This window comes from Lactuca sativa, chromosome 7, assembly GCF_002870075.4.
Source record: "Lactuca sativa cultivar Salinas chromosome 7, Lsat_Salinas_v11, whole genome shotgun sequence".
Lineage (NCBI taxonomy): Eukaryota > Viridiplantae > Streptophyta > Magnoliopsida > Asterales > Asteraceae > Lactuca > Lactuca sativa.
Window position 1 is genome coordinate 129528525 of NC_056629.2, and position 72089 is coordinate 129600613.

Below are 72089 nucleotides of genomic sequence, written 5' to 3' on the forward strand. Positions count from 1 at the left end.
TTTGGTAATTACAAAATATAGTTGATTCGGTCAGCCAATTCCACTTACCCGGTAAGCAAAAAAAACCCTCCTGACTGGAAATTAAAGCTACACGTTTTGTTGCCCTTTGCCCTTGCTCACGTCCTTCGCCATTACCCTACACAAAAGTTGCTCCCCTCCATCGCAAACACTTGTTGATCGCCTCCTGCCCCATCTTCTCCGGGACGACGCACACAGGGGGGCAACTACTCCTCTTCATCGACGATGAGCAGGTAAGATTTCTGCATTTTTTTTTTTGCTTTTTTTTAATCTGAAATCATAAAACCCTTCATGTCTTTGTCAAATTACTGATTTCATTCTTGGAGAATAGTGTACACAATGCATTTTTCAACAATTCTAATCGTGTATTGTTTTGAACAAATTTATATGGTTGTTAGTGTAATCGAATGAATTATGTATATTGTGTGTATATGATATGTTTATGTGTATGTCTAATGTATACCAATGCTACATAGGTATATGTGTGTAGTTAAACAATGAATTTTATCAATGCTACATTTTGTATTTGATATGTTAGTACACTAAAACACATGAATTTTTATATTACATTTATTCAATGATACCATATAGTCGTAGTAAGATCAAAGTTGAATCTCCCAAATCTTGTCTTCAAGTTGTTTTATCTTTAGTTTAAACAAAAAAAATATATGTTTTATCTTATTGACATCAAGCACATAATGTTAGCTATTTGTAAATGTGCGTTATGTCGATGATTAGCTTATCACATTTATGCTTGATTTATTTGTAAATGTGTGTTATGTGGATAATTAGCTATTTTTTTTCTTTTTTACAATAGATATGACAGATAAAAGAATTAGGGTTAGTTGGAAGTCGGAATTGGTGGACAAAACTTTTTTGGAAGCATGTACACAAGAATTAACAACCAATGGTCGGGAGGGTAGTGGCCTAAAAGCAAGTTCATGGGCTGTGGTCGCGGAGAAATTGAAGATAGATCATAATTTTATTGTCGAGAAAAAACAAATGAAAAACCGATACGACTACTTAAAAGCAAAGTATGCAGTGTGGTTAAAACTTAAAAACAAAACAGGAAATATTTATAATCCCGTAACAAATTCTTTTAACATGACTAATGAAGAATGGGAAGCGAAAGCGAAGGTACATATATACATATTTTTTAAATTAGATTATTTTTTTACTACTTTAATAATATTTATTAAATTGTCAAACAATTGAACAAGTATGTAGATAAGCTGAGAAATGCACCCCTCCCTTGCCCTGAACTTTGTACCCAACTATTTGATGGGGCGACCTCGACCGGTGTTCACAGTTGGGGGCCATCTTCGATGCTACCTCATGCCAGTGAAACCTTCAGTACACATGATTTTGAGGATACAGAGATGGATGAGCCATCACCTCATGCAGATACCCCAAGCTTAACAGTACCTCAACCTACTAGTGAGGAATCATCTAGGCGGACAAAAAACAAGGGGGGCAAACGAAATGGTCCTAAAGAAACCACACTTGATGATGAGTTGAAAGAAGTTGGAAAAGAAATTATCAAGGCTGCACAAGCATTCACGGAAGCAAATAATCTTGACAAGGAGATGGATGCTTGTATGGCAAAGTTAACAAGCTTGGAGTGGGGAGAGCATGATCCGAAATACACCACTTTTCTTATGTTATTTGCTAAAAGTGCTAGTAATAGGAAAATTTGGTTGCACCTTAACTTGTCAGCTTGTGAGTCATGGGTAACAAATGCTGGAAGAAAGTTTGGAGTAGTTGGTTGACTTTAGTATGTTATGGTTCATTGTTTGACTTCAAGTGGTTATGGTTCATTGTTTGACTTTAGTATGTTATGGTTCATAGTTTGACATTACTATTCTATGGTTTAGTTATGTTATGGATTGTTTTCTTAGGTGCAGTTATGTTATATGAATTTATATCTTATGGAATGTTATGCTTTTAGTATTTACATCTTACGGTTTGTTATGTTATGGATTGTTATGTTATTGATTTAAATGTAATTTTGTATTTGACATCTAACATGACACATGGATAAAGAAGGTGACTTTTTATATTTCCTTATATTCTCGTGGTATTGGTTGATGTTGGTCCGACAAAGGCAAAGAATAATTAAAAGAATAAGAGCTAGCGAATAGGTAGCAAAGGGGTATGTATATACGCAAGATCTAATACACGGATGTCCTATATTTACGATATGATACGTCTTTTACAAGATGCATTTTTACTATTATGCAATCACTTTACCTAAAGAAATTGGTTGCAATGTAGTAGGACGATAACCGTTGAAGAGAAGTGTTGGATTAGTGTCTAAGTCCATAACTATTTTGGTATGTACTTGACCCGATGGTGCATGGTCCTTTTGGGTTGCCTTCACCAAAGCAACTTGATAGGATGAATTATGGAGAGAAAGGATTAAATATGATTTATTAATATATTATGAGAATAATATATTAAAGGAGAAATCATATTGTTTAATTAATATTAGTCAAGAATTAATTGGTAATTAGTTTTGTGATTAAAAGAGATTAATTAAACATAAGGGACTGGAATTGTAATTATAAGATAATTGCAATTGGGCCATGGATTGCCTTATATTAAGGAGTGGACGAATTCTATGGGGAAGCCCATAAGAAATCGGCCAAGCCCTTAAGGAAAGGAATCCATGGGTTGCTTAGGGCTTAAGCATCCAATTAGGGTTTCCTTGTTAGATAACCCTAATAGCCTCCTATATATATGGATCCCTTATGACCCAAAAACGTGTACAAACACTCTTCTAGGGTTAGAACACGTTTTGGGCAGCCTCCATCCTCTCTCCTCTTCATCCTCTTGCTTATGGTGTTTGTGAACCATTAGAGGAGTGACATCTGTGACTCTAAGCTTTCTAAAGTCAATACAAGGAGGAATTGGATTGTTATTGCTACATAACAACCAAGGTAATATCTTAAACCCATTCTCATGTTAATATGATTACTTGAATGCTAGAATTAGGGTTTATAGTCTTGGATAACTTGCATGTACAATAGAGAAACCTAGATCCAAGCATTAGGGTTTGTATGAGCACATAGGATGTCTTATGACCAAAACCTATCAGTGGTATCAGAGCCTAGACTGGTTTCTATTGTATTGATGCTTGATATGTTTGAAAAATTCGATTTTTGGTTTCTGGAGGCTGGACTCGCTGAGTCCATGCAGACTCGACGAGTCCTTGCTTAACTCGGCGAGTCAACTCGTCAGATGGAGCATATTTCGCGATTTCTTGCTGTTTTTGCTTACGGATAGTTACCTTATCATATTAGATCAATATTAATCCGATTTTATGATATATTTGACTATATTCTTGATCTAATTGAAGATATTTATCAATTAATAAGATAATTGTTTCCTTATGTGATAATTGATTAATTATTTTGATTAAATTGGTAAATTGTTTTGCAAGAAATCATTAAATAAATCAAATATGGATAATTATGTGATTAAATGTTAATTTAGATTATTTGTTATTTGATACTTATTGTTATGAAAAGTTTCATATTTTCCCCTTTAGGTTTTATAGTTTAAATTTGAACCCAAAAGTTTTGTTGTTTTGAAATTTAAATAGTTAAAACCCTAATGTTTTGAAAAAGGTTTCAAAACTTGTCCTCAAGTTTTGGAATTTAAATTTTGATTAATTGTTTAATTTTGATGAATATTTAAATTCTAAACCCTAATGTTTTGAAATGTTTCAAAACTTGCCCTTAAGTTTTGGAATTTAAAAGTTGATTAAAAGTTTAATTAGGAATGTTAAAATCTAAAACCCTAGTATTGTTTTGAAAAAGTTCAAATCACACCCTTATGGTTTTATTAATTAATTAAGGTGTATAATTAAAAGAGGTTTAATAAATCCATAAAGTTTAGGTTTACAATTTAATTGAATTAAAGATATAATTGTTAAATTAGACCACAGAGTATTTTAAAAAGTGTAAAATACACCCTATACTATATATAACATTAAAAGTCTAACATTATATATATATGTATGAGTAAAAGTCAGTCTTACCGTTAGTAGGCCTCATTCACGAAGCTGGTCTATAAGGGGTGTTTAAGGAAATTGCCTATAAAATGACGATTGAATGGGTATCCACTTTTACCCACCGCACTCTTGACTAGTGGAGGGTCGTTAGCCGAATGGGTAAGATAGGACGAAACCTTCCATTATAAGTATAATGAATTATTAAAGTAACTAAATGTTTTCATAAAATTCCCAATCTTAGTTACTTAGGCAAAAGTGAATTGATGCAATTCCATGAAATTACACTTTGTGCCCTTGCGAAGACGTTAGTTGAGCGTGTGTGGTTTACCGGCACACTAAATGGTTCTAAGCAAAGGTAGCAAAGGGTGACTCAATGTTTGTCATAATTCGGTGGAGCGTGTGTGGTTTACCGGCACATCGAATAGGTGAATGTAACATGTGGGGGCACCATGTAGTTTGCATGGTTATTCACTCCCGCTTTGTGATCCTCGGCATCCCAGTCACAAACAAGAGGGGCATATCGAGATTTAAACATGCCGTTGAAATGTTCAATGAATCTCATAGGATCTAGGAGTTTTCATATATTTAAAACTTAAATTTCTTTTTCGTTTTCATGGTGGAAATTAGTGAATCCTCATTCACTTACCTTCAAATGTTCTGCAATTTGGGTTACGGCATCCCTCTCCCGAGTTGTAGAATATTGTATTGGGTCCTAGCCTTAGTATCTCATTTCAGTGATTTACTAAGGACTTAATTAATCAACTAACTTGAATTTGTTTTCTCCCGTTTTGTAGATGTCAAAGTTCGACAACTATGGTCTTCCCAAATCCCGTGGAACAAGCTTTCCACATGAAGATGATATTCCACGATTCGATCGAGGAACAAGAAATCATGCTTCACTTCCTCCACCTCCTCCAATTATTCTCCATAACCCACAAGTTCAAAGGCTTGAAAAGTTCAAGATCACTCAAGCCCTTTTGGCAAGTAAACATAAAGAAGGAAAGTCGGTGTGTGCACACGTCCTAGGGATGAAAGTCACACATTGATAGGTTAAGAATGTTGGGATCCGTTGTCTGTGAGGAAATGGCTGTTGATTGGGTTCTTCAGTCACTTCCTAACTCATATAGTGAGTTTGTAAGAGAGTACTATATGATAAACCACGACGTGACCCTTATAGATCTCACATATATGCTTATTGCTGCTGAATCAGCAATGGTTTGGCGCAATGGAAAAGCAAAGTTGATTGGTGAATCTGCCTTCAAGACCTCTATGGATATAGACAATGGCAACGAAAGACATGCTATGATCGAAAAGTTTCATCATAAGAGAAAGGCAATGTCTGAAGTAGTTCCATGTCATGTTCCAAAAGAGTCAATTTGCTTTTATTGCCAAGAGAAAGGGCATTAGAGACGAAACTGTCCCATTTACCTAAGAGATCTAAGAGATGGGAGAGTCGAAACGTATGGATCTAATATAGGTAAAATCCATTAACTAACTCTTTTAAGCTTCTATTCTAGATTCTTAATACATAATGTGATAAGATCACAATTGATGTTTTGTAGGATCGAAGAAAAGAAAGGAAGCTTAAGGGAAGAAGTGAGCAGAATCTAAGGGAAGAAGTGAGCAGAATCTAACCGTGAAGGAATGGATTTCGATCGCATTTCTCGAAGATTAGATTCTTGAGCTACTACTTAGAGTTAGAATTAGATTGCTAAGAAAGATGTATTAGCATAGTTTTTCAATGAATTGCATTGTAAGGACAAATTTTTTCCGCAATAAAATAAATTTTGATTTTATATTATTTATTTATCCTTGCAATGGCGTATATGAAAAATTGATGTTTGAATGTTTCTGTTATTAGCAATAATGGATTTGGTTCTTATTATGCTATTTATGGAAAGTCGAGAGTTTACCAAATAGGGAGAGTTTCTCATCGCCCAAGTTTCAGTTGGACAGAAACTTGGAATCATGCAACTTGGTTGCACGATGAATGAGAAATTTCATATTTGGAAATTAGACTAATTCATTGACAAAGTGTCAAGTGAAGGACTAGGAGATCGAGCACACAAAGTTGCGTGTTAATCAAGTCCACCATAAGAGTAACAATGATATTCGTCATGATTTACTAAAGGTTTAGTAACTATGATTATACTTACAAGATTAAGTGTAATTATGAATTTGATTGAAAAAGTTTAAATCAATAGCAGAACGAATAAGAAGAATCAAGTAGGCAGAAAGATAAAAGTTTCTCCATTCTAAGAAGAAAGGGAGAGTACCTTTTATGCTTTATGATAGGTCTTAATGATAAGAACCATGTCTCAATTGATCCTCTAAGTGAGTCTTAGTACAATTGTATGTTTAAGAAGAGGAATCAAGGATTGAAGAAATGGTTAAATCAAGAAGTCAATCATACTTCGTTCCAAAACAAGTCTTAAAGTTAAGATTGTGACATTGAGTGAAAAGTATTAAGAAGGTTTGTAACATTCATCAAATGTGGAAAGTTGTGATGTCTTGGATAAGACAAAGACCAACTAGGACCAATTTATGAAGAGTTTTGATAAAAGCTACACTAACTCTTGAATATTTGTTTGTCAAGAAATATTTTGACAAGAGAATCCTATATGTCAAGGACTAAGTGGGAGTCTTAATGGTCTTGAAAGGTTTCAAGAACAAATCAAATAAACCTTATCAATCATCACTAGCACACGAGTTGAGGTTTACAACCTATCGTGTTGACATTATTTTGTTTCTGTGCTGATCCAATTGAATTAATTATGCATGTGAGTTCTGTGAGTTCTCATTTTGAACGCATAAAAGACAAGGCACCTTAATCAATGAAAGGTACATTGATAGGAAAGAGTGAGCTGCTTAACTACTTGGAAGACATGGTGGGCAGCTGTGCTACCATAAGGCAAGAAATCAAGATCAAGAAAGTTCGATCCATATGAGTTTGAATTTGTAGTAAACTTTGGTTTTGACAAATTCACATGGATAGGAACAAATACACCGTTTAAATCTGAGTGTCATAAGATTTCCTCCTTCATGAAAATGATTGTGAGGAAATGCTTTCACTAAGAAAGATTTTAAGAAGATAGTGATTGTAAAATTGCATTCTCGAATTCAATTATGGTTACGGTATCCCTTTCCATGATTTGAATTGTGAGGTTTGGCAATTAGTCTTAATTGTTTAGACACACATATGAACTATCTAAGGCAAAGGTGTATAAGTTCAAAAAGCCTTGATAAAAGGTTATCAAAGCATTAAGTATTAGAAACATGGACTTAAGAAATTCAATAAGTATTGTTTTTCTGAAAAGTTAAGATGTTTATGAATACATGTCGAAGATAGCGGGAGCATAAGTGTTATGTTTATAATAATCATCATGATAGTGGGAGCAGAAAAGTTATGATTGTATGATTATTAAGGCACGTATTGCAAGTTGGCAATATTAATTATAGAAAACAAGAGTTATACCTTGCAAAGTCGTAAGGGTTGTAAAATTGTTTTGCTATAATTAAGGGAGAGAATATTATGCTTCATTTCAAATCTAAAGGCTTAGGTTGAGAATGTTAATAAATTTAGTCAAAGGTACATAGTGTGTTCTTAAAATTTCGATTATGATTACGGCATTCCTCTTCACAATTCGAATTTTGAGAACATAGCAAATGAAATATTATGGCGAAAGATTGATAAAGTATCAAATCCTTATGTAAGACATTATGCATTGTGTCCCATACGCTTCATACGCTTCGGGTAGAGGATCGATTGCATACGCTATAATATTTGACCATTCTAAAATTTTCCAAATGTCTAGCGCATTTAGAGGGAAAAGGGACTAGAATCGGTTTTGACTAAAATAATTAAACAACTATCAAAGGACAATCCAAAGTTCGACGAGGATTGGTTGCTTGTGAGTAGTTGGAAGCATGGTATTGGATGGACCATATCGACATTATTATGAATAGATAAGATTCTATTAAGAATGAGTTGTCATATGGAAAATATGGAAATGTGTCCATATTGGGAATTGAATATTGAAAATCTATGACTAGATTAGAAACTTTTATGGAAAAGGATGTTCAAAGGAATGTACTTTGAGTGAGAGACATCATATCTAAGGAATTGTATTGTAACAATCTCCGATAGAGGACTTTGTAATCTCATTGGCAATAGTCTTTGTGACTTTGGTGCAGTGATATTACGAAAGGATCATTGCATAAAATCTTAGAATCTAACATATTCTATAAGTAGCAAGAATTTGATATTCTTTCACTTATGGAAAAAAGGATTTGGAGTTGTGAAGTGAGAATGATTGGGAATGTGCTCAATTTGGTCTATTTCTCAAAGTAAGAACCATAGGTAAACATTGTGTGCATGCTAGGAGCATGGGACAAGTGTAATAATTCAAGTAAGAAGTTGATTACCCAAAACGACAAATAATGAGTAATCGATATGGTGATAAATAAAAGGTGTTTTATTTATACTCAAAGGTTTGAGGCCATATGGGATTAGTATTATTCTTGTGTTTCACTTTGCATGTTTTGACTTCTAGAATAATTGAGTTTATTAAGAATAATCGAATTATTCGAACGGGCCACAGTCGTTCATATGTTGGAAGTAGATATGAAAGAAGACTGTCGTGAATTGGTGTGTGGATTGTCTAAATAGCAGTAGACATAAGCAAATGTTTGTTGCAACGTTCATGAGTGCTTATGAATATGATTTGAGCATTGGATTAAACCCACGCTCACTTGGATCACTCCATGAATTGTATCACGAGTGATTGGTGAGACGATAACATCTTATATTCTTGAAACCGAGATGTGTGAGTTGTATCTTGCAAATCGGTTGCACATTGATAATATGTAAACGCACTAGTAACTTGGTGTTATAAAACATATTGTTGTGAGTGATTCGGTGAGTGAGTGCAAGCAAGCATTGTATCAAAGTTTATCCGTTCCTTTTATCCAAAGTAGGATAAAAGCGATATCTTTGGGCCCCTCGATGATTTTGTGATGACAAACGTAAATGCTCGGCCGGGCTAGGGCTAATTTGATTTGTTCAATTAGTCAGTCGTCATAAATCGGAAATCGAGATATAGTACAAAGAGAATGATTTGAAATCATATCTCATACGATATCTAGAATGGAGGAATATATGATCCCTTATCTAAGGACACGCGTATCTGATAGGATCAGAGTTGACAGCGGTGTTGGAAAGCTACGATCGCAGATCAGGATCTGAAGTCATACGCATAATAGTTATTAGACTTATCCAAGTGGGAGACTGTTGGATTAGTGTCTAAGTCCATAACTATTTTGGTATGTACTTGACCCGATGGTGCATGGTCCTTTTGGGTTGCCTTCACCAAAGCAATTTGATAGGATGAATTATGGAGAGAAATGATTAAATATGATTTATTAATATATTATGAGAATAATATATTAAAGGAGAAATCATATTGTTTAATTAATATTAGTCAAGAATTAATTGGTAATTAGTTTTGTGATTAAAAGAGATTAATTAAACTTAAGGGACTAGAATTGTAATTATAAGATAATTACAATTGGGCCATGGATTGCCTTATATTAAGGAGTGGACGAATTCTACGGGGAAGCCCATAAGAAATCGTCCAAGCCCTTAAGGAAAGGAATCCATGGGTTGCTTAGGACTTAAGCATCCAATTAGGGTTTCCTTGTTAGATAACCCTAATAGCCTCCTATATATATGGATCCCTTATGACCCAAAAACGTGTACAAGCACTCTTCTAGGGTTAGAACACGTTTTGGGCAGCCTCCATCCTCTCTCCTCTTCATCCTCTTGCTTATGGTGTTTGTGAACCATTAGAGGAGTGACATTTGTGACTCTAAGCTTTCTAAAGTCAATACAAGGAGGAATTGGATTGTTATTGCTACATAACAACCAAGGTAATATGTTAAACCCATTCTCATGTTAATATGATTACTTGAATGCTAGAATTAGGGTTTATAGTCTTGGATAACTTGCATGTACAATAGAGAAACCTAGATCCAAGCATTAGGGTTTGTATGAGCACATAGGATGTCTTATGACCAAAACCCATCAAGAAGATGGCTATGTTTTTACATATTATAGGACATAATGAACGTTTTCGGGCTGTTAAATAAAGATTTCGTCACTCCACCCAAACGATTCATCAATGTTTTCATGAGGTCTTACGTGCAATGATGTGTTTTGCACGAGAAATTATAATACCAACCCCGTCTAATCCAACAAGAAATACCTCAGAACGACATAGACGGCTAATGCACATATTTCTTGGAGCAATAGGTGCACTGGATGGAACACTTATACATGCAGTTGTGCCTATTGATCAACAAACTCGTTAATAGGGGAAAAGGAAAAGGTGAATGTTATCAAAATGTAATTGGAATTTGTAATTTTGATATGATATTCACCTTTGTATGGGTTGGATGGGAGGGCATATCACATGATTCTAAAGTTTTGAAAGAAGTTGCATTTAACCCGACTTCCGGATTTCCATTCCCTCCACCACGTTTGTAACTTTACTATACGTTTTATTATCTATATTATTTATATGATAAATTTGTCAATCATATACATATAAATATTACCTTTGTGATGCCGCATACACCAACACCCGTGGATTTATGGATCCCTACCGCAATACTAGATATTGGTTAGCCGATTTTCGAAGAAACAGAGCCTTAACTAAGGAAGAAAGTTTCAATCATGTTCATGCACAACTTAGAAATATCATTAAACGTGCTTATGGTGTATTGAAGGCAAGATTTCCAATTTTAAAACAAATGGCTCCTTATCATTTTCCAGTGCAAATAGACATAGTCATTGCTTGTGTTGCGGTCCATAATTTTATAAGGAAATACGATATTGAAGATGAATTATTTACGAACTTTGAACAAAACACTATGGTTACTCCTAATGTGGGTGGTGGGGGAAGTGAGGGCCAAAACATAGAAGACATAGAATGGGGTTCAGAAGTCGTTGACTATATGACTATTTTACGTGGCCAGATTGCTAATTAGTTAGTTTCAAATACTTCACGTTAAATGGTTTACTTTTTTTATTATTATGTATGACAATTTGTAACATCCCCCTCTGGCACGTATCATAATATTGTCCGCTTTGGGCCACTCGGCACGAGGACTTCCCAGGGGGTCACCCATCCTGGTACTACTCCCGCCCGAGCACGCTTAACTGCAGAGTTCTTATGGGATCTGCTGTCCTCACGGCTTTAAAACGCGTTGTGATAGGGAAGGTATCCACACCCCTTTTAAGGAATGCTTAGTTCTCCTTCCTAGCCGATGTGGGATCAGATCTAACCCACTTTCACCCCCCATTATAGGGTTCGACGTCCCCGTCGAACACATCGACCCGTGCCGTAGCTCTGATACCATTTGTAACATCCCCCTCTGGCACGTATCACAATATTGTCCGCTTTGGGCCACTCGGCACGAGGACTTCCCAGGGGGTCACCCATCCTGGTACTACTCCCGCCCGAGCACGCTTAACTGCAGAGTTCTTATGGGATCTGCTGCCCTCACGGCTTTAAAACGCGTTGTGATAGGGAAGGTATCCACACCCCTTTTAAGGAATGCTTAGTTCTCCTTCCTAGCCGATGTGGGATCAGATCTAACCCACTTTAAGTTGTGACAGCCCGGGATTCCAGATATTGCTATAATTATGATTTTGGGTGTTTTAAGAGGGGACTCGGCGAGTTGGAGCTCAGACTCGCCGAGTAGGATCACGGATCTGGTCGCGGGTTCGCGACTGGACTCAGCGAGTCCGGATATGGACTCGGCGAGTCCACGCTGTTTAGTGAAACCCTAACCGTCCAGGTTTGGGGACATATATAAGGGGCCTTATGGCCGTCATTGTTCACCCTAGTCCTGTGAGTGAAGCCCTAATTCGATTGTGAGCATCTGGAGCAAGGTAGAAGACCATTGTTGATTTTGGAAGTGTTGTTTTGCAAGGAAGAGGAGGCTTGGTTAAGGGAACAACAAGAGAAGCCACATTCTGAGGATTTGGGGACACAGAGAGCACGTTATTCAGGTAATATTTCGAGTTGCATTCTTCTATGTTGATGTTTATATGGATTTAGGGTTTATTGAACCCTTTTGTGGCTAGATTGAGTGTTACCTTAGTCCCCCAAGCGATTGGAACCCTGTATTGGGACCTTTGGAAGTCCAGAATGTCCCATGCCTGAGCATTTCGGGAATCAATGGAGGTTTTGGATTGGAATCCTTATGCCTTAGGTCAAAATGTAAATTATGAGTCATGGGGTGTATTATGAGCACCGAAATGAGGACCTTACGTGATGAATCAGTCTAGGAAGACCAGACCTATGAATGGTCGGAGCAGATCTGACCTTAGAAAGCAGTTTGAGCGGTTGCATGGCATGGACTCGCCGAGTCCGATGAACAGACTCGGCGAGTAGCTTGAAGATTTACTGGGACTCGCCGAGTTGTTCTTCAGACTCGGCGAGTTGAGTCGGGGTGGCCCCGCGATTCTTCTAGGAGGAACTCGTCGAGTCAAGGGGATACTCGAGGTGTAGAAAGGGGATCTTAAAGAATCGGTGAGTTGAGGGCGAGTGGACTCAGAGTTGTTGAACTCGGCGAGTCTTGGGATGACTCGGCGAGTTAGATCGCGGATTGAGTGAAGTTCTGAGTATGGGGACTCGTCGAGTCATAGGGTTGACTCGGCGAGTAGGGTCAGTCAGGGGTTGACTTTGACCTTGTCTTTGACCAAGGATTGACCAGTGGTTCCAGGGGTATTTTGGTAATTGTTGTTTATTGTTTGAGTTCAGTGCATTGGTGGTTGTCCAGAGGTGGAGATCGTATCAGTGATCGGAGCAGCTTGAGCTATCTGTTCAGTCGGCAGTTTCGAGGTGAGTTATCCTCACTATATCGCTAGGGTTTATGGCACCAAGGCCGACCCTTTTATCGGATGGAAATCCGGGTAGTTGTCATTTGTTATGATATGGGCCGGAAGGCATTATATGTTGCAGGCCGGAAGGCATTACATGTTATGGGCCGGAAGGCATTCCTATGTGGACCGGAAGGTCATGTCCTGGAAAGGCGTATGTATGCATTTAGTATGTTGACTGATTCGTAGGGTAATGTTATGCTAGTGACCGGCTAGACCGGTATCTTGTTTAGAGTAATGCTATGATATGTGATCTGTTGATCGATTGTTGTCTGTGAACTGCTATATGATTATGTGTTATGATTGCTAGATCTGGGGTGTGACCCGATATGTAGGGTCGTTCTATGATTTGTTATGTTATGTATGCATTTTATGCTATGGGCCGGAAGGCAATATGTTATGGCCCGGAAGGCAATATGTTTGGACCGGAAGGTCGTGGCCTGGAAGGGCGTATATGTGGTTGGTATTTTGGGGGTATCTCACTAAGCTTTCGGGCTTACAGTTGTGGTTTTATGTTTCAGGTTCTCAAGAGTCTGTGGCAAGGCAAAGGCGTGATCGTACCGTTCCTCGCGTTGGTGTTTTATGATATGAACCTGGGAAAATACTCTGTTAAATAATGTATTGAAAACCTTTTTGTAACAACGTTATTAAAATGGGTGATTTTGAAAAGTTTTAATTGTTTTGAAATTTTGGACGTTACAAGTTGGTATCAGAGCCTTGGTTTGAGTGAATTGGGGGAAACATTCGTGTGACTCCAGTCTCAAATCGAGGAGGATTTTAAAAAGAGAAATTAAAATGGTTTTCAAATTTAGTAAAAGGAGGACACGGAGGTACGATCAGCCGGAGCCAGTAAGTAACCCCAAGATACCATACATGATATTTGTTTTATTGAGCCTGATAGAACAGCATGCTAGAGTTAGGCTAGGGATCTTCAGGAATTCATGATAATGTTGCCTGATTTGTGATGCCTGTAGCCTAGGGTCCCTTATGGGAGATTCTCAGTGTTCCTTTAGTGGTGAGGGTTGATAGTTGTTATGCATGTTCTCTAGGGTATTGTGGTAGTACTTCATACAAATATGGGTAGGTGTGGAAGGTAGTATGGGCCCGTACTACTGAAAGCACAGGACCCATACGCGTATCAGGGAAACCATGATCTCTAGGGTAGGGTTGCGAGAGTTGGATCCCAGGATTGTGGGAAGTGTTTGAGATTGGTATGGTGTCTTCGGTATGGAGATTTCGAGGCATGATGACAGTGGATCCGGATCAGTCGGGAGCTGGAGAGCGAGTTCCTGGTGGATCGGTGTCGTCTGAGGTTATCGATCAGACGAGCACGAGCGAGTTGGATGCGAGGATTCGCAAGATCCTGCATGATGAGGTTGCTGCATTGTTCCGGGCTGAGTTTCCGGAACTGTTTGGGTCGATCAAGACCGCCATGGTTGAGTATTTTGATGAGCGCTACGCGGCTCTCGCGGAGACGGCTGCCGCGGTGGCTACAGCGGCTGTAGCAGCGGCAAGGGGAGGAGCTAGTCGGAGTTTTCAGTATCGGGACTCCTATTATACGAAGCCTCCCACATTCGATGGAGTTCGGGACCCGATTGTTGCTATGAGATGGTTATCAGACGTGGAGGGGTGTTTCTCCACGAGTTTATGCCCTGCTGATCAGAGGGTGAGGTGTGCTCTGAACCTATTGGGGCTCGGGGCGAAGGATTGGTGGAGATTGATCACGGGGTCATATTCCGATGCGCAGAGGGCTGCGGTTTCATGGGATCAGTTCAGAGAGATGTTTAGTACTCGCTATGTTCCGCGGGATGAGAGGGAGAGATTGGCTCGGGAGTTCCTTGAGCTGAAGCAGGATTCAGAGTCGATGACTGAGATCACCAGGATGTTTATTGAGAGGGCGATGTTTTGCCCTGAGTTCGCTTCGGAGCAGGCTCAGATGTCCCAATATCTGAGTATGCTCAAGGGGGGATATCAGACAGTTTGTGTCTGTGCAAAGGTGCGAGACCTTGTTGGAGTTGCAGGAGGCCGCCATGCGGCGTGAGTTAGAGGTTGAGTTGCAGTTGCGTGAACTGAGGCAGGCCCCGATGCAGTCGCAACCGGCGCCGAAACGGTCCAGGACCGTTGATGTTAGAGTGGGGGATCGGAGCGGCCACACTTGTGGGAAGTGTGGGAGGGGTCACACTGGAGTTTGTTGGTCCGGTGGTGCATGCCGCAAGTGCGGAAAGGAGGGGCACTATGCGTGGGATTGTCGGCAGTCAGTGCCGATTCGGGATTTGAGGATTTGTTATCATTGTCGGCAGGTTGGACATTTGAGGGTCAACTGACCACAGCTTTCTGCAGGACCGGTGCAGGCTCTAGCACCGGCCACCTTGAGGAGTTCAGGAGGAGGACAGGATGGAGCGGAGCCCCAAGGGCTCAGGGTCATGCTTATCAGCTTGCGGCAGAGGGAGTCGGAGCAGTGCCGGAGGCAGCTGCGGGTATGATGCTTCCTTGATGACTTGATTATCTTGCGTTTATGGTGGCGTATTGTTTGTGCTGGTATCTTGTGTGGATTTCGATGCGGTATTCGTTGTTTCGCGGGTTTGGTTATGGGTTATTGTTTGGGAATTCCGTTGGTTATCATTCGTGAGGGTTTGGTTATGGGTTATTGTTTGGGAATTCCGTTGGTTATCTGCAGGACCGGTGCAGGCTCTAGCACCGGCCACCTTGAGGAGTTCAGGAGGAGGACAGGATGGAGCGGAGCCCCAAGGGCTCAGGGTCATGCTTATCAGCTTGCGGCAGAGGGAGTCGGAGCAGTGCCGGAGGCAGCTGCGGGTATGATGCTTCCTTGATGACTTGATTATCTTGCGTTTATGGTGGCGTATTGTTTGTGCTGGTATCTTGTGTGGATTTCGATGCGGTATTCGTTGTTTCGCGGGTTTGGTTATGGGTTATTGTTTGGGAATTCCGTTGGTTATCATTCGTGAGGGTTGATAGTGGAGATGCGGCACTGGGTTGAATGTCGGGTAGCATCTGCAGTCGTGGAGTGGATAATTGAAAGACCGGATTCTTTTGAGCGGATTGACCAGGGAGGAGATGTGTTTTGCTGAGGGTTGCTTATGCTTGTAGGAAGCAGTCAGTGTGTAAGTGTTCTCTTTGTGCGGGGTTGTTCTGGAAGGTCGTTAATGGCGATCGGTGGCTGTTAGCCAGTGCTTTAAGTGGGGGAGAATTGGAGAATTCTCCGGGAGATCGATGAGTATGTGAGGGTGCTTAGCTGTTGGGATTCAGCAGTGTTCTGTCAGCTCAGAGTATAGGCTGACAAGAGCGAGTGTCGAGTATGCGGGGCGGGATACAGACCTAGGGCATTTGATTGTGGAGGCCTGGGAGCAGGCCGGGATCAAGTTTGAGTAGGTAACCGGGGTTATGCAATCAGAGTATTTGTATGCTTGATGTACGTGATGGGTTGTACTGCATTAATCCCACAGGATTTATGTTGTGCATGTTTCTAGAGTTGGAACCGGAAGGTTCCCAGAGTTAGAACCTGAGGGTTCACAGAGTTTGGGTGTACGGAACCACAGAGATATAGCCTCGAGTGGCTAGTGTGTGTTATGAGAGTCGGTCCAGTCATACTGGGGACTCTGATGGTATTGTTGGATCAGTTTGAGATTTCGGATTTTGTATGTTGCAGTGTGATTACATTGGAAGGTCTGGCCCCGGGTTAGTGATTTTGTTTAGTTGAGGTAGTGATTTGGTGGAGTGGAGAGAGTGCATGGGCTTGAGAGCCCCTGCAATGAGAGCCAGAGGATGTGAATAGCGGTTACGCAAAAAGGGTGGTGTCGCTTGGGGCGAGCACCGTGGAACCGGTTGGAGTGGCATTATGGCCAAGAGGGTTCCTTGGAAAAGGAAAAGAGACAGGTGTGTAACTCCGAAAGGGAGTGCAAGTTCACGAAAGTGAAAGCTGCAGAGTAGAGTTATGGTTAGAGTATTTCGAGTATGGTTTTGAGCATCGTGTTCGCGGCAGTGAAGTAGGAACTCATTCGGTTTGGGATGTCTGTTGAGGCTCAGAAGGGATGCAGGGGGAGAGAGAATCTTGAATTCTTGGTGTGATTCTGATCAGGGTATAGGGTGGATATTAGTGGTTCATCCTGGGAGATGTTCGAGGATATCATCAGTGTATCGGGTCTTCCAACCTGTGGGTGTTGGGGGCTAGTTCAGCAGGTGTATGTGATTGCAAGAGGAGAACTCGTGAGAGTTGCTCTGAGAGTGAGAATGGGTCTCTCAGTCGGTCCAGAATGGACAAAGTGGGCTTTGGATCGGGGATCCGGTGGTTCATGGTTTCCTAACCCTTATGGGTCGGGTGATTGTTGAGATTTAGAGCAGAGTTGCATCTTGGGTAATTCTCGGTTACAGAGAGTGATGGGCAGTACAGAGATCGTGCTTCAGTCGACAGAGCAGATTCAGCAGATTAGACAGAGGTTATTGACCGCCCAGAGCCGACAGGAAAGTTATGCAGACAGACGCCGGTCCGAGCTTGAGTTTCAGGTCGGCGACTTCGTACTCCTAAAGGTCTCTCCTTGGAAATGAGTGATTCGATTCAGGAAGAGGGGCAAGTTGGGGCCCCGGTATATTGGGCCTTTTCATGTGATTGCGGGGGTAGGCCGGGTGGCCTACCGTTTGGAGTTGCCCACGGATTTGAGACAAATCCACGACATTTTTCATGTGTCGCAATTGAGAAAGTATATAGCCGATGAGTCGGCAGTGGTCCCATTAGAAGACATTCAGGTGGATGCGAGCCTGAATTATGCCGAGAGACTAGTGGTCATCAGAGATCGGAAGATCGAGGTTCTGAGGTATAAGGAGATACCTCTGGTGTTAGTTCAGTGGCAGCACCGGAGGGGATCGGAAATGACCTGTGAGCCGGAGCGTGAGATGTGGGAGCAGCATCCGGAGCTATTTTCAGAGTGAGACTTCGAGGGCGAAGTCTAGTCCTAGTGGGGGAGAGTTGTAACAACCCGGGATTCCAGATATTGCTATAATTATGATTTTGGGTGTTTTAAGAATGGACTCGGCGAGTTGGAGCTCAGACTCGCCGAGTAGGATCGCGGATCTGTTCGCGGGTTCGCGACTGGACTCGGCGAGTCCACGCTGTTTAGCGAAACTCTAACCGTCCAGGTTTGGGGACATATATAAGGGGCCTTATGGCCGTCATTGTTCACCCTAGTCCTGTGAGTGAAGCCCTAATTCGATTGTGAGCATCTGGAGCAAGGTAGAAGACCATTGTTGATTTTGGAAGTGTTGTTTTGCAAGGAAGGGGAGGCTTGGTTAAGGGAACAACAAGAGAAGCCACATTCTGAGGATTTGGGGACACAGAGAGCACGTTATTCAGGTAATATTTCGAGTTGTATTCTTCTATGTTGATGTGTATATGGATTTAGGGTTTATTGAACCCTTTTGTGGCTAGATTGAGTGTTACCTTAGTCCCCCAAGCGATTGGAACCCTGTATTGGGACCTTTGGAAGTCCAGAATGTCCCATGCCTGAGCATTTCGGGAATCAATGGAGGTTTTGGATTGGAATCCTTATGCCTTAGGTCAAAATGTAAATTATGAGTCATGGGGTGTATTATGAGCACCGAAATGAGGACCTTACGTGATGAATCAGTCTAGGAAGGCCAGACCTATGAATGGTCGGAGCAGATCTGACCTTAGAAAGCAGTTTGAGCGGTTGCATGGCATGGACTCGCCGAGTCCGATGAACAGACTCGGCGAGTAGCTTGAAGATTTACTAGGACTCGCCGAGTTGTTCTTCAGACTCGGCGAGTTGAGTCGGGGTGGCCCCGCGATTCTTCTAGGAGGAACTCGTCGAGTCAAGGGGGATACTCGACGTGTAGAAAGGGGATCTTAAAGAATCGGTGAGTTGAGGGCGAGTGGACTCAGAGTTGTTGAACTCGGCGAGTCTTGGGATGACTCGGCGAGTTAGATTGCGGATTGAGTGAAGTTCTGAGTATGGGGACTCGACGAGTCATAGGGTTGACTCGGCGAGTAGGGTCAGTCAGGGGTTGACTTTGACCTTGTCTTCGACCAAGGATTGACTAGTGGTTCCAGGGGTATTTTGGTAATTGTTGTTTATTGTTTGAGTTCAGTGCATTGGTGGCTGTCCAGAGGTGGAGATCGTATCAGTGATCGGAGCAGCTTGAGCTATCTGTTCAGTCGGCAGTTTCGAGGTGAGTTATCCTCACTATATCGCTAGGGTTTATGGCACCAAGGCCGACCCTTTTATCGGATGGAAATCCGGGTAGTTGTCATTTGTTATGATATGGGCCGGAAGGCATTATATGTTGCAGGCCGGAAGGCATTACATGTTATGGGCCGGAAGGCATTGCTATGTGGACCGGAAGGTCATGGCCTGGAAAGGCGTATGTATGCATTTAGTATGTTGACTGATTCGTAGGGTAATGTTATGCTAGTGACCGGCTAGACCGGTATCTTGTTTAGAGTAATGCTATGATATGTGATCTGTTGATCGATTGTTGTCTGTGAACTGCTATATGATTATGTGTTATGATTGCTAGATCTGGGGTGTGACCCGATATGTAGGGTCGTTCTATGATTTGTTATGTTATGTATGCATTTTATGCTATGGGCCGGAAGGCAATATGTTTGGACCGGAAGGTCGTGGCCTGGAAGGGCGTATATGTGGTTGGTATTTTGGGGGTATCTCACTAAGCTTTCAGGCTTACAGTTGTGGTTTTATGTTTCAGGTTCTCAAGAGTCTGTGGCAAGGCAAAGGCGTGATCGTACCGTTCCTCGCGTTGGTGTTTTATGATATGAACCTGGGAAAATACTCTGTTAAATAATGTATTGAAAACCTTTTTGTAACAACGTTATTAAAATGGGTGATTTTGAAAAGTTTTAATTGTTTTGAAATTTTGGACGTTACACAATTTGTATTTGGATTTTGTATTACACTTTGTATTTGGATTTTAATTGATGTATGTTTAATTTGGATTTTATATGATAATTTGTGTTTTTATAATTTTTTTATCCAACACAAGAGACAACACAAGGGTAATATGGTCATTTTTTTTCATTCAGCACAACCATTCAGATATATAATCAAACAACATAATCTCAGTCAGATATGGACTCAGTCAGCATTTCTAACCCAATTAACTTTAACCCAATCAGCAACTATCAAACGACCCTAAGTGACTCCGCAACAAGAATTCTATCCATCAGAGCCCTCCACACAAACCATTTCACTTGGGGATTGATTCCTAAACATCTTTTGATTTTTTTGAACTTAAAAAAAAAAAAAAAAAAAGTCAAAAAAACTATTTTAAAATCAATCCCAAACACTCTCTTAAACTAACTACCGTATTTCATCCTCATCCGCCTCTTATCTTCTTTCTCCCTCGCTCCCAAGTCGATGGCAATATCTCGGAGCATGTCGCCGGCAATTTCCAGTACACCTACCCCTTTTTACCACTCATCTTCTTCTCTCTCATTTTTTCCAAAAACCCATCATCCTTCACATTTGTTTCAAACTATAACCTTTTCAACGACTCCCAATTGCCCCCGTAATTCCAAAACTTCAACTTCAGTTTCGGGAATCTGGGACGCCATTACAGGAGGAGCCGGTTCATCCCGTGAAGCTCTAATCGCAATTCGAAGAGGAATGGTTCTCTTTCGTCAGGTTCCTCCACATTTCCCAAATCGAATCTTTCTCCTGCTTTTAGTTTCTTGTTATCTTCTCAATATCATCTTTATTTGTAATTAAGGGTGATGTAGCCGGGTCTGTAGCAGAGTTTGATAATGCAATTCAACTTGATCCTCGTCAAAAGGCATGTGAGTTCCTCACTCCCTCTCATTTATATGCCCATGATGAAACCTAATATGGGGTTTAACTGGAAATTGCATCTTGTTTGTTAATCAATTAATGATGATAACGAAAGCAAGAAACTTATTTTATTTACAAGTATTGATCATTGGTATTGTGTGAATAGATCTTTGGCAAAGAGGGCTCTCACTGTATTACCTTGATAGGTATTTCCAGAAGAAAAAGAAGTTCTCATTTAATTTGATCATTTTCATCTTTCTTATTTACTAATGTCACCATGATTGGCCTATGTGGGTAGATTTGAAGAAGGGGCAGAGCAATTCCGAATAGATGTAGCACAAAATCCAAACGACACTGAGGAGTCAATTTGGTGTTTTCTTTGTGAAGCTCAACTATATGGAGCTACTGAAGCAAGAAAACGATTTCTTGAGGTCTATACATAATTTCCATGAAAGAAAGTCTATCAATTTTGAATCTCTCATTACAATATTTTCCCTTGGTGTATGTTTTACAGGTTGGAAGAGATCCTAGACCTGTAATGAGAGAAGCTTATAACATGTTCAAAGATGGTGGTGACCCTGAAAAGGTACATGTAATAAAACTTTATAATTAACTTTTGATGTTGTGAATGCCTTTTAGTATATGCTATATTGCTATCTTTAAAAGATTACTTCGCCTAAAGTGATTGATTTCTCTTTTCAGCTTGTAGATGTGTTTTCCAAAGGGCGAGAGAGCGAGTATTTTTATGCTTCCCTATACGCTGGCCTTTATTATGAATCTCAGGTTTGTATATCTTTTTTCAAGATTCTTTAAATGCTTCTTGATTTGTTTTCATTCTCTTGTCATCTTTGTTAATTGTAGAATGAAACTGACAAGGCCAAAGTTCACTTGGTTGCTTCTTGTAAATCACCTTATGGAGAAAGGTCAGGTTGTTTCACTGGTGCTTTGTATATAGAAGACATTTAGATTTAAGGTCGCTAATATTTTATTTTTTTAATGTTGTGTGTTAAATGTTACAGGTTGGATGATTATATGGCATCCTTGGCGAAAGTTCATTGTCAGTGTCGAAACTGGGAGTTGTAAATTGAATTTGACTCTTTGAGAAATCCATTTTATAGATACATGAAATTATATGTTAGAAACGTAAAAAGATTTTATGTAATAATATAAAAGGTGTAAATAACCTTAAAGATTTTGTTAATCTTTATTTTGGAGTAGCTACAAAAGATGAGGAACAATTATTGTGAAAAAAAACACAAATAGCCGAAATGTCATCAATTGCGATCCCTTTTCTTTTGCGTTTCCATTCACGAACTGCACGATCCACTAGACATTTAGCTGATTTGGCCTTGTCTGATGTCGATGACACAATCTCAACCGCTTCTTCATTTGAAACAACATCCCACACCTACAGAATTAAGTCACATAATTTTTATCAACACATAAAAGGTTGTACTGCATTTGACATTGGATCGAAACCAAACCGGACTATGCTAAAGGGAAAAGTAGCAATTTTTGTCTCAGTTCAAAAAGGTGGGACAGAGACTCACTCTCAGTTTCAGTCACAATCTGTGTGTTACAGATACTGACAAAAGTATAATATCAACTAGTTAAGTTTTACGGATTCTTGAACATACCCCATCGGAAGCAAGCACAATAAATTGGTCTTGGCTGGTTATATTTCGTTGTATGACTTCGGGAACAGAAATAAGCCCGAAATTTTTAATACAGTAATCGCCAAAGGCTCGTGACATAGCCAGACCAGGGGAGTCCTCATTTGGCAGCCACACACGGTGCACACCAGGCTCGTCTTCTAGGTAGAAGACGCGCCCATTGCACTCAACTATCCGTTCGGCCTCCTCTACACACAAAATAAGTTTATTCAAACAGACCTACACAAATTGAAAATAAAATTATTTCCAGAGTCAACCACTCACGAGGTAGATTCGGTTTGAAATCGACTGTAAGTTGTATGGGTATCAAGCCACCATCATCACTAGCCGTGGCTAACACTGCACGAGAATCTCCGACATTCGCTATGACAAGATGATCACCCTGAAAAGTTGTATTTGTAAAAAGGTTATTATTCCAACATATTCTTGTCCTAACATCACATGAGACGTAAATCAGGTAACCTGGGCCCACATGAAAGCCCAATAGAAGAAGCCCAACACTATGGACGTTGAGACCAGGAGAAACTAAGAACATCATGTGATATGTAAATCAGGTATAACAGTTGAAACGACTGTTAATACTTAAACCCTTGCATGTTAAATGTTGAAAGGATCTTGAATTACCTGCCTCACAGCCACCAAAGCTGTTGTTCCACTATAAACTGAATCAATTTTGCGGTATTGTTGTAGATCATGATCGACATCGGCACAAGTCTTTGTGATAGAATGCTGCCATAGATGAAATCTATCAAGTTTTTTATCAGATTCCAAATCAAGATCATCATCAGCTGAACTTTCGACTAGCATATCTTGCCAATTACAAAGCAACGATGATGTCATCGAGTCACAAACTCTCTTTGCAACGTAATGTCCCCATGGACCATGACCATCGAAAACCCCACAAAACATCATGTCCTCCTGGCACCCAAATTCCTACACTCCGAAAAGAAAAAAGAACACATAAAACATCGCTTTTAGTGATCCAAATTCCATACCACTAAAATCAACATGAACTTTGTTGGAGTCTCCCTTCTTTCCTCAATGACTTTTATGGAGAAAAAAATCAAGAACTCCATATATTTATATGGTATTAGAACGGGTGTCTAGCACCTCATGGCCACACCATGTTCAAGGGCTCTTTTGTGCTCACAAAAGTCACAAAATTAAGAAAATTAAGGACTCCTTATTTATAACAAACATAGGATGAAAAAGATAATCTTTATATACCTCCCAAACAATGCAACAATCTTGATTGACACCCTTTTCGCCTTTCCTGGAGCAAACAGAAGCAAAATTATCCGATCCTTTCACGTTGACAGTGCCGGAGGATCTTAAGATCATCTCATTCTTCTTCGCATCTTTTGCCATGGCTTCTGCAGCTTCTTTGCCACTACATTCCGTAGAACTCGTCCCTCTCTTGGAAGTCGAAAACGTTCTTGATAATCCATCTAACATGGAGGAAAAACGGCCCATAATTCACTTCTGAAAATCACAAAAAGTCAATATTTTTAGTTCATATGATTTACATAGATTCTAATAATAAATGTGATACACGGGATGTCAATGTTCCTTACTCAAAAAAGCTGTCAGAAAGAACAATCAAACCTATGAACTTAAAAAAGGGTAATTTTCTTTATATCCTATTTCTGGAAAACATAAATCCAACTTGTGGATAACCCCATTATTCTACATTTTTGTGTACCCAGAAGAAAATTTTTTAAAAGCTTTCATTTTAATCTATAAGGAACGCAACAAACCAAATCCATAATAAATAAAATAAGATAGTCGGAGAATATGCCGCATGAGCATCCCGCTGGATACCGCAGGAACTGTAGATTCGGTTTCAAAACCTAAAGAAGAAGTGGGTAGAGGTTTGATGAGAAAGACCTTGTTCTGATCGGGATGCAAGAGGTCGGGATGATCGCCGGAAAGTTGGCCGGAATATGAAGGAAATCCGGTGAGAGTGAAAACGAGTGAGGCAATCCTCAATCATATGGATTTTGTTTGTGCCTTTTAAGATATTTAAGTGGGGGAAGAGACTTGGAAAAAAGACGTTTGAGATGTATGCAAATACAAATACAGTATGTGTGGTGGAGGCCATAAGTGGGTGGTTTGTAACTGGAACAAGACCCACCTTTTTCAGCAGTAAATCTATCCGTTTCATCTGAAGTGACGGATGTGTTTTATTATGTTTGATTATAATTTTTAACTTCTAACAATTATATAAATTTAAAAATGCTAATGTTACAACATTAGGTTGTGTAACACATTTTTTTTTCCATAAAAGTATATCGATATTGATTTGTTATTATAGTGACTAAAGATTGATACGTTTTGATATCTTTTAAATAATAAACAAGTATAATAGTAAAAATAAAAAATAAAAGACATAATGATCATAAAACCGATGATCAGTTTTCACAGTTTCTAACGTTTTTGTGGGTTTGTATTTGTAAAATCACAAAAAATGAATTTATTGATTGCTTAACAGCTTAAGAAATAATTAATTCAAAAAGTGTTAAAGATGTCGGTACAAATAAGATTTGAATAATTGATACTCGGTGACTTAGTATAAACAAACAATTTTGACTTTATGTTTATTTTGTAGCAGGTCAATGAATATGATCATCAACGATAGTTATATATAAATGTGACAATTATTATGTATTCTTGATTATTCCCTATAAATAATGTACTTAAACTCCGTTTAGTAAGTTAGTTCATGTTACCTTGAGTTCTTGTATCTATAAGAATTCGACAAGAAAATCATTCAAAAGCCACATTTGTTCTTATTTTGTTTTCTTGCTTGTGATTGAATATTCAATTCTTAATTTTGTAGCATATATGTTGGTCGTTTTTATATGAATCTCATCTTTTCCGTTGGTTTTATAGCCAACATACTCGTAAAAAAGTTACTAAATTTGTTATTTTTTTTATTGATTCTTCAATTTCAAGTTTTTATTAAATTAGAATAAGGAATATATACATTAAAGTCCCAATATTTTCATCGATTTGACAAGAAAGTTCTAAAATTTATTTTCTTGACAGTAAAGTCCTAAGTACCGGCAATTTTTTTTGACACTTTTACCATTTTTTCCGGTTTGCCGGTAATCAGGACTTTACTGTAAAAATAAATAAAGTTTATGACTTTCTTGTTAAATTGTGAATTAGGACTTTACTGTTAAAAAATAAAGTTCAAGACTTTTTTGTCTAATCGTTGAAAATATTGAGACTTTAGTGTATTTTCGTAGCCCAAGAGCTTTTTGTTGTGATTTTCGTCGTAGCACCACTGTTTTTCTTACCATCATCATATCATCTTTACCCTGATACAATCACGATCAGGGGATATAGATGCAAAAGAGAGAGCGAGAAAGGATGAGAAGACTTGTAAAACTTTTTTCTTGGTTCGCCGCCAACTCTCGAACTGAAAAGTGGGACAGATTGTACAAGCACAAACAACACATGCCTAGTCAAAAGAGTGTGAATGTGGAGAAGGGTAAGAAGAGCAATTTCGTTTTTTCCAGTTTCTTAGTTCTCCATTTTTAGGACTGCAAAAAGCCAACACAACCTAGGTTATTTCTTTCTTGATTATCTCTATTTTTTCAATGTTGGTTTGTTGAGATTAAAAAAATCATTTAACAATAAACAAACGTTAAAGATTTCAATAGGATCTAGCTGACCAAAGCAGGTTTGATTAACTGTTATGTTTAAAGACTATCATGTCATTAAATTTCTAACCAAAAAAGGGATACATACACTAAAGTCCCAATATTTTCAACGATTTGACAAGAAAGTCTTAAACTTTATTTTTTAACAGTAAAGTCATAATTCACGATTTGACAAGAAAGTCCTAGACTTTATTTTTTTGATAATAAAGTCCTAATTACCGGCTAATAGGAAAAAGGGTAAACGTGTCAAAAACTGCCGGTAGCTAGGACTTGACTGTAAAAAAATAAAGTTTAGAATTTTCTTTGTCAAATCGATGAAAATATTGGGACTTTATTGTATATATCCGTTAGATTAATTTCTAAATTCATTTCAAGTGCCATTTTCATAAATTGAATGGAAATTTTGAATTTCAATTTGTTCACATGTATAATACCCCTACAAGGTCAGTCCAGGAGATGCTTAGTGAGTTTGAACCACTAAATCGACCTTGTAAGGTCTTCGTTTACTTGTTGTACAATTTGAGATTCTAAACCACAATAAGATCTTTGGAAAGGGTGACTATGCCCATTTTGCTGACTTGTAAGTGAGCTTGAACCATTTAACCGACCTTCATTTACTTGTTATACAAGTCAAACTTCTAAACCACAATAACATCTTATGAATCGGTCAATTGGTTGACATTGCAACAAAATTGTAAATATAATGACATATTTAAGAAAAAAAATTCGATGTCAAAATCAATTCTTTGTGGTAATATAGTGACTTTCTTGCAATTTAAAACTTGATGTCAAAATCGAAATTTTGGTAAATTTAGTGACTTTATTGCAATTCGGAAAAAATGGTTACCGAGCGAACAGGGAAAACCGATCATTTAGTTGTATTGTAACAAAAATGTAAATATAGTGACATAATTAAGAAAAAAATAACCCGATGTTAAAATCGATAGTTTGTTGTAATATAGTGATTTTTTTGCAATTTGTCCTATTACAAACGGTGTTAAAAGGACGTAATAGAGCACCAATTTTAGTTAAACAAGAATGAAGAATATATGCAATGGAGAAAACGTATGAAGTTCTATCTTGACGGTGTAAAAGATATGGTAATTTGGGATTTTATTGTTAATGGACCACGCGATGTAACTATTCAAGTGGAAAGAAGAGCAAAGCAAGCCGACACCGGAGATTTCAACATTCGTGGTATGATGTATGTTCATACTTTTGATAATATTATTGAGTGGAAAATACAAATCTAGTTAAAATTCTTAATTACTTATTAAAAAATAGCCAAATAAAAACCATTTAGCCAAAAATAGCCCATAAAAGAGTAGTCAACTGTAGATTGACTAGAGGTGGCAAAAAATTGACACGACATGAACCCGACACGAAATAAACGGATTTGGGTAAGATATTTCAACCCGTTTAAATAAACGGGTTGACACGACACGACACGAAAATTAAATTGGTAAGGTTAGGGTTGAGAATTTCAACTCGAATATAACTCGAAAATGATCCGTTTATTTATATCCAAGTTTTTTGAATTATTTAAATAAACTAGAAAGATACAAAACCAAAAGCATAAGTAAAAAAAAACATTCGAATTGAATTGTTTTGTAATGTTGAAATGACTTAACCGTCTAGATCAAAATTTCATTTCAGTTTTTTCATTCTCTCCCAAACTACTCAGTCTCTTTCAACAATCTCACATCCTCATGACATTGCCATTCGCCTCCCCAACTCCCATTATTTTAATTTTGTCATCTAAACTTACTATGACTTCATCTATTCTGCCTCTAAACAATTAGTTTTTCATTTCCGCCTACCAAACTCCTACTCTTTCAACATGCTCAATCTTTTAACCTCACGTGACACGACATATTTCAAGGTATAGCCCTAACCCGAAACCCGACACGATCTCGACACGAAAATAAACGGGTTGACACGACACGACACGTTAATTAAATGAGTCGGGTTAGGGTCAAGCACTTTCAACTCGTTTAGTGTTTCGACACGACACGAACCCGACACGACACGACACGATTGCCACCTTTAAGGTTGACTACTGTTTCGCCAAATCGTCTAGTGTTTCGTGTTTTGTATAAAAAAAAATTCATTGCTAGGATACAAAACCATAGGTTTTTTAAAACCTATGGTTTCCTCTCGAAACCTACGTTTGTTTTTTTTTTTATTATTTTTTATTTTTTTGTGTGTGTAGTTAAAACCCCCAAAACAATAGATTTAAAAAAAAAGTTGTATTTTTTCACCCAAAACCGTAGCTACAGTTTGGGAAACCGTGGCTTTTAAAAAATCTACGGTTTTGTATCCTAAAAATGATAAAAAAATTTTTTTATACAAAACACGAAACAATAGATGATTTGGCGAAACAGTAGACGAAAATCGAAACATACGGTTTCTTGGGCTATATTTGGACATTTACTATTTGTGGCTATAAATTGCTAATCACTTCCTTAATTTGGCTAGATTAATAATTGTCCCTGTTATTGATGCTGACCGTAAACATATCAAAGATAATTGATAATGGAGTCCTATATAATTTTTTGTTCTTTTCGACGATGTAACAAGCTTCAAACAATTATGGAAAATGCTCAAAAGAATGATAGTTGCATCTGAGCAAAATTAAGAAAATAGAGAAACTACACCACTCAATAATTTGGATCACTTCAAGATGATTGGTAACGAGACAATTACTAATATTCACAACATAATGCTTTTCGAATTACTATTAATGATAGGACAGTAGGAGTCACCAAGTCCAAACGTGAAAAAAAAAAAAAAAAACTTAAATGGACTTACACTTACGTGGACCATTGTGAAAATGAGTGTGACCACTACAAAGCTAAAAGGTTTAGAACTCTACAATTACAATTAGTTTGGTAAGATTTTTACACATGAGTATACTTGTTAGATGTATTTGCATCAAAAAAATTCTAAAGAGATTTTTTATTTGAAAACATATTACCAGATCTAAACCTTTAAATTAAAAACCATAAGTGACATTCATTTGTTTGAAACCATAGTGTTATCAGATCAAAATTACTGGAAATCGGAAATCATTATCTTCGATGTGTATGTACAGTCCAACTGAGCTCTTCTTACGAACAACCTGCAAAACATTTAGTCAAAATTTGTAAGCATCAAGCTTAGTGAGATCTACATATTCCATCATACATAAAATACATCCACATAAGGTCCTCGGCTCTAAAGACGACATACTTGCTCTACCTACTACAAGACTACATCACACATAACGAGCCTAACCAAAACAAACATAACGGGCCCCACCTACGTACATAACATGCCCCGTCTACATACCCATCAAGCCCCATCCAGATACGCAAGCGGTCTCACCCACATACATAACGAACCCCACCTACATACGGTTCCCACCCACATAAAGGGCCCCACCCACATAAACAACGAGTCAATGACAGGGGCTTGACCCTGGTCTTCCATACTGTGACAACCGTCAAAAGTTGAGACAGTTCGACATGACACATACTAGACTTTGTAACTAGGAGCTATGTTATAACCTATTAGAAACTTGGAAACAAGTAGAATCGAAAGATAGTGTACTTAGATTTCACATTGGTATGTGCTTAGATTTCACATTGGTATGTGAATTCTACAACTACTTAACTGTAATGACTCTCCATATTCGGATCATTCTTTGACTTAACATCTTTGCATGAATCATGTAGACACATCATGCACGTGACTTAGTAGTATAAATTAAGTCCAAGTCTCATAGGAACTTAAGTCAAAGTTGAAACTGTGACTAGTATACTTGGTACTTCAATTTCACGTGAATCTCAGAACCACTACATAGAATGCCAATAATTTGATTTCAATAAAAGTATGTAACTTTCTACAAAATATAATTATTTTATTTTTAGAAATTTGATTTTTTCAAATATTAAACTCAATTCATTATGGTGTTAACAAATTTTATTTGGTTCAAAACAATCCAAGCTATTCTACATCCATTGTGATATTCCAAAATGCCCAAACTTTATAACAAGTGTCAAAATTTTATAAAATAAATGTAAGTTTTATAAAATTTAAACTTACCCAAAAGTTCTATATTATATATAAAACTTTAATTATTTACTTATGTCATGAGACCTAAATTATATTATGGACAATAATTTATAAACATTAGCTTACTTATAAGCATAAGAGCTAAATTGTCATAAAATTTAATACAAAATTTTATATTTATAAACATAACCCCAAATGTTATAAATTATATAAATAAAAAAATTAATCTTGGAAAATACACCTTCTCTCCTCAAAATCACGTTCACATCTCTTCCCCCAAGTCATGTCTTCCCTAACCCTAATCATTTTACTCATTCCTTCACTCCACCATTCTCTTTCTCTCTCTAAAAACTTCTATCTCCCTTCTCTCTAAAGCTAACGAACATAAAAGCCAAATCTGTGGGAGAGATTTTTACAGTCAATTTTTCATGAGTTCATAAGCATCTCAGTAATTTGGTGGCCGATTTTGGTGGTGTATAATACCAAAGAGATGACGAGAGAAATGAGCTATCTAGAGAGATAAAATCTCTTTTTTTTTTCTCTCTAAAACTGTAACAGCCCGGAATCTCAGGTATTATTTAATTGTGTTTTTAGGGTGATTTAAGAAGGGACTCGGCGAGTTGGAGCCTAGACTCGCCGAGTAGGATCGCAGACTTGGTCGCGGGATCGCGACTGGACTCGACGAGTCCAGATATGGACTCGGCGAGTCTACGCTGTTTAGCGAAAACCCTAACCGTTCAGGTTTGGGACGTATAAAGGAGACTTATTGGCCGTCATTGTTCAGTTTAGCCTTCTGAGAAGAACCCTAAATCGATTGTGTGCATCTGGAGCAAGGATTATAGGCCATTGTTGATTATAGAAGAGTGGTGGTGCAAAGAAGAGAAGGGATTGGCTAAAGGAGCAGCAAGGGAGTCACATTCTGAGGATTGGGGACACAGAGAATACATCATCCAGGTAAGATTTCGAGTATGCTCTGCTATGTTGATGTGATTGTGGAATTAGGGTTTATGGAACCCTTTTATGAATAGATTGAATGTTACCCTAGTCCCCATGTCGATTGTAACCCTGTATTGGGACCTATGGAGGTCCAGAATGTCCCATGTATGTGCATTTCGGGAATTGATGAAGGTTTTGGATTGGAATCCTTATGCCTTAGGCCAAAATGCAAATTATGAATCATATGGTGTATCATGAGCACTGAAATGAGGACTTTACGTGATGGATCAGCCTAGGAAGGCCAGACCTAGGAATGGTCGAAGCAGTTCTGACCTTAGGATGCAGTTTGAGCGGTTGCATGGCATGGACTCGCCGAGTTCGATGAACAGACTCGGCGAGTAGCTTGAAGATTAACTGGGACTCGTCGAGTTGTTCTTCAGACTCGGCGAGTTGAGTCGGGGTGGCCCCGCGATTCTTCCAGGAGTAACTCGTCGGGTCAAGGAGGATACTCGACGAGTAGATAGGGAATCTCAGAGAGTTGGAGGACGTCTAGACTCGCCGAGTCGCCATGGCACTCGCCGAGTCCGGTCGAGTTGACCGTTGACCGTTGACCGTTGACCAGAGTTGACCTAAGTCTGACTTCTTAGGGATAGTCACACTTAGAAGATATAAGTGTTAATGAGAGATATGTGATGTTATAGGGAGGTTGTAGCTCGTCGGATTGTGCACGAGTGATTTCAGGATTTGCTAGCTTTCAACATTCACGAGGTGAGTCTTCTCACTATACTGTACCCGGAAGGGTTTGATTGTGTGACCGGAAGGTCAGATATGATATGTGATATGTATGCTATATGTGGTAAGCTGTTTGTTATATATGCTATGTATGTTATGGGCCGGAAGGCGATTATGCTATGGGCCGGAAGGCAATATGTTATGGGCCGGAAGGCAATATGTTGTGTGATGGACCGGAAGGTCGGCGTGGGTAGGACCGGAAGGTTTACCCAGCAGGGACGGAAGTCCCCTGAGACACATGGACCGATAGGTCAGGGCCTGGAAATGCGTATGTGCGTAAGTTGTATATTGGGGAACTCACTAAGCATTTATGCTTACAGTTGTTATGTATGTGTTTCAGGTACTAGCGAAGACCATGGGAAGGCGCCGGCGTGATCGATACACACTGAAGGATGTTTTTATGATCTTGGGATTTAGACAGTTTGTACTTGACATGACACTTAAATTATTTATGCCTTGTTTTGAATGGAAATACTTTATTTTTTTAAATGAAAAATTTGTTTGAAAATTTGCGTTGTTACAAAAACCCCCATTCTTTACCTCTATGAAATAGCTCTAAAACCCACGAAATTTTCAGCAAATAACCCTCATTTTACTCAAGAATATCGATCATATGAAGTTGTTCTTCAAGATAAACACAAATTCCCTTCATCCTCCTTCATTTTCCTATAAAAAAATTACAAGTTTTCTTGCATTTTTCTTCACCATAAACACTTTTCTTTGAGATTATTCACATGCATGTTCATGTATGTCGAATTTGATGATGATGGTGGTAGGATTTCACCCAAAAACAACATGCATGTTGTTAGAAGGTGAAATCCAATGATCAAAACCTAAATCAAATCCATCAACTTGAGTTTTACAAGTTGTAAGGATTCAAAACCACATGCATTCAAGGTTTTCAGTTAGAAACATCATTTTAAACAAAAATAAGTTCATTCATGGTCTTCAAATCATAATGCATGTGATGAACATCAAGCTTAAAGGCTTGATTATCAAAGTATATTGTTAAAAAATGCTTATAAATGATTTATTCATAAATAAATATCTAAAACTCATTTTCTGCTCAAATTTGATTTTTCCCAAAATCTAAACAACAAAATAAGATGATCTAGAAATTTTCAAGAAATAACTCATTTCTTCGTTTATTGTAACTTTTTGCAAGAAAATAGAGCGACAGTTCACATAAAATACTTTCTTGGTCAATAAATTTTGGTAAATTTCTGATATGACCTATGCACTGATTAAAGACGTTTCATGAAGTTGCATGCATTTCTATGATTGTTTTCTATTGATTTCAAAAAAAAAAATTGAAGACAAATAAATTGTAAAATAAAGCTATGAATGTCAAAAACCATATTTGATAATTTTCACATCTTGTGGAAATCATAAAGACTCTATGCACAACTTTGTAAATTTTTCTAAGACAATTTATTATTTTTCCTGATTTAATGAATGTTTAAATGATTAAATTGATGAAAAATAGCTACATTTATTTAAAAATTATGAAGCTTCATCAGAATAATTTATATTATATATAAATCATAAATAAAAAAGTTTAGTGAATTTTACCTACTGTTTAATAATTTTTCACGAATTAATGCTTATTTAAATGAATAAAACAAATAAAAATAGTTAAATTGCTTGAAAACCAACTTTGATATTTTTCCGAGCTTAAATAAATTAAATAACAATGGCACAAAGAGAATTTTATAAACTGTTTCCTATTTATTTTGAATTTGTGTTGATTTGAGCAATTAAATAAAGGAAAAATATCTAAACATATCTAAAATTCATGTAAAATTTTATGGAAGTCCTTAACTTCAGTTGGAACACAAATAAAAAGTTTGGTGATTTTTCACTACTTTTTTTAATTAATTAAGAATTTAGGGATGAAGCTCTACTCGACGGGTTGGTCGACCCACTCGTCGAGTAGTAGCGGGGTGAGAACACGTGTTTAGTGACCTACTCGGCGAGTCCACTATTGGGACTTGACGAGTAGGAGCTGGTAGATGAAACCCTACATCGCGGGGTTTGCACCCCTATTTAAAGGAGCCTCAACCTCCTTTGGGAATCCTTACAGTCTTTGAGAGCCCTTGAAACCCTAATTCGTGTGTGTGTGCCTTGGTGTGGGTTTGAAGCTTGGAAAAGAGGATCTTGGAGGAAGGAAGCTAAAAGTGCAAAGGAAATTGAAGCAAGAAAGGAGTGGGAAGCAGGTTTTGCCTCAGCTAGCATCGTTTGAAGGTATCAAAGTGCCATTCTTACTTCCTTTTCTTCCCTTTTGTTGAGTTCTAGGGCTTTTTATGGATTTTCAAGTTGGGATGTTGAGCTATGGGCTAGATCTGAAGTCGTAACTTCAGATCTGGACCCTCCTTGGATGCTAGAGTCATAAAGTTGTTGTATTGATTGTGGTTGAAGTCCCTCTTGGACCAGAAGCTCCATTAAGAACTTAAAATAGACATTTGGAGCCTTTATAACTATGCTTGCACGTAAAGTTTGCAACTTTACGTGGTAAGTATGCCCTAGAAGCTTGGATCTGTGATTTGGAGCTGCTGCATGGCTCAAAACAAGTCTGTATGGAAAGAGGAATAGATGGACTCGGCGATTCGTAAGAATGAACTCGGTGAGTCACATGAAGATGGTCATTGAACTCGGCGAGTTGGATGAACAACTTGGCGAGTCCGATGAAGATCACCATAAAACTCGACGAGTTGAAGAACAACTCGGCGAGTCGGATGGATTTTCCCTAGGATATGCATGCTTGTGTACCTGTCGAGTGGCAAGGAGGAAACTCGACGGGTGGCCTTAAGGATTGATCAGGATTCGAAGGAGCTCGACTAGTCACTCCGATGACTCGGCGAGTTGGAATGTGTTCCATGGACTCGACGAGTGGCCAAGTGTACTCGACGAGTTGAGGTCAACATGGACTGTTGACCTTGACTAAGGATTTTGACCTTGATCAGGAATCACTAAGAGGTTATGGGGTGTCTCATAAGAGTGAGAACTTATGACTATATTATGCTATGGTTATAGATGGTGGAGCCAGTGTCAAGTGATCCGATAATTGGAGTTTTCATTTCGAATCGACATCTACAAGGTGAGTTATCCTCACTATATCGATAGGGTCTACGACACCAAGGCCGGCCCTTTATGATTTACATCCTGGTCTAGGATGGTTTCTTTGTTACTGCCATGTTAGATTTCATCCTGGTTTAGGATGGGTGTTATGTTATTGCTATGTTAGAATTCATCCTGTTTAGGATGGTTGTTATGCTAGAGATCGGTTAGATCGGTTGTCATGGTATGCTACATATGATTCTGATCTGTTAGATCGAAATCAGGATAGATAGTATGTTATGCTTTTATGATCCGTAAGGATTGGTATGTTAGTGACCTGTTAGGTCGATGCTCTAGTTACAAGTGAAACTCTATGATTGATGGTAATTGAGATATATATGTTTGCTATGTATATGTGCCAGTATATGATAGTATGCGTACATGGTTAGTTGCTGATTGGTTAGGTTGAGGCGGTCTTGCTTTGTGCTGAAGGCCAACACACCCTCTGAGCGGTTCGGGGAGTCTGTAGGCCCACGCGGCGGACCAGTCATGCCGAAGGCTCGGGATAGATTCAGATAGACTGTAGGCCTAGTAGGGTGGACCAGTCCGGCCGATGGCTTAGTATGTATGCTATTTGATTGATCGTTATTGCTATGGTTTCTGCCAGTGTGGTATTGGTATTTTGGGGATAGCTCACTAAGCCCTCGGGCTTACAGTTTTCAGTTTATTGTTTCAGGTACTTCAGGAGAGCGAGGGAAGGCAAAGGCGTGACCGTACCGCTCCTCATCCTTATGATCTGTTTTGGGACACTCTGATGATAAAAGAATTGGAAATGTTTTGTAAATACAATTACTATTTGACTCTTTTGTTAGTGTTAAAAGTTTAAGTTTAGCATAAATTTTATGAATGTTACATGACATTTAATAATTTTACCAGTTTAAGGACATTATGAGGTAGTAACACAAAAAATATTATAATTTTCCGTGATCATTTACTATTTTCCCCAAATTTTATGATGTTTTCAAGGAATTAAATTGTTGAAAAATAGTTAGACAAATAAAAAATTCAGGAAAATTTATTTTAATGTCTTTGATTTCAGTTAAAACTGAAATTCAAAGTTTGGGAAATTTTATAACTTATTTGATTTAGTTTTAAATATTTAACCATTTGAAACACTTTTCAAAATGTTAGAGTTACACTTCAATTGACATTACCAAAAATGGGATTTTTCACTTGAATTTGTTATACAACAAATTGATTCATAGAAATATAAATTTCATAGAAAAATGTTTGTAATTTAACAATATTAAATTTTGACACAATATTGGCATAATTTTATTGTAGTAGTAAGTATACTAGTATTAGATTTCGATTAGAGACTCATTAGTGTGTAGCATCGTTGTAGGAATCGATAGTGGTACAAGTAGAACATAGTTTAAGGCATCATTTGCATCATCTCAATGCATTGTGAGTATTCACGAATCCCTTTATTTTCGGTTTTTATGTTTTGGGGTGGAAAAGCATGTCCAAAAAACTATTTATTGTTTGTTGTATTTAAATTGAATTGTATCAAACTTGATTACTACATTTTGCTATGTATGTCTATGCAACTTGAAACATGAGGCCTTATCGTCTTAAGTCCTTTCCCTTACACTTTACTCCAACCATTAACTCTTTAAGCCAATGGTCATTATGGATAGCGTTATTCGGAATTGACAACTCCTCATTCGCTCGATTGCTTGAGATAATACCATATTCATCTGTGGAATGATAAGCATATATATTTATAGGGAATCAGTCATAGTCTTGGTTGTGAACTTATTATTTGCTCATATACTGTGACAACCGTCAATTTTCAGTCAAGTCAAAGTCAACGAAAGTCAACAAGTCAAACCGGCCCACTCATCTTGCCGTAAGTGCTAGAGCTTATGATAAGTAACTCCTAAACAACTCTCTATTCTAACGAGAGATCCTAAATCAAAAAGTGCGTACATCTAGATCTCCTTAACCTAAAACGGTGGTACGTAGAAAGCCAAACCAATACAACAATGGTACATACTCATCGGGAGTATGCAAGATCCCTAATCAAGGCTTAACGGGGTTTACGGACCTTGCAGTGCGTAGCTGGACACTCAAAAAGGTCACCAATGAAACCTCTCCCAAATCTCCCTAAGTATGTGAAATCTCTCTCACATATCTCTTTGTATGTGAAATCTCTCCAAGTATGTCAAATCTCTCCTAAATCTCTCTAAGTATGTGAAATCTCTCTCACATATCTCTTTGTATGTGAAATCTCTCCAAGTATGTCAAATCTCTCCCAAATCTCCCTAAGTATGTGAAATCTCTCTCACATATCTCTTTGTATGTGAAATCTCTCCAAGTATGTCAAATCTCTCCCAAATCTCTCTAAGTATGTGAAATCTCTCTCACATATCTCTTTGTATGTGAAATCTCTCCAAGTATGTCAAATCTCTCCCAAATCTCTCTAAGTATGTGAAATCTCTCTCACATATCTCTTTGTATGTGAAATCTCTCCAAGAATGTCAAATCTCTCCTAAATCTCTCTAAGTATGTGAAATCTCTCTCACATATCTCTTTGTATGTGAAATCTCTCCAAGTATGTCAAATCTCTCCTAAATCTCTCTAAGTATGTGAAATCTCTCTCACATATCTCTTTGTATGTGAAATCTCTCCAAGTATGTCAAATCTCTCCCAAATCTCTCTAAGTATGTGAAATCTCTCTCACGTATCTCTTCGTATGCGAAATCTCTCCAAGTACGTCAAATCTCTCCCAAATCTCTCTGAGAACGAGGAATCTCTCTCAAATCTCTCTCGAAATCTCTCCCCGACTTTCTATAATCACTCGGGGCATCCCGACCCTCGAAATTGGCGAAAAATAGCCCAAGAATGGAAGTCTACGCGAAAAACGGACTTAAGAAACGAACCCTCCGAACCGAAAGTACTATTCATGAACCGAACCGAAAGCACTATTCATGAGGGTCTGAACCGAAAGTACTGTTCATGAGCTGAACCGAAACCACTGTTCATCCGAACCGAACCCGGCTTTGAAGGAAATCCGAACCGAACCATGCTAAGAAGAAAGGTCCGAACCGAACCTTGTGTAGAAGGGAAATCCGAACCGAAGGTACTGTTCATTACTGTTCACAACAGTACCTTCGGTTCTAGCCTGACCTCAGACCGAACCCTTGCCTTTGCGTCGGACTGCTTCACCTCGGACCGAGCCACCCTTCGCGCCTTCGCCTCCGGATTCAACCTCCCGCGTCCGAACCGAGCCCAGCTGACCGAGCCTCGGCCGAGATCCGAAGAACTTCGCTGGAAAATGCAATTTTCACCCCGTTTTTGTATATTTTTGCGTTTTAAACCCATTTTTAATTATTTTAACGCAGAGTTTTCACCCAAAATCATATTTTAACATAATAAACCTAAATATTCACAATTTAATCATATTTTCATAAAAATCTTTATTTAAATATTAAAAGTAAGTGGGTAAAGTACAAAGAGATGGAGTGTTGACTTTGCTTTACTTTATGACGCAAGCAACCCCTCACCCACTCCATGACAACCCACACTCCTCCCCACCATACCTTGTACTTTTTACCTCCCTCACAAGCCACCTCCATGCTTTGAGGGCTGGATAATCATCCTCTCTCCTCATTTTTCTTTCATTTGTTCTCATTTCACAAGAGGATCAAACTCCTTTCTCTCTCACTTTCTCTCTCTAGAAATCCGAGATTCAAGGGCTGATCTTGAGAGTTTCCTCCACCTTTGGTAAGCATAATCCATTTCCTTTATGATTACCTCAATTATTTACACTCAAATCATGGATATCTTACACAAACTCCATTATATTTGTGTTAGAGCTTCGAATCTTCAAGCGATTCTTCTAGTGTTCTTGGGTTGAACACTTCTCTTCTTCAACACTTATCTACTGAAATCACACAAGGTGAGTTCATACCCCTACATTTTCACGTTTTCTCAAGTTTTTAGGGGGGGAATACAAGTTAAAATGCTTAGAACATAACTACATTCTTCTAACAGCTTTCATCAGAAAAGTTTCACTCCATTCACGGACTGTTTTGGACATCTTAAATATTTTTGTTTTCAAAACTGTTTTAGGTGCATGTAGTTCCACTTCTTAGCTTTAAAATGACTACTTGCACATCTCCATACGATTTTTCTACAATTTATGGTGATTTTTACAAAACTGCCTATCATTTCAAACATCAATCCGGACCAGTCTGTGATTATGGACTTTTTCACCCAAGTTAGAGGTCATTAAAAATTATAATAAAAATTATGAACAAACTAGACTCATTTTCCAAACTCTCAGAAGTTACAGAACCTGATTTGGACATTTTATGATTTTTCTACAATTTTTCCAATAACAGTTACAGAAAATGTTATTAACAGAAAAACACAATAAATTTCATTTCACCTTGTAACATGTTGAGCAAGGTATACATTGTTATGTGATTATGTGTAGTTGCAATATATGACAAATTTTGTATTCTTACATAGACATACATCAGAAAACACATGGATTTACATCTTCACAAGTATGACAAATATATATATATATATATATATATATATATATATATATACGATACTACGAGGCTATATCCATTAAAATATAAATATTGATAAATTATGACAAGTAAGGCCTATGCTCATTTCCCACGAAATCAATCGATAAACTATAATAGGTATAGTTTAGGGTCATTCATATAACAAACACAATATTAAAGGTCTTACACTTACATAAGAGTTATTGCCGCTATGGACGATTAAGATAATCTATAATAAGTATAGTTAAGCCATTATACCCCCACAAACGAACTCGTTAGTTATAATTGGTATAGTTATGGTAAACACATATTACAAACAATGTAATAAACTATAATAGGTATAGTTTATGTTTCATCTACTCTAGGAACTTAATTACAAGAAAGGAATTCACCATCACTTTCGATAAGCTATTCATATGCATAGTTCAGGTTCACTAATCTCTATTATTCCCCGGTGAACTATGCTATGTATAGGTTATATTCACATTAACACATCATATAGGTTATATTCACATCACTTTTGATAAGCTATTCATATGCATAGTTCAGGTTCACTAATCTCTATTATTCCCCGGTGAACTATGATATGTATAGGTTATATTCACATTAACACATTGTATAGGTTACACTCACCATCACCATCACTTTTGTTAAGCTATTCATATGCATAGTTCAGGTTCCCTAATCCCTATTACTCCTCGGTGAACTATGATATGTATAGGTTATAATCACAATAGATTTTCATATGGTTAGACTTCAACTATAATCGTTGAGCGTATATGCTTGAGTCATACAAGAATTTAGTCTGGATTGGCTTAGAATTGGTGGTGCCCGCCTCATCTCCTGTTCCTCGTTGGGTTGTGGACCTAGGGCAGACCCACTACATTCGACGTTTTATCTAACTTAAATCTTCTATAACTTATATACGCTGGACAATTATAGGGGAAATCTACGGGTCAATCTAGGATACATTAACACATCATATAGGTTATATTCACCATCACTTTTGATAAGCTATCATATGCATAGTTCAGGTTCACTAATCTCTATTACACCCCGGTGAACTACGGTATGTATAGGTTATATTCACATTAAAGGTTAGCATTGTTAGACTTCAACTATAATCATTGAGCGTATATGCTTGAGTCATACAAGAATTTAGTCTGGATTGGCTTAGAATTGGTGGTGCCCGCCTCATCTCCTGTTCCTCGTTGGGTTGTGGACCTAGGGCAGACCCACTACATTCGACGTTTTATTTGACTTAAATCTTCTATAACTTATATACGTTGGATGATTATAGAGGAAATCTACGGGTCAATCTAGGGTTCATCAACACATCATATAGGAATATTTTGTTTACACCTGACTAAGAAAATATTGGATTTTCTGGATTCATATCCTATCGCTTTTAAAAAGGAAAACGGTTTCTACTCCAAACAAAACTCTTATGAACTCACCAACTTAATTGTTGACACTTTTCAAAACTACTTGTATTCTCAGGAAATCAGTGAAACAGGAAAACTTCAGCGCTTTGAGGATGGGACGTTAAACCGTCAACAATTTATTTTTGTCATCATATTGTAATTGATTTTGAAACATGTAAACATATACTTTGATGTAACTTTTTCAATTATATTTATGATGGTTGTATTTACTTTGAGCACTATTATACACGTTGTTGTGATACTGTACATGAAGTCCTCCACCCCTGGACGTTTCCGCCATCCTTGGTTTGGGGGTGTGACATATACATACGAACTTGTTGAAGATATTATGTTGCGTTATGGGCCTATGTTATTTAGTATACTTTGTATTCACAGTTTGAGCCCTTCCAACCGTATTTGTTATTCTAGGGTTTAGTATATAAGTTGCATGTATGCAATCTTATCATTAATGCTTTTATCATTATCATTTATTGTTCCGTAAAACCTAGCACACCTCTACAGAGGAAGTTCTTAATTGAGCTCTTCTGAGGTGTGACTATATTTTAATCATTCGACATACAGATTGATTCATTGATTTTTCTTGTGTCTATTGTTCTTATTTATTTACCTATTAAAAATCTAATCGATCTAAAGAGTATTTAACTTATCAATTGGTATCAGAGTAGGAGACTGTGTAATCTATATGCATCTCTTCTGTGACAACCCGAAATTTCTTTTGTTCGAACCGTTTAAAAATAAATCAAATTTGGAATTTATTTCTGCTATTTTTAGCATTATTTTGGGTCCATGAACGCGTTTTTCTAAGTCATAACATAGCATCCGGGCCAAACACCCCTTCAAGAGGAGTGTACAGCCGCAAACGCGAGTTTACGGCTGAACACCCCCACCCCACCCCCATGGCCGAAAACTCCCTCTTATATATGGAGTGACTGGCTTTCATTTATCATTTTACCCACTTCAAAGACTTTCTCTCTCTCTCTCTCTACTCTCTCTCTCTCTCTCTCTCTCTCTCTCTACATTCATCGATTTTTCTCAAGGAATCCTCAAGAATGTAAGTGATTCTTCACCTTGATTGTGTTTCAATCACTTATCTAGTGATGAATTCATGTTTCATCTCATTTAATCTCATCTTTGTCTAGATTTTCTTTCTTACCAAGAACACCAAGAACACACACTAGTTCTTGGTGGCTAAAAACCTCATTCCAAGCTTCCTAATAGTAAGCAACTACTTCCTATGCTTGATATCTAATAGAAACCTTTGATTTTTGCCTAGAAATCAACCCAAAAAGCATGAACATGGAGGGTTTATGTGTGACAACTCGAAATTTCTATTCTGTACGAACATTATCAAGTCTATAGAAGTTAGATCAGTGCAGTGAATTTCAGACTTTTCCGAATAAGTTTGAGTATTTCAGGGTTTACATTTAAGGAGATATCAGGAGAGTGGATGCACTTGGGATTGTGCAACTCGGGTATTTCAAAACCTTATGATATTAGAGTTCATTTGTTGAATAAAAATATTTTCTGCCAAAAATCCCAGGACTATATATATGATTCTTAACCAAATTATTTCATTAGTTACATTTCCAACTAGAGAAAAGCCATTTTCTCTCTCACGGATCTTCGGGTTTTCATCCCAAATCATGAGTACACTTCTCTAGCTGTTTTATAATGCTTATAATGTGCTTAATAACATAGATTTAATCGCAAAACAACTAGATTCGGGAGTTTACCGCCCAAGAACATCTTGGGGAGTAAACTCCTATATAAGGCTTAAATGATGTCTAGTCCTTTCCCCGTGTTATGCAACTACCTTAGGCTTGTATATAGGTGTATTTAAGACTAGGAATCATCAAAGAACACCAAGATTTAGGTGTTCACAGCCCAAGAATTTCTTGGACCATGAACTCCAAAAACAAAGGCCAAAGAGTGCCTAAATCACTCCTAAAGCCTTGGACATTAGCCTCTATTTAATCCTAGTTAATTTGAGGACCTTAAAACATCAAAAACCCATCCCCATGAGAGATTATGGCCGTAATCTCTAATGGAAATGGTTCTTTGGCCGTGAACATCAAAAGGGGGTACCAAAGTGTGCCTAATACCTTCATTAGCCTTAGAAAAATGTCTAGAACCCATCCTAAATGATTATGGGACTTGAAAACACAAAAATACCCATTTCCATATGAGTTTACGACACTAAACTCAAAAGGAAATGGCCTTAGGGACGGAAACTCCTAAAAGGAGTGTCTTAATGCCCTAAACTACTCCAAGGATTTAACCACCAAGTAGAATTGCTTCTAGGAATCAAGTAACACTTCAAAACACATAATATCATAAAGTTTGGGAGCTTACGACCATAAAATCAAGGGTTTATGACCGTAAACTCCTTGTGTGGGGTTTAATGAAGAGTAAACACATATATAAGGTCTTTTGGAACCCCAAACCCCTTTAGCCTTGTCCCACAACAACTTAGATGCAACCCTTAGGACTTATAACACTTATACAAAGTGTTTTCATGTTCTAGAGTGTCCCAACTTAATTTATTAGTTATTATTTGGCTAATTAGTTATATATATGTTCGTTATATGATAACTAGGCTCGTGCATGTGTACAAGTCTCCGTTTGCCACCTAGCACAGTATCCGACACTTCAATCCAATCCACTCACCACAAGTGAGTTCATACCCCTTCAATTAACCTTTGAAATACTTTTAAATGTTTTAAATGCTTTTATGGGGGAGGGGGGGGGGGAATAAAAGTTGAATATTTATGGTTATTACATCAATCACATGTGATTGATAACTATAAAACTAATGATTTTATTACTGTTCAAACTATTTATCAAACTGTTTTACTTCCAACTGTTTTACAAACTCTTTTACTTATCAAATACTTTACTTAAACTTTGTTACACTTATTATAAATTGCATGCCCGTATATGTATAGTTATATAAACAATGTTTAAAAGGCTTAGGAAGGCTGTCCGCCCTGTTTCCTTTTCCTCGATTTGGATGTGGTCTGGTAGGATATCGGGTAGTCGTCCAAAGGTCGTTTTAATATTGATTATACATCATGTGTACATATATAGTCATAAAAGTGCTTCTATATTCATGCGTACTAGTTACATCATTAGTAGGCTACCATCAGGGTAGCACAGGATCATACTTATACTATTGCTAGATCAATGAGTCAGTTCATTCATGAGTCAATACTTATTACTATGAGAACATATACATTACATTACTATGAGTACATATACAACTATACTAAGAGAAGAACATATACAACTATACTAGAAAGAGAACATATACAACTATACTAGAGAAAGAACATATACAACTATACTAGAAAGAGAACATATACAACGATACTAGAACGAGTAACAATACATTACATATACATATATACATTGACATAATTGTGATCCACTGTATCGGAGCATGCCTTAAATTTCATGGCCCGAGTTGTAGCCAGAGTCTCTTGGAGGGAGAGCGTGAGTTTGCGTATAGATCTATACTGGATTGACTATCCTACACCTTGCTGCTAGCTACAGCCGGACCTGCAGGTCTGCGGGTGCCAAACGTCATTTCTTTTTACGACCATACCTTTGTCGTTGTTTCCAGTCGATAGTATGGTACAATTAATCACATGATACCTTAATATAAATCCGGTTTAAGGTAGTTAGTACAACAGTAGTTCCTATAATACAACACTATAGTACTACAATAATTTATCCTTTATACACATTTAGTGATCATTCACTTAAACAATAATGTACAAACTATATTTTGTTAATGATAGTTATGTTGGATAAGGTGTCTAAGTCCATAACTTATTTGGTACATACTTGACCCGGCCCGGCATGGTCCATTTGGGTTGCACTTCACCCAAACGATTTATGGATAATTTTATGAGAATTGTATACTTATGATTTATTAATATATTATAAGTTATAATATATTAATATGAAGTCATGTTATTTAATTAGTTTTAGTCTTAAATTAATTATGAATTAATTTAGAGATTAAAAGGAAGACTAATTAAATTGTGGGCTATTGTTTTATATGGTGTGGGCTAATACTCATTAGTTAATGGGCTAGGCTTATATGGAAGTCCATGGATGATCCATGGAGCTTTTAACCCATGGATCCTTGGAAAAGGAAAGGTCATGGGTTATTAGGGTTTCACCCTAATCATGTACACTATATAAGCATGCTTATGTTGCATGAAATATCCACTAGTGTCACTAGTGTGTGTGCTTGTGTGTGGCCGATTTTATAGTGTGTATACACTCTCTCAAAGTTTTCCAAGAGTTTGTGGTGATTTGTGATTCCATTTGAGGCATTCACACTATTGGTTCTTGGCCCTCAAACTCCTTAAGAATCAAACTCATCAAAAAGGTATGTAATCTCATCTAATTCTTTTATGTTTAAAAGTATCCCATGCCATGTTAGATAGGTTATGAACCTTGGAAAAATTATTATTTTGCATGTATTTAGACAAACATAGATCCAAGGTTTATTAGGGTTGCATGCACACATAGGAAGTGTTAGATTGCTCAAAACCCAACAGTGGTATCAGAGCCTAGGCTTGTTTTCTTGAATACTTGATGCAAATTGCTGAAAATCGAAGTTTATGTGCTGTCTGCACAGCAGACTCGCCGAGTCCATGAAGGGACTCGACGAGTCCAAGACAAAATTCATCCAACTCGGCGATTTGGTTCATGCACTCGACGAGTTGGACCCCCAGATAGCATATCTTCGAGTTTTGGTGCTGGAATTGGTCCAGAATCATTACATTAAACTGTTTTGGACTCATAAAACCTATTTTTGATGTGGTAATGATGATGGTGGACCAATTTCAAAGTTATAATCAAAATTTCAAGTTTATATGTGTTCATATGATTCTTGAAATTCTTGATGTGGATGTTCATGTTCATATGAGTTTTGTTAGATCATAGGAATTATTTGCAAATTGTTTGTTAGTTAATTCTTGATCTTAATGTGTTTTAATGGAATTCATAATTTGTCCTCAAGTTATGGAATTCCAAAAGTTTTTTCTTTTAAATGTTTTTTTAAGAAGTCATAAGTTACACTTTTGAAGAGTTTTTCTAATAAATGCTTTTATGGACTTCATAACTTGTCCTCAAGTTATGGATTTCCAAGAGACTCTTCATTAAAAGTTTTAAACACTTAATTAAAACTCATAAGTTATGAATATCCAAAAGTTTATGAATTGTTCAAAACTTTCCCTCAAGTTTTGGAATTTGTAAAGTCTTGCACAAACTTTAATTCCACATCCTAGAGTTTTAAAAGTTAAAATTCAACACTTATACTATTTATAACATTAATGGTTAATTATTATATATATATATATATATATATATATATATATATATATATATGTATAAGAACAAGTCGTTTTACCGTTAGTAGGCCTCATTCACGAAGCCGGTCTATAAGGTGGGTATAAGGTTGTTGCCTATAAAATGTCAACTTAATGGGTGTCCACTTTTACCCACCGCTTGCTTGACTGGTGGAGGGTCGTTAGCCGAACGGGTAGGACAATGACTTTAAATTCTCATTAAAAGTATAATGATTATTATAAAGTAACTAAAATTTTTATTTAATTCCCAATCTTAGTTACTTTAGGAAAAATGTGAATTTGGTGCTAGCCCATGGAATTCACACTTTGTACCTTACCAAGTCGTTGGTGGAGCGTGTGTGGTTCACCGGCACACTAACTTGGACTAGTAAGGATCACGAAGGGTGACTTAATATTTGTCATAGATCAATGGAGCGTGTGTGGTTAACCGGCACATTGATTAGGTGATAATATTAAGGGTACCAAGTGAATTGGTATGGTTATTCACACCTTGTTTTGTGATCCTCGGCATCCCAGTCACAAAATTTGAGAGGGCACACTTGAGATTGAAACATGCCATTGAAAAGTTCAATGAATCTCAAAATATCTAGGAATTTCAAATCCAATTAAAACGTAATAAATTATTTCGTTTTTCATGGTGGAAATTGGTGAATCGTCATTCGCCTACCTTCAAATATTTTATAGCTTGGATTACGGCATCCCTCTTCCAAATTATAAAATATTGTGTTGGGTCCTAGCCTTAATATTTCATATTGGGTGTTATATTAAGGACTTTGAATCAACTAACTTGATTTTCTCCCATTATAGATGTCTGGTTCAGACAACTATGATCTTCCCAAATCTCTTAAAGATGGTGTCCCTCAACATCATGCTTTACTTCCTCCACCTCCTCCAATTATTCTCCCTCACCCACAAGTTCTTGAAAAGTTTAAAGTCACTCAATCCCTATTGGCAAGCATAGTCTATGTGTGCTCACATCTTGGTGATAAAGTCACATATTGACAAGCCGGGAGAGTTGGGTGTCAGTCTCGTGAAAGTTGGATGTTCAATCACTTTCTTTGTAACATAGTGAGTCTCTTTGGGACTACTATGAGACAGACTATGACATGACCCTTAATGATGTTATCTATTTGCTTGGTGTTGTGGAATCAGCAATGATTTGGAACACCAGTAAATCAAATTTGATTAAAAGAAAAACTTCCCAAGTCTTAAATGGACATTGACAATGGTATCATTGGATATCTAGAAAAGCATTTCTCTTCCCAATGGAAAGGGATCGACCATAGTCAACTCGGTTGAACAAATGGTAAAGAGAAAGGCTAAGTCTGAGATAGTCTCATGTGCCATTACCAAAGGGTCTATATGTTTTATTGCCAAAGGGAGGGACACTAAGTGTGAAGCTGCCATATTTACCTGAAAGATCATAAGATTGATCAAGTCAAGAAGTTTGACTCTACTTCAGTTAAAGTCCACTGACTAACTCTATTAAGTTCCTATTTGGAGATTCTTATTACTTAATGTGAATGGGTCACATGTTGATGTTTTTAAGAATCAAAGAAAGGATAGGAAGCTTAAAGGAAGTATATGCTGATTCTGATTGCGAAAATGGGTTTCGATCACATGGTTCGGTGATCAGAATTTTGAGCTATTGCTTGAGAGTTATGATATATTACTTAGGAATAGATAACAACAAGGTTTTCATGTGGATTGTAAAGATAAGTTTTTCCGCAAAGTTTTAAAATAGAAGAAAAAAAGGGTTTTAATTTTATTTATTTTAAAAATATCCTTACAATGGCATCTGTGGAAAATTGTTGCTTATATGTTTCCAGTAATAGCAATATTGGAAAGTGGATTTGATTCCTTCATTTGTGGTAGTGTCTGAATTTACCGAATGAAGAAAGTTTTTCATCACCCAAGTTTCAATTGGACAGAAACTTGGAATCATACAAGTTGTATTGTATGATGAATGAGAATTTTCATCTTTGAAAATTAAGACTAATTCTTTGATCACATGTATATGTGAGTCAATTGAAGGACTAAGGAATTAGGTACACTGGGTGTGCGCTGGTCAAGGTCCACCACAAAGATTGATTTGTCATGATTTACTAAAGACTAGTAAATATGATTATACTTATGAAGTTAAGTATAATTCTGTAACATTGGAAAGGTTACAATGTATGACAAAACAAATGAGAAGAATCAAATTAGGTAGAAAGATAAAAGTTTCTCAAATCCGAAAGGATGGGAGAGTACTTTAGTATCGTATTTCATGATCATCTTAATGATTATGAAACCATATCACAAATTCATACTCTAAGGACGTCTTAGTGCATTGTTATGACTAAGAAGAGAGGTCATGAATTGTTGGATTGGTTAAAATCAAGAAGATGAGTCATACTTCGTTCCAAAACAATTCTTAGAGTCATATTCCAAGATTGTAACCTTGAGTGACATAAAGGAAGATTTATTAACACTAGTCAAATGTAAGAGTAAAATGTTTTCTACTCTTGTACATTTGAGATTGGTAAGTTGTGATGTCTTGGATGAGACAAAGACCAACTAAGACCAATTGTGTGAAGTGTTAGTCTTGATAAGAATCCGCACTATCCCTTGAATATTTGTTTTGTCAAGGAATGGTTCTTAACTGGGGAAACTTATATGTCAAGGGGACAGTGGGAGCCTTAAATATCTTGAAAGAGTTTCAAGATTTAATCAAGAGTAAAACCTGTAATTTATCACTAGCACACGACTTAAGGTTTGCAACCTATCGCGTTGACATAATTCTTATTTCTGTACCTACTTCAAATAAGTTGAATTTGCATGTAAGTTATCAGAGTTCAACTTGGAAGCATTGGTGGGCCTTGTGCTACCAAGGTGACAAGAAACTAAGATTGAACAAGTTTAATCCATGTAAGGCTGAATTTGTCACTAACCTTATCTTGTGATTATGGTTTTGACAAATTCACATGGATAGGAACTCATACACTACAAAATCTAAATGATGGTGAGGAAACGCTTTCACTAAGTAGATTTTACGTAGATATCAATTGTGTTATTTGCATTTTCAAAAGTCGTTAGTGGAGCGCGTGTGGTTAACCGGCACACTAACATGGACTTATGAGAAATGGCAAATGCCTAAGCAATTGAGGCAATGATTACGACATCCCTTTTCATAGTTCTGAAAATTGTTTAGACACACATGTGAGCTATCTATGGAAAGGTGTATGAATCTAAATTTGAGAAGTCCAAGCGATTTCTAAACACATGTCAAAGCTAGTGGGAGCATAAATGTTATGCTAATAATCATCATGTTAGTGGGAGCATGATAATTGTGATTACTATTATTGCAAGCTCGCAATGTTAATTATAGAAAAACAAAAGTTTCAATTCGTGAAGTTGCAGGGGTTGAAAAGTTGTTTTGCTATAATTAAGGGAGAGAAAATTATACTTCATTTCAATTCTAGAAGCTTATATTGAGATTTTAATCATCCTTAGTCAAGGATATATGTATGAATTTTATGTCTGAATGGTTCGACTTAAGGAAATTCTATATATATTGCATTCTCAAAATTCAATTATGACTACGACATCCCTCTTCATAGTTAAATTTTGAAAACATGGCAAATAAAAAATATTGTAGCAAAAGACTGGTCTAGTATCATGTCTTTATGTCAAAGATAATGAATCGTGTCCCATATGCTTCGGATATAGGATCGATTGGATGTGCATTAATATTCATCCTTTCTAGATTTTCCAAATGCTCAGGGCATTTAGAAGGGAAAAGTCTAGAACTGGATATGACTAAAGTGATTAAGCAATTGTTGAGGACAATCTGAGGTTTGCCAAAGATTGGTTGCTCAGGGACATTTGGAAGTATAATGTTAATTTTGGCAGGACCATATTGACATTTTCTGAAAAGAGGCAACTCTTGTTCAAAAGTGATAGTCAAAATGGGACTATGGAAATGTCTCCATAAGTGGAAGTTATTCAATCTATGTAAGATTAGAAAACTTTAATGCAAGAAGGATGTTCAAAGCAATGTATTTTGAATATGTGACTTCGTTTCCATAGAGTTGATCCTCTTTGGAATACTCTGTAATGACTGGTGACAAGGTTTTGGTGACTTTGTGCATAATCATTACAAGAGGAACATTGCATAAAAGTTTAAAATCTAATAGATTTTTTGGTAAATGATAGGAGTCGGGGATTCTCACATTTACAATAAGGATTTGGGATTGTGAACTGAGTATCATTGGAATCATGTTCAATTGATCTACATCGCAATGTAAGGATCATAGACAAACATAGTGTGCATACTTGGAGTATAGCATAACTATTGGTTAGAAAAACAAAGTGTACATGCTAGGAGCATGGGACGACTGTTGTTTTTTATTCAAGTCTTAAGTTGATTGTTTGAAACATTATACAATGAATAATGTGTAATCAATATGGTGATAAATAAAAGGTGGTTCTATTTATATTCAAAAGGGTTCTGAGACCATATTGGATTCGATTATTATTGTGTTTCACTTTGCATGTTTTGACTTCCAAAAGAGCTAGGTTATTCTTTCCGAATTACTAAGTTATTTAAACACTCCATAGTCGTTCATATGTTAGAAGTAGGTATGAATCAAGACTGTCATGAATCGAGTTTGTAGATGGCTAAATGGGTTTAGTCATAGCAATGGTTGCTACAACATTCATGAGTGCTCATAAGTTATGAGTATTGGAATAAACCCACGCTCACTTGTATCACTTCATGGAATTTATCTCGAGTGATCGTGAGACGGTAATATCATATAAATATTGAAACCTAGAGATATGAGTTGTTACCTATGAGTTGGTTGTGCATTGATTGCACGTAAACGCATCAGTAACTTGATGTTATAAAACGTGCCTTTGTGTATAATTCAACAAGTAGTAGAACAAGCATATGAGTCGAAGTTTATCTGTTCCTTCTAGAAATAGAAGCGATATCTGGGCCCCTCGATGATTTTGTTGTGACCTATGTACCGGCCGGTCAGAACTAAATTGATGTGTTCGATTAAGTTCTTTGTCAAACAAATCGAAAATCGGGAAACAAACTGCTGGACAATAAGTACGACGTTGTTCCATGTATTTGTCCGACTGATATCATGAGAATAGAGGATTATATGATCACTTATCTAAAATGGCGCTTCATAGTTCAACAGAGTTTTCGAGTGCTACGATTGCTGGTTGGTTCCTAAAGTAACATACACAAATATAGTTATTAGACTTATCCAAGTGGGAGTCTGTTGGATAAGGTGTCTAAGTCCATAACTTATTTGGTACATACTTGACCCGGCCCGGCATGGTCCATTTGGGTTGCACTTCACCCAAACGATTTATGGATAATTTTATGAGAATTGTATACTTATGATTTATTAATATATTATACGTTATAATATATTAATATGAAGTCATGTTATTTAATTAGTTTTAGTGTTAAATTAATTATGAATTAATTTAGAGATTAAAAGGAAGACTAATTAAATTGTGGGCTATTGTTTTATATGGTGTGGGCTAATACTCATTAGTTAATGGGCTAGGCTTATATGGAAGTCCATGGATGATCCATGGAGCTTTTAACCCATGGATCCTTGGAAAAGGAAAGGTCATGGGTTATTAGGGTTTCACCCTAATCATGTACACTATATAAGCATGCTTATGTTGCATGAAATAGCCACTAGTGTCACTAGTGTGTGTACTTGTGTGTGGCCGATTTTATAGTGTGTATACACTCTCTGAAAGTTTTCCAAGAGTTTGTGGTGATTTGTGATTCCATTTGAGGCATTCACACTATTGGTGCTTGGCCCTCAAACTCCTTAAGAATCAAACTCATCAAAAAGGTATGTAATCTCATCTAATTCTTTTATGTTTAAAAGTACCCCATGCCATCTTAGATAGGTTATGAACCTTGGAAAAATTATTATTTTGCATGTATTTAGACAAACATAGATCCAAGGTTTATTAGGGTTGCATGCACACATAGGAAGTGTTAGATTGCTCAAAACCCAACAAGTTACACTTGGGAAATTACACACTTTTACAATAAACGAACATACAAAACAGTTACTCCTTGGTAGAAGGCGACTTTTTTTATAGAAAATATAGATTTTTCTGAGAGATTCAAACTTTTACAAACACTTACAAACATTTACATACCTTTTACAAACTCATACCTAAAACCATGTTCAAACGTTTTGATAACAAACACCGACACTAAAATACTTATGAACTCTCCAGCTTAACGCTGATAAACTCTTTCAAAATAACTTGTATTCTCAGGTCGACAGTAGACAGGTACCGAGGCCAACTTTTGAGAAGATGGAGCGCATTCAAGACTCATCTAATTATTTTGATTTACTTTTTGGTGACTATAACTGTACAGAACACACTTGTATTAAAATTTTATATTTAATGCAATGGATGATGTTGTTTGCCTATTTACTGTTATACTGTGTTGTGATACTTTACATGACGTCCTCCGCCCCAGAACGTTTCCGCCGTTCTTGGTTTTGGGGTGCGACATTACGACCGTACACACCTCATTGACCATAAACCATAGTATTTGGTCAAATATTGACCTTAAACACTCCTTTTAGCTATGCATGGGACTTAGAACACTTCTGGGAGGCTAGAAAGGACCTTGAAACACCGCAAACCACACCTTTCATCAAGTGTTTACGGCCATAAACTCATGAGCCGTAAACAATGGGCCGTAAACCCATGGACCACAAACTATTGGGCTGCAAACTCTTGGGCCGAAAACCCCATTGGGTCGCAAACCCATGACCGTACACCCTTTGTTGTGATCGCAAACTCCTCTCCTTCAATCACATGTGATTCTAACACTTAGTTCCAAGTGTTTCCTAGTACCTAAGGTGGTTTCTTTGCATAACAAATAGTGTTATGCCCTCATCTAATATATATATATATATATATATATATATATATATATATATATATATATATATATATATATATATATATATATACTTCTATATGTTGAATAGGATCCGTTTGAGTCTGAGGCTTCATTTGACACTCAACAATTCCTATCGACTTACACTCGAATCCCATGTCAAATAGTGAGTTCATACCCTACGCTTTTATGATTTTTAAATGTTTTCAGGGGGGAATACAAGCCAAACATAAAAGCTTTCAACAAGTCAAACTTATTCAATTTATACAAATCTACGAATTTCATCAAGCATTTAGATACTTAATCCCTTTTGTAGTATGCGGAGCATAAGGGATGTTTTCTAAATTTAACTGCATAATTTTCAGAAAACTTCGCAAACTTAACATTACAATCAAACTAGAATGGGTATTTTTTGGGGATTTCATTTCCGACTTTACAAATGCGAACTACTTACACAGTTGATTACATAAATTACAACCAAATTTGTTTATAATTCATTACTACAAGAGCAAAACAGTCTAAACTTGGGCTTATATATATATATATATATATATATGAACAATACAGTTACATATTATTACACACAAAGTCGTTAACTTAATTGAGAGACACGTTCTTGGGTGCTTACAACATTAACTAAGTCGAGGACTACCCTTATGAACTAGAATTTTCTGGAGGGAAAGCATGGATTTTGTGTATAGATCTATACGGGACTGACTATCCTGCACCTGGCTTCTAGCTACAGTCGGACTGGCAGGTCTACGAGTGACAAATGTCGTAAAGGATATTGGCGTCCGTTTCACGTCGTATTAAGTTTAAGTATGGTCATAAAACTCGCCAATCGTACGACATAATTAAGTAATAATATACTTATGAACAATTGCTTTAATAACATGAGTGTGACGCTTATGCTTTACAGTTTCGGAACCATTAAAGCAACAAAAACACGTTTAACAGGGAAAATAAGGGATTTTCCCAGACAAACAGAACATATTTCACATACTAGTGGTAGCCAGGGTTTCGATACGAACGATGCTTTATATATAATGAAAATTAACATTTATACAAATTTAGTGACTGGTTTTCATTACAAAAACATGTTTATGAACTCACCAGCCTTATGCTGATACACTTTCAAAGGTGCTTGTATTCTCAGGACAACAATAGACAGGTACCCTTGTCAGCTTTTGGAGAAGATGGAGCATTTTGGAGTCACGTCTTTTACTTTTATCATATAGTGATGTATACAAACTATGTTTTTCAAACAAATGTACATATTCATATCTAATGTAATGTTTGTGTTTACTTTGATTACTATGATGCAATTTTTGTGATACTACGCAAAACGTCATCCACCCCCGGACATTTCTGCCGTTTGTCTTACGGTTCGGGGGTGTGACAGATTGGTATCAGAGCTATTGTTTATAGTGAACTAAGTATACCGAACCTTACATGGTATAAAACTACAAACACTAAGGGGCCAAAGTGCTCTGAACTAAAAGTATACTTTAAAATATATGTATATACATACTAGAAACAATATCATGAGTAAAATAAAACAAAAATAATTGGATGTTGGACACTGCGGTTAAACCTAGGAATTTATGTAATCATGTCTAGGTTCAATATAGACTGATCAACTATATTTATTCGAGACATGACCAACATGTGCTTGGTAGTGACTGTGATGTTGCAGCAAATCTAAAACTTGCCAAGTATTCATACAATAAGATGTTGATATAACTTAAAAAATACTATAGGAGTATTTTAAATAGAGTCAAATTCATTGAAGAAATTCATTTCCAAGTGTTGCTACTCATTCCTTTTAGCGATAATTTACTTGCATTAGTAGCTTTTCCTTGTTTATCGCTTACTAGAACACACTATCTATCAGGCTGAGATATATCTTGCTTCATATCTATTGATTCAACCCCAGAGGACTTACCATCCTCTTCTTCCTGATTATTTTTAGAACAAGATGCCTCCGAAGAAAAGACCCAGCAAAAAGAACAACAATCCCCTGATGGATCCGACGCCTCCACCTCCTCAATTCGATCCTGCTATGTTCCAGGCAGCAGTCACGGCCGCTATGGCTGCCGCAATGTCGTAGATAAATTCTGACGGCTCTAGCGGGTCAGGTAGTGGTGCCCAACCCCTCAATCTCGATGGAAGCCAGGGACACCAGAAGGAGTGTTCATATAAGGAATTTATGAACGCAAAACCCACATCCTTCGACGGCAATGTAGGTGTTATTGCCCTAACTCGATGGTTTGAAAAGATTGAGTCCATCTTCGAAATTTGTTCCTGTTCTGAAGCCAACAAGGTGAAATTCGCCGCTTGCACTTTCACCAACAGAGCACTGACCTGGTGGAATGGTCGGGTCAAATCCCTAACCCTTCCAGTAGCAAATACTATGGGTTTGGAGAGCTTGAAAGAGCTCATGCTTGCTGAGTACTGCCCAAGGGGCGAGATGCAGAAACTGGAGCACAAATTATGGAACTTGAAAATGAAGGGTTCCGACATTGCCTCCTACACGGCTAGATTCGGTGATCTGGCACTTTTCTGTCTGGGAATGGTCACCTCGGAAAACAAGAAAATAGAAAGATACATTTGGGGATTGACGCCTTCAACGCAAGGAAATGTCTTGGCCGCTAGGTCAACCACTTTTGACAGCGCCAAGTGCCTAGCGCAGACTCTCATAGATGACACAGTTGATCTCGATGCAGCTGCAGCCACTCCCGAACCAGCAAAGGTGAGTGGTGGGAAAAGAAAGTTTTGGAAGCAGTGAAAGGGCCAGCCTTCGCAGGAGCCCTCAAAGAAACAGCAAATGGTGGTAGTTCACGCTGCTACTACTCCTGCCGCTGCTCCTTCCACTCAAGCACCTACCGGTAGATATGTTGGTACCCTTCCTCGGTGCGAAAAGTGCAATTATCATCATAATCCCAACCATGCTGTGAAATGCTCTAATAGCTATGGCAAAAAGGGGTACACAACTCAAATTTGTAAGGCACCAGTCTAACCAACCAATCAGACATCTGGAGCGGGTGTCGGTCAAGCCTGTTATGGTTGTGGTGAAGTCGGGCACTACAAGAGAAACTGCCCTAAGACAGCAACAACTGGTAGCACGGGGATAGTGTTAGCTATGGGCCAGGAGGAGGCAGTTACATATCCCACAGTTGTTACGGGTACGTTCCTCCTCGACAACTCTTATGCATGCATTCTTTTCGATTCTGGTGCGGAGAGAAGTTTCGTTAGTCATGCATTCAAGCATCTTCTCAAACATAAACTCCAACCTCTAAACGAAACATTTACCATTGAGATGGATAATAGTGAGAAAGAGAGAACTAACAATATATTCATTGGCTGTGCCCTACCCTAAATGATCATTCCTTTCCAATCGATCTTATGCCAGTCTCCATAAAGAGTTTCAATGTCATCATCAGCATGGATTGGTTGAGCCCCAATCGTGCTGATATCCTTTGCTATGAAAAAGCAATTCGTCTCAATATTCCCTCTGGTGAAACCCTCATGATATATGGTGATAAACTAAGCTCGAACCTTCATATCATTTCGTGCATCCAAGCCCAAAAATTTATGTGAAAGGAGTGTCATGCATTCCTATCGCATGTTGTTAATGAGAAACAGGAAGTTAAAGACCTCAAGAGCATCACCGAAGTCTGTAATTTTCCTAATGTCTTTCCTGAAGAGCTTCCAGGAATCCCTCCCGAGTGTCAAGTCGAGTTTTGCATCGAATTAGTCCCTGGAGCTACCCTCGTAGCTAAATCCCCATATCACATAGCGCCAGCAGAAATGCAAGAGTTATCCAGCCAGCTTAATGAGCTCCTCAACAAAGGATTCATCAGACCAAGTTCCTCACCTTGGGGAGCCCCGATCTTATTTGTGAAAAAGAAGGATGGGTCTTTTTGGATGTGCATTGACTATCGCGAACTAAACAAACTCACCGGAAAAAACTGTTACCCACTTCCTCGGATCGATGAACTCTTCGACCAACTTCAAGGAGCCAACTACTTCTCAAAAATAGACCTAAGATCAGGGTACTATCAGCTGTGAGTCCACGAGAGTGATGTTCCTACGACAACATTTCGGACTCGCTATGGTCACTACGAGTTCGTAGTAATTCCCTTTGGTCTAACCAATGCACCGGCAGTATTCATGGACCTAATGAATCGGGTGTGCCATTCCTTCCTGGACAAGTTCGTAATCATGTTCATCGACGATATACTTGTCTATTCGAGAAACGAGGAAGATCACAGACAACACTTGAGGTTGGTGCTAGAAACTCTAAGGGTGGAGAAGCTATACGCGAAATTCTCCAAGTGCGAATTCTGGATTCGAAAAGTAACTTTCCTAGGTCACATGGTAAGCAAGGAAGGCATACACTTAGACCCCTCCAAAATCAAAGCGATAGAGAACTGGTTAGCATCGATGATGCCCACAAAAATCCTTCAATTCTTGGGCCTCACTAGCTATTATCGCAGGTTTATCCAAAATTTCTCCAGAATTGCCAAACCCTTAACCACTCTGACTCAGAAAGGTGTACCCTTCTGTTGGAGTGAAAAGCAAGACACTACGTTCCAAACGTTGAAGCAAGCCCTATGCAGCGCACCTATCTTGTCTCTGCCTGAAGGAACGGAGGACTTCACCGTCTACTGTGATGCATCCAGTCAGGGCCTAGCCTGTGTGCTCATGCTGCGGGGAAAGGTTATTGCTTATGCCTTGAGACAGTTGAAAGCACACGAAGTCAACTATACAACTCACGATCTGGAATTGGGAGCAGTAGTCTTTGCATTGAAAATATGGAGATATTATCTCTACGGAACCAAGTGCACTATCTTCACTAACCATAATAGTCTGTAACATATTTTCGACTAGAAGGAGCTGAACATGAGACAACGACGATGGGTAGAGCTACTCAGCGATTACGAGTGCGAAATACGCTACCTTCCCAGCAAGGACAATGTGGTGGCAGATGCCCTTAGCCGGAAGGAATGCCCAGGTCGTAGAGTGAAGGCACTAAAAATGACTATCCACTCCCACTTTTCCGCGCAAATCAGAGAGGCTCAGCTGGAAGCCTTAAAACCAGAAAACATGTCAGGTGAAGCCTTGAGAGGAATGGAAAAGAACTTAGAGATCAAGGGAGACGGAGTCTATTATTTCATGGACCGGATCTGGACCCCAAAGTCCGGGGGATACATGGAGGTTGTCATGAACGAAGCTCACAAGACCAGATACTTAGTTCACCCAGGTTCGGATAAGATGTACCTCGATCTCAAGAAGTTGTACCGGATCTAGACCCCGAAGTCCAGGGTGAAGGTTGAATATCAGAAGCCCTCGGGCTTGCTTTTGCAGCCGGAAATACCTGAGTGGAAGTGGGAGAGGATTACTATGGATTTTATCATTAAATTACCCAAATCTCCGAGTGGATACGACACCATATGGGTAATAGTCGACCAATTGACAAAATCCGCTCACTTCCTACCAATCAAAGAAACGTTCAAGATGGAAAAGCTTACTCGGATCTATATCTAACAGATAGTTCGTCTGCACGGTGTGCCTGTTTCCATTATCTCCGATCGAGATAACAGGGTTCCCTCGAGATTTTGGCAGTCATTATAGAAGGCTCTTGGAACTAAGTTGGATATGAGCACCGCTTACCATCCTCAGACAGATGGGCAGAGTGAGAGGACCATTCAGACGTTAGATGACATGCTGAGAGCATGTGTCATAAACTTCGATAAGTCATGAGACACCCATTTTCCCTTGGTTGAGTTCTCCTACAACAACAATTATCATACCGGCATCAAGGTTGCGCCTTTTGAAGCCCTTTATGGCCGTAAGTGCAGATTCCCTCTATGCTGGGTTAAGGTGGGTGACACGCAGCTAGCCAAGGGGCAATTCCTTGATAACACTCTTACTGGCCCAGAGACCATCCGCAAAACCACATAAAAGATTGTTCAAATCTGGGAATGACTGAAAGCTTCGAGAGACCGACAAAAGAACTACGCCGATAAGAGACGAAAACCCTTGGAGTCCCAGGTTCCAGACCGTGTTCTGTTAAAGGTCTCACCCTGAAAAGGCATGATACGCTTTGGAAGGCGTGGAAAGCTGAATCCGAGATACATAGGACCATTCGAAATCCTTGCTAGGATTGGTCCTACGGCGTACAAACTTCGTTTACCGCAAGAGCTTAGCAACATCCATCCCGTCTTCCATGTCTCAAATCTTAAAAAGTGTTTATACGATGAGACCCTTATGAGCCCTCTCAATGAGATTAAAAGCAACGAGAACCTTAACTTCGTGGAAGAACCAGTCGAAATCATGGACAGAGAGATTAGACGAACGAAACAAAGTCGCATCCTGATAGTGAAGGTTCACTAGAATGCAAAGCGGGGACCTGAATTCACTTGGGAGCATGAAGATTAGATGAAACAGAAATATCCACATCTCTTTCCAAATCCATGATTTGTATTCTATGTTCAAAATTTCGGGATGAAATTCCCTCTAACGGGGGGATGATGTGACAACCCGAAATTTCTTTTGTTCGAACCGTTTAAAAATAAATCAAATTCAGAATTTATTTATGCTATTGTTAGCATTATTTTGAGTCCATGAATGCGTTTTTCTAAGTCATAACATAGCATCCGGGCCAAACACTCCTTCGAGGGGAGTGTATGGCCGTACACCCCCACCCCACCCCTATGGCCGAAAACTCCCTCGTATATATGGATTGATTAGCTTTCATTTATCATTTTACTCACTTCAAAGACTTTCTCTCTCCACTCTCTCTCTCTCTCTACATTCATCGATTTTTCTCAAGGAATCCTCAAGAATGTAAATGATTATTCACCTTGATTGTGTTTCAATCACTTATCTAGTGATGAATTCATGTTTCATCTCATTTAATCTCATCTTTGTCTAGATTTTCTTTCTCACCAAGAACACCAAGAACACACACAAGTTCTTGGTGGCTAAAAACCTCATTCCAAGCTTCCTAATAGTAAGTAACTACTTCCTATGCTAGATATCAACTAGAAAACTTTGATTTTCGCCTAGAAATTGACCCAGAAAGCATGAACACGGAGGGTTTATGGCCGTACACCCCTCATAGACCGTAAAACCCTCAAATATTGACCTTAAAACTCCTTTTACTTATGCACGGGACTTAGAACACTTCTGGGAGGCTAGAAAGGACCTTGAAACACCGCAAATCACACCTTTCATCGAGTGATTACGGCCGCAAACTTATGGGCCATATACCCATTGGGCCGTAAACCCATGGACCACAAACAATTGTACTGCAAACTCTTTGGCCGAAAACCCCATTGGGCCGCAAACCCATGACCGTACACCCTTTGTTGTGACTGCAAACTCCTCTCCTTCAATCACATATGATTCTAACACTTAGTTCCAAGTGTTTCCTAGTAACTAAGGTGGTTTCTTTCCATAACAAATAGTGTTATGCCCTCATCTAATACATATATGTACTTCGATATGTTGAATAGGACCCGTTTGAGTCCGAGGTTTCATTTGACACTCAACAATTCCTATCGACTTACCCTCAAATCCCACGTCAAACAGTGAGTTCATACCCCTATGCTTTTATGATTTTTAAACGTTTTCAGGGGGAATACAAGCCAAACATAAAAGCTTTCAACAAGTCAAACTTATGCAATTTATACAAATCTATGAATTTCATCAAGCATTTAGATACTTAATCCCTTTTGTAGTATGTGGAGCATATGGGATGTTTTCTAAATTTAATTGCATAGTTTTCCGAAAATTTCGCAAACTTAACATTGCAATCAAACTATAATAGGTATAGTTTGGGGATTTCATTTCTAGGTTTACAAATGCGAACTACTTACACAGTTGATTACATAAACTACGACCAAATTTGTTTATAACTCATTACTACAAGCGTAAAACAGCCTACACTTGGGCTTTTATATATATATATATATATATATATATATATATATATATATATATATATATATATATATATATATATATATATATATATATATATATATATATATGAACAGTACGCTTACATATTATTACACACAAAGTTATTAACTTAATTGGGAGACACGTCCTTGGGCGCTTACAACATTAACTAAGTGGAGGACTACTCTTATGAACCAGAATTTCTTGGTGGGAAAGCGTGGCTTTTATGTATAGATCTATACGGGACTGACTATCCCGCACCTGGTTGCTAGCTACAGTCGGACCGACAGGTCTACGGGTGACAAATGTCATAAATGGTATTAGCGTTCGTTTCTCGTCGTATCACGTTTAAGTATGGTCATAAAACTCGCCAATCGTACGACATAATTAAGTAATAATATACTTATGAGCAATTGCTTTAATGACATAAGTGTGACGCTTATGCCTTACAGTTTCGGAACTATTAAAGCAACAAAACCACGTTTACCAGGTAAAATAAGGGATTTTCCCTGACAAAGAGAACATATTTCACATACTGGTGATAGCCATGGTTTCGATACGAATAATGCTTTACATATATTGAAAATTTGAACATTTATACAAATTCAGTGACTGGTTTTCATTACAAAAGCATGCTTATGAACTCACCAGCTTTATGCTGATACACTTTCAAAACCGCTTGTATTATCAGGACAACAATAGACAAGTACCCTTGTCAGCTTTTGGAGAAGACGGAGCATTTTGGAGTCACGTCTTTTACTTTTGTCATAGACTGATGTATACAAACTATGTTTTTCAGAAAAATGTAAAATATTCATATGTAATGTAATGGTTGTGTTTACTTTGATTACTATGATGCAATTGTTGTGATACTACACAAAACGTCATCCACCCTCGGACGTTTTTGCCAGTTGTCTTATGGTTCGGGGGTGTGACATATTCTGTTGAAGAAGGTTTCAGGACTTTTTGCTAATATTGATCTCTGTTAAAAGCCATCATTTTGTTGTTGACGAAGTTCTTTGACTTCGATTTTACCCTAACTTTGTTTACAAGTCTGATCTTGAACAGGTTTTTCGCAATGTCATCATGTCACACGACGATTCCAACATAAACCTTATCAATATCTCCAACAACATTGGATCCACAACTAGAATTCCCATTCTATATACTCAGGATTACGAAGTATGGATGCATCACTTTGAAGACTATGTGATCGGTTCTGAAGACAACGTGTATTTGATCTCGGAAGCGATCATTGTAGTTCCGTTCGCTCACTCTGGCACAAACTGGGTCATAAAGACTTAAAATGAGTACAACCAACTTATGGTTGATGTTAAAGACGTTCCTCAAGATGAAAAGGATACGTTTGTATGCAATATAAAAGCGCTTAGAATGATTAGATTTTCCCTACAGTTTGACACCTTTCGGTTGGTTAGCTCATGCAAGACAGCAAAAGAGGTTTGGGACAGGTTGAAAGAGTTGTATTCTACTGATGAGGATCTTGAGCATTCGATCCAGACTCTATTGCTTTCAGAGTTTGGAGACTTCAAGCAGAAACCTGAAGAGAAGCTGATCCAAGCCTTTGATCGCTTTAATCATTTTCTTAGCAAAATGATAAAGCATGGGATAGAGAGGAAAGTTATTGAGCAGAAGGTCACATTCATGAATGGCCTAAGATCCGAATGGATGGTTGTAGTGTCTACTGTAAAGGCCGATGAACAATTGAAGGCTTACTTTTTGGCGAAGCTAGTGAGGATACTAAAGTCATATGAAGGTACAATGACTAAAGAAACGAACGTGGTTTCAAGCATGGGTTCTTTGGCCCTAATTTCCAAAGGAAAGAATGCAATGAAAGAAGAAGAAGATTTAGATCTCTCTGAATTTAATCTAACCAATGAAGAATATGCTTTGATGGTTTCAAACCCAAAGAAGTTCATTCGGAGAAACTTTCCCACCAATAAGAACCAAAACTGGCAAGGAAACTACAGTTCTGAAAAGGCAAAGGAGGAACCGAGGATTACTCCTCAACAAGAAGAACCAAAGAAGGAAAGAAAGATGTCAAGTGACTCAGGATTTAATTGTCACTTCTGTGGAGGCAAAAACCACTTTGCAAAGGACTGTATGTTGAGGAAGATGTTAGAGAAGATTGAAAGTGAAGACAATGAAGCATACTACCTGCGAAAGCTAGAAGAGATTAAGAAGAAGAAAGCTGCTGCAAACAACACTATGAATGTTCTTATTGTGTAGGAAAATGTTGTAAATGACGAATTTGGTGCTGTTCAAGTATGGTCTATTGATTCAAAGGATGAAGAAGTGAGAAAGCCTACACATGGTAGGGATTTCGTGGCGAAAGAAGACGAGTGTGTGGCTGAAGCAAAGTGTTTGATGGTGACAGCTGGAGTGTCACAGATGAGGGGTTACATCACTGATGGGGGTCAAGATGAAGTGAAAGAACGAGAAGACAGGTGCTTCGCTGCCAAGCATGTTGGTGAGCAGATCAATGAGTATGACCAGTTGATTAAGAAGGTACAATCTATTCTCGAATCATTAAAAATCCCTGTCACAAACTATGAAAAAGAATTAAACGGATTAAAATCTAAATTTTCTAGTTTAAGTGGAAGTTTAACCCAAAAAGAACTCGGTTGAATTCACTCGTTTGTCCCAAAATAAGTCCAAAGTTATGAAAAAAAGGGCTGTGGTGTATCAGAAGGTCGAAACCACGCCAAATCAAGTCTGTGCAGTTACCGACATTACACAGAAGCAAACAGCCGAACTCACATCATTAGTGAACGAAGATAATGATGACGGCTGTGAGGAGCATTTTTGGCCAGCTCCAATCGATAATGCTGATGAAACAGTTGGTCTTTCTGAGAGAACATCATGGAGAGTCAAAGGCAGATATGTGGCATAGCCACTCAACAAGCCTACACGCTTTGATGTGCCAAGCACAAGTGGTACCAAAAAGGTTCCAAAAAAGCCAGTCAAGGCTACAAGAAAAACCTCCTCGTTAAAAAATGAAACTCATAATGAAAGATCGAAACCGAAGGTTAACGTCCATAAAAATCCCAAACAGGTGTCTGAAAAGAAACAACAACGTAACAGGGGATACAAGAAGAATCTCACTAAAAGGAAACAGTTTTGGCAATCCCAAAACCCAAATTACGATGGATCAGACAAGAGTCAACCGCTAAGGATAAAGGAGTAACAAAGAATCAATCCACTTCTTGTACTCGATGCTATTCGTGTCGCCAAGCAAATCGAAAGGGAAGTTTCGGTCCCCAAAATAGAAGCGAAATAAACCGAAGGAATGGTTTCGATTCTCAACTCAAAAACCAAAGGGGCAGCTTTGGTTCCTCATCCACAAGTGAAAGGACCCGAAAGCAAGTTTTCGCTTCTAAAACACATTCCTCTCACCCAAAGCACAATCCTAAAGAAGATGTGAAGGGAAAAGGGAAGTTCGTCTCAGGAAACGAAAATACTAACTTAAGGCAACAAAACCAAAAGTTAGAAAAGAATAAATATTTAATTCCTAAACCTAAAGATGAAGCGTCAAAAGATAATAAAATCAAAGTTTTTACAATCAAAATAAAAGATGAAACAACCCTAATAAAGCGAACTTACTTGGTTGATTCTTCTATTGTTATACCCTGTTCTGTAAAAGGCTCACATGGACCCAAGAAACTTTAGGTTCCTAAATCGGCTTAATTTTTGTAGGTTATACGTGACGAGCAGTTCGACGGCGAATGATTGTACATCGATAATGGCTGCTCACGTCGCATGACAGGGAGAAAGGAAGAGCTTCGGGAGTTTCGAGCTCTTACGAATGGTGGTTGTGTCAAGTATGGTAACAATTCTTTTGGCACAATAAAAGGCTATGGAGATTTATCAATCAGAAAGGTTGCATATGTATAAGGCTTACAATGCAATCTAATCAGTGTTTCACAACTAGTGGTAGGAACTGAACTGAAGGTTTCGTTTGATAATGAAGGGTCAGAAATAATAGGAAAGAAGACGAAGACTGTTCTGCTGAAATCTCAAAGAAAAGGAGAAATGTATCCACTGAACCTCAATCCAATACGAGGGAAGCCATATATATGTCTACTAACGAAAGCACATCCGGATGAAAGCTAGCTATGGCACCGAAGGCTCTCACACCTTAACTTCAAAGACATTAACAAGCTAGTCCTTGGTGATCATGTGTGAGGACTTCCACTTCTCAATTTTGACAAGAAACACTTATGTGCCGCCTGTGAGTTGCGAAAACAAATTAGAAGAAGTCATCCAACGATCGTGAACAGGAAAGTTATAGAACCTTTGGAACATCAACACATCGATCTTTGTGGTCCTTCTGCTATTGAAAGCATTGGTGGTAGTAAGTATATACTAGTAATTGTTGATGACTTTTCTCGTTTCACTTGGGTGTTCTTTCTTAGAAATAAATCAGATGCTACTCCAAAGCTCAAGGATTTTGTCAAACAGATTGAAGTTCAACTACGAAAGCTGGTTTGACGTTCGAAGTGACAATGGGCTTGTATTAAAAAACCAAGCGTTTGACGAATTTCTTGCTGAAAAGGGAATATCACACAATTTCTCCGCTCCTTATACTCCACAACAAAATGGGGTCGTTGAAAGTCAAAATCACTCGTTGTGTGAAGCGGCCCGAACGAAGCTCAGTTTTGCATCGTTACCCCTATATTTCTAGGCTGATGCTATTGCCACTGCTTGCTACACCCAGAACCGGTATTTACTCAATAAGTATTTCACAATAACTCCTTATGAGATTCTAAGCAACCGCAAGCCTAACGTCAAGTTTTTCCATGTGTTTGGTTCAAGATGCTTCATCTTTAATTCTAAAGAGAACCAAAACATGTTTGACGTGAAAGCAAACAAAGGAATCTTTCTTGGGTATTCACTAACTTCAAAAGCTTTCAGGGTTCTAAACAAACGCTCCAAGAAAATAGAAGAAACGTATTATGTGTCATTTGATTATAACTACGTGAAGAAACTCATGCCCTGCAAAGAACCAATGAATGAAATCTTTCCTCAAAATTGTCAAGTCATGATTCCTATCTCCAACTTATTTGAAGAATATGTGAAGCTCTTTGATGAACCAGAATCTGCTATTTTCTCTGAAGCGAAAGTAGTTGACAACGAAGTAGACAATCTGAAGAAGGTTATTAACGAAGCTGCCAAAGTCATGGAAAGCGAACCTTCAAGTTCAGGTCGACCTCCAGTATCTGCCATCTCTCAAAAGCCAATTGAATTTTCCCATTCTACTTTCCAGGGGAGAATTTATCAACCACCATACCCAATAAATGTCCAATTGAGGGGGAGAATTCTGAGCCTGAAGCAGAAACCGTTTCATCATTCGAGGGGGAGAATGTTAATACAAATGATGAAGATGATGATACACAGTCAGAATTCGAAGAAGAAGTGAATGTTGAACTGGATCCCTCCTATGATCCAAATTACCATCCCCTTATCAAATGGATGAAAGATCATCCAAAAACCCAAATCATTGGTGAATCATCAGAAAGATTTCTCACACGTTCTCAACTGAACGCGAAACAAACTGCATTATTCTCTCAAGTGGAATTTTGCATGTTGAATTCGTTTGTCTCCAAGTTGAACCAAAGACTGGTAAAACTGCACTCGATCACTTAGATTGGGTACAGGCAATGCAAGACGAACTCAATGAATCTGAGCGAAACAAAGTATGGAGACTAATTCCTACACCAAAGGATGCATCTGTGGTCAGATTAAAGTGGGTGTTCAGACACAAGATGGACAAAGAAGGGAACGTAATTCGAAACAAAGCTAGACTGGTAGTCAAGGGTTATTGTCAGGAAGAAGGAATTGACTACGAAGATACTTTTGCACATGTTGTTAGACTAGAATATGTTCGCATCTTCTTGGCATATGCAGCACATAAAAACTTTGAAGTTTTTCAAATGGATGTGAAGTGTGCATTCTTAAATGGTGAATTGGAAGAAACTATTTATGTGGAAGAACTGCCTGGGTTCATAAATGAAAAATATCTCAATCATTGTTACATTCTTGAGAAAGCGGTTTACGGTTTAAATCAAGCTCCAAGAGCCTGGTATGAAACTCTTACTCGTTTTCTTAAAATGTCCAAATTCAAGCAAGCTTTGGTTGAACCAACCTACTTTCACAAGAAAGTGGGTGACCACTTGATGATTGTGCAAATTTATGTTGATGACATCATCTTCGGATCTACAAATCCTAGCCTAACAGCTGAGCTCCGAAAGTTAACGAAAACTAAATTTGAGATGAGCTCAATGGGTCCAATTAACTTTTTTCTTGGATTAAACATTAGACAGGGACCGGAAGGAATTTTCATTAATCAGGAGGCTTACACGAAAACTCTGCTCGCTAAGTTATGTTAGGAGAGTCAAAAGTGAAGGTTCCCATGGCGTTTGGCATGAAGTTAACACCTTCCTGGAAAAACCAGCTGCTGACATGACCCTCTATAGCTTAATGATAGGGTCTTTGATGTATTTAATAGCTAGTGGACCAGACATAATGTTTTCTATTTGTTATTGTGCAAGGTTTCAAGCTAATCCACGCGAACCTCACATGATGGCTATAAAGAATATTTTTTGATATCTGAAGTGAACCTCATCTCTTGGTTTATGGTACCCTGCGAAATCAGGATTCTTCGTATAAGCATTTTCAGATGCTGATTTAGGGGGTTGAGGTTTAGATCAAAAAGCACAACTGGCAGATGTCAATTTCTTGATGGCAAACTGGTAAGTTGGCAATCAAAGAAACAAACATGCATTTTGTTTGTTGGATTAATGTCTAAGTCCATAACTATAATTGGTAAGACTTGACCCGACCCGGCATGGTCCATTTGGGTTTCATTGCATCATGCATTTGGATAGACTATAATGAGAGAAATAACACTTAAGGTTTGTTAATATATTGTATGTTGTAATATATTAATAAGATTATTTAATTAGTATTGATCAAGAATTAATCTAGAATTAATTAAGTGATCAAAAGAAGACTAATTAAATATATGGGTTGATTGTGTAAATCATCCATACTTGTATAGTGGGCTAATACTCCATGGATTATCAAGTTGGGCTAAAACCCATATGATGCTCCATGGTGTATTTGAACCCATGGATCCAAGGAAATGGAGAGCCATGACAATTAGGGTTTACCCTAATTGTAACACTATATAAAGATCATACTCTTGGAAAAATCGGCCACTAAGTGATGAAGAGAAGGGCTAGTCGATTTTAGAAGTGTGGTGTTTCTCTCTAAGTCTTCTAAGTTCATATGATGTTGTGTGAACCATTTGAGGTGTCACACTTGGGGCACTAGGCACTCAAGCTTCATGAAGACATTCTACATCAAAGAGGTATGTATTCTATCTTGTTATATTCATTGTTTTGTATGCTGGATTAGTATAATACCTTGGATGTTCATATTTGCATGTATAATAGAGAAAACATAGATCTAAGGTATTTAGGGTTGCATGTACACTTAGGAGTGTTAGAATCCTCAAAACCCAACATTGTTGTCAACAGCTGAGGCTGAATACATTGCTACAGCTCCGTGCATATCTCAAGTCATTTGGATTCAAAGCCAACTTCGCGACTATGGATTAAATATGAAAAGAATTCCACTCTATTGTGACTCCGATAGTGCTATTCGCATATGTCACAACCTAGTTCAACACAAAAAAACGAAACAAATAGCACTGAGGTTTCACTTTATCAAGGATCATGTGGAAGATGGGAACGTTGAGATTCATTTTGTAAGATCCGCTGAACAATTGGCTGATATTTTCACCAAGGCCCTACCTGAAGCAACATTTAATAGAATTCTTCAAGGGGTGGGAATGATGGAAGCTGATTCTGTTCCAAATCCACTATCGCATTCATAAAACCGTCACTGCGAATCGGTGCGAACGTTCGCAGGCTTTCGCAGTCCACTGTTCATTAACAGTCTGTTTTATCAATGCGAATCAATACGAACGTTCGTAGCAGTTCGAAGTGATCCTTTCATCCGTGGTTTGGTATTTCAAATATCCTTTTGTATATTTTATGTATCTTTACTTATCTCTTTGTTTGATTTGCTTATCTTATTTCCGTTTTCATAATTTTTTAGTACTTCGCAGTCAACTGTTCATTTCTTGTCTTTTCACTATGAATCGGTGCGAACGTTCGCAACCTTTCGCAGTCCACTGTTCACTACCAGTTTGCTTTTTCTCTTATTTTCATAAACACTTCAAAAACCAAAATTAATTTGTTTTCTTTATTTTACTGCTTTTCAAAAACAAGAAAATCACAAAAATACTTTTAATCTTTTGTTCATTTTCCTTTGCACATCAAGATCATAGATGACGACGTTTGCATTATCTATCTACTTGTGTGATGGGGCAGGTATAACTCCTTTTACGTATGAATTAGCTAAGTGTCCCTAGAAGCATGTTGTTGTATATTGTCCTAAGTCTCAGCGACTCGACTGTGAAGCTTTAATGAATTTGATATCACCAATCAATTCTTCCCAATCAGGCTGCGAATTCACATCAGTCATGAGCTACCTTACTCTTCTCACATTGAGTTAAGAGTTATTTGCATGGTCACATTCGCATTGCAAAGGTACTTTCGCTTTCTTGTATCCATCTACTTTTTTCTCCATCACTTTCGCATTTATCAATATAGCCACTACTAGAAAGTCAGCCTTTTACGACGCGCAATGCGTGTCGTAAAACGCTCAGACAATGTGTAAATGTGCGTCAAGGAAGGCCCTAACATAATGAGAGACGACACGCCTTTACGTGTCGTCTATAGACAATGCACATTTACGACGTGCATTTATGACACGCAATGCGTATCATTAAAACCCCTGTCAAGAAAGGCCATGTCATAAATGAAGACGACACACATTTTTGCGTATCGTAAATTTAAATGTTTAAAAAATATTATTTTATATATTTATTATTTTTAAATTAAATTTGCATTTAATTTCTCATAATAGAAATAAAATACCGTATACAAAAAATACAATCCATTGCATAATATAAAATAAAATTTCATACTAAAAAAATAAAATAAATTGCACAAATTATAATGTGTCATACAAAGAATCATTCAAATGTTAAACAAAAATAATACATTGCTAACATGGGTTATACATTCCTATAAAATTAACAAATAATCATACAACTCTGTTTCTTACTGGAATATGTGTGTAATTGTCTCCTTCATCAGCCTCTATGTCCAAAGTCAGATCTATCTTCCTAATCTGTATGTATAACAAAGACAAATGTATTAAACTTGTTACCATTAACATCTGATCGTATGCACTCGAGTGTTAAACTTGTTACCATTAACATCTGATTCATAAGTCCTTTCAACAAGTTTGTTAACTGCATAAATGAAAACAAACAAGAACATTAATAAGTCCTTTCAAGGATAATTTGGTCTGGATAGAAGATTAAACTAAATACAAATCATAAAGAATCTAAAAAATAGTCGCTATAATGGTGTACCTTGTCATCTTCATTTGTGCTGCTTACAATCTGCTTTGTTGATGAGAGTAAGGAAAAATCTTCATCAAGCAAGCTCATAGCTCTATCAATAGCATTCATGAATTGCATTTATAAATTCATGCTTTTAAAATGTAATTGTAACAAAATGTAGATATAAAATTATAAAATATTAAAAAAAAGTATCCAACCTTGTATCTTAAGTGCTTTGTATCAACAAGTTCCCATTGGTGTCTACACTTTTCATAACTCCAATTATTGCCTGATCTTGGGAAATCAACCCACTCGGGATGACCAAACTATATAAAAAATACATTTTTAAATATTAATATATCATGAGAGAATAAAAATATTTTTTTTATCTTCTAAATTATAAACAATTTTCTACATAATCTTACCTCGTTTCATATTTTAAAAGACTTATAGGTTTAAAAAAAATGGGGTATCAAATCAGAATGTGACTCGGGTTTTTTTTTTTTTTTTTTTTTTTTTTTTGTGAATAGTTTCAGGTTATGAGAAACGGACAGGTTTTCTCATTGGAACCACACAGCTTTTGATGTTGGACTTCACCTTTCTGAAAACCTCGGTTGGAATTAACTTGGGTTTTTCTTTATTTATAGTAGCCAAGGGTAATTTGGTCTTTTTCTCAACATCATCTCGTGTGGGTTGTTTGTTCACTGAGTATGGATCATAAGGGGATGTGGTAAGATGCTGTAAGTTTTAAGTGAGGACACGTGTCTTTGTATAGTAGGACTTGAAATATTCTCATGAATGGTATGATCAGTATTTTAGGGTGAGACTTTTTGGATTATTTTGGTGAAGGGTATTATCGGTATTTTATGGTGAGACACTTTTTGGATTATTAAGATTAACTTGGTGAAGGGTATAATCGGTATTTTGGGGTGAGATACTTTTTGGGTTATGGAGATTAACATGGGGAAGGGTATTATTGGAAGAAAAGCTACAAGGAACAACAGAACACAAGAGGTCCTCCATTGGGGACCCACTAAAAGGCATATAAGGGGCAGTATCAGAAAGAAAATTACTGTTATTGGTAGTTTTTTGGTGTGTATCTATATCTTTAGGAGGTATGCTAGATTGAGAAACAATATTGTCCTGTTTTTGTATGGCCGAATTCATATAAGGGGTAATATCGGCAGAGTTCGAGAGAAAACTTGATTCACTTAAAGCAAATGGTTGAGGGATTTTGTTGTCTGGAATCAAATTTGTCATCTTATCTTTGTTTTCT

General features: G+C 37.7%; 4 protein-coding genes across 5 annotated transcripts; 3 read left to right on the plus strand and 1 right to left on the minus strand.

Annotated features, from left to right (window-relative positions):
• The first annotated feature begins 716 nt into the window (after positions 1-716).
• On the plus strand, positions 717-1787 carry LOC111887419 (L10-interacting MYB domain-containing protein-like). The gene is made up of 3 exons (XM_023883587.1): positions 717-735; positions 836-1155; positions 1239-1787. The coding sequence occupies exons 1-3, from the start codon at positions 717-719 to the stop codon at positions 1785-1787; spliced, it is 888 nt and encodes a 295-aa protein (XP_023739355.1).
• An 18523-nt stretch (positions 1788-20310) lies between these two features.
• On the plus strand, positions 20311-21998 carry LOC111887418 (uncharacterized). Of its 2 annotated transcripts, none has more exons than XM_023883584.3 (8): positions 20311-20653; positions 20739-20805; positions 20964-21003; positions 21096-21228; positions 21312-21383; positions 21500-21580; positions 21659-21725; positions 21817-21998. In XM_023883584.3, the coding sequence occupies exons 1-8, from the start codon at positions 20387-20389 to the stop codon at positions 21897-21899; spliced, it is 810 nt and encodes a 269-aa protein (XP_023739352.1). In that variant the 5' UTR covers positions 20311-20386; the 3' UTR covers positions 21900-21998. The 2 variants fall into 2 exon arrangements, with proteins under 2 accessions (XP_023739352.1, XP_023739353.1); XM_023883585.3 differs by having other exon boundaries at positions 21659-21720.
• On the minus strand, positions 21926-24516 carry LOC111887417 (probable protein phosphatase 2C 34). Its single transcript, XM_023883583.3, has 6 exons — positions 24358-24516; positions 23698-23952; positions 23095-23403; positions 22735-22852; positions 22435-22658; positions 21926-22205 (listed from the first exon to the last, which is right to left on the minus strand). The coding sequence occupies exons 2-6, from the start codon at positions 23941-23943 to the stop codon at positions 22002-22004; spliced, it is 1101 nt and encodes a 366-aa protein (XP_023739351.1). The 5' UTR covers positions 23944-23952; positions 24358-24516; the 3' UTR covers positions 21926-22001.
• Positions 24517-62637: 38121 nt separating this feature from the next.
• On the plus strand, positions 62638-64225 carry LOC111887420 (uncharacterized). Its single transcript, XM_023883588.1, has 3 exons — positions 62638-63546; positions 63619-63840; positions 63950-64225. Exons 1-3 carry the CDS (start codon positions 62638-62640, stop codon positions 64223-64225), a joined length of 1407 nt encoding a protein of 468 aa, XP_023739356.1.
• The last annotated feature ends 7864 nt before the right edge of the window (positions 64226-72089 follow it).

Bases quoted from the DNA above. Each gene is read 5' to 3' on its own strand.
- LOC111887419 (XM_023883587.1), top strand. The intron at 1,156-1,238 runs GTACATATATAC...CAATTGAACAAG, and splicing joins AATGGGAAGCGAAAGCGAAG to TATGTAGATAAGCTGAGAAA.
- LOC111887418 (XM_023883584.3), top strand. From the start codon at position 20,387: ATGGCAATATCTCGGAGCATGTCGCCGGCAATTTCCAGTACACCTACC. The intron at 20,654-20,738 runs GTTCCTCCACAT...TTTGTAATTAAG, and splicing joins GAATGGTTCTCTTTCGTCAG to GGTGATGTAGCCGGGTCTGT. The intron at 21,384-21,499 runs GTACATGTAATA...TTCTCTTTTCAG, and splicing joins ATGGTGGTGACCCTGAAAAG to CTTGTAGATGTGTTTTCCAA.
- LOC111887417 (XM_023883583.3), bottom strand. From the start codon at position 23,943: ATGGGCCGTTTTTCCTCCATGTTAGATGGATTATCAAGAACGTTTTCG. The intron at 23,404-23,697 runs GTATATAAAGAT...TTCGGAGTGTAG, and splicing joins ATTGTTGCATTGTTTGGGAG to GAATTTGGGTGCCAGGAGGA. The intron at 22,659-22,734 runs GTGAGTGGTTGA...TTTTGTGTGTAG, and splicing joins TTTCAAACCGAATCTACCTC to AGGAGGCCGAACGGATAGTT.
- LOC111887420 (XM_023883588.1), top strand. From the start codon at position 62,638: ATGGTTGATGTTAAAGACGTTCCTCAAGATGAAAAGGATACGTTTGTA. The intron at 63,547-63,618 runs GTTCTTATTGTG...ATTGATTCAAAG, and splicing joins CTGCAAACAACACTATGAAT to GATGAAGAAGTGAGAAAGCC. The intron at 63,841-63,949 runs GTACAATCTATT...TAACCCAAAAAG, and splicing joins ATGACCAGTTGATTAAGAAG to AACTCGGTTGAATTCACTCG.